General features: G+C 47.1%; 1 protein-coding gene, 1 long non-coding RNA gene and 2 pseudogenes across 2 annotated transcripts; 3 read left to right on the top strand and 1 right to left on the bottom strand.

Annotated features, from left to right (window-relative positions):
* Positions 1-6,385: 6,385 nt before the first annotated feature.
* Positions 6,386-22,899, bottom strand: LOC131381815 (uncharacterized). Its single transcript, XR_009210764.1, has 3 exons — positions 22,838-22,899; positions 14,484-14,535; positions 6,386-6,416 (listed from the first exon to the last, which is right to left on the bottom strand). It is a non-coding gene; the product is annotated as an uncharacterized LOC131381815 (long non-coding RNA).
* Positions 22,900-27,211: 4,312 nt separating this feature from the next.
* Positions 27,212-27,390, top strand: LOC116457828 (small EDRK-rich factor 2-like; annotated as a pseudogene).
* Positions 27,391-29,826: 2,436 nt separating this feature from the next.
* Positions 29,827-40,391, top strand: FMOD (fibromodulin). The gene is made up of 3 exons (XM_032136791.2): positions 29,827-29,916; positions 32,705-33,693; positions 38,528-40,391. The coding sequence occupies exons 2-3, from the start codon at positions 32,712-32,714 to the stop codon at positions 38,677-38,679; spliced, it is 1,134 nt and encodes a 377-aa protein (XP_031992682.1). The 5' UTR covers positions 29,827-29,916; positions 32,705-32,711; the 3' UTR covers positions 38,680-40,391.
* A 21,547-nt stretch (positions 40,392-61,938) lies between these two features.
* On the top strand, positions 61,939-62,032 carry LOC116458134 (U6 spliceosomal RNA; annotated as a pseudogene).
* The last annotated feature ends 9,134 nt before the right edge of the window (positions 62,033-71,166 follow it).

The following is a 71,166-nucleotide window of genomic DNA, read 5'->3' on the forward strand; positions in this document are numbered from 1 at the left end:
GTCCCAGAGGAATAAAGCTAGATGTTGCCAAGTTGTTTTGACTCTATAAGCTGAAGCTATACAGTCAGGAGCTGCCCAGGCAAGGCAGAACCTGCGACTTGTGTGCTGTGCTGTCTTGGTCAGGTACACATGGTGGGTAGAACCAAAAAAAAAAAAAAAGAAAAAACCATACATGGTGTTTTTCAACCTCTGTTCTTTCCCAAGCAGGTGTCTATTCTGCCTTCTGAAGACAAAATCTCCTTAAGGAAATAGAGCTCACTAAATCTCCCATGATACACCCTGGGCTTCTAAAGAGAGTGATTTTAACACTGGCATATTTATTCTCTGACTCTAAGTAAAAGAGGGACTCCAGCACCAGTGCTCTGGAGCCAGCCCATCCTGCCTTGCAAGAACTGACAGTGAAATTTTCCAGAACTCTGAAAGCCAGTTGTTAGAGGCATATGTCATTTGAAAATAAATTATATAAACTTAAAATTATATTACATTAAAAATAAAGGTAATAAGTACTCAAAACTCATCACTTGCTAATTATTTTACTGTATTGATTAGTATCTTCACTCTTGAGGTTACATACCCCCTACTACGTCTACGTGATAGAAATACTATGAAATGGGGTACTCCTGGGCATCTCCTCTTAACCCCACACTCAGTGACTTCACTTTGGTAGTTCCAAACAGGCCATGGAAATCAGCAAACACTGCAAGGCAATGCCCCACCCCTACCTCCCAGAGAGCTGATTGTTAAACCTTTACCAGCACATCACTGGACTCCAGGGGCCCAGCAGGGTCAGTTGGAAGAACCACAGCTTCAGCCCACCCCAGGAGCCTGCCATTTTCCCTGTCTGGTGCATGCCCCCTCCCCTGTGCAGGGAGAGGGCAATACTGCATTTACTCACTTGAAGGGCATCTTGGCCAGATGGTTTCCCTCAGACAGTGGTGCTAAGGAGCTGGCTAGGAAAATATTTTCCCAACTCTGCCTGGCTTCCTTTGAACAGGAAAAAAACTGGTTCTCAGAAATGCAGCCAGTAGGTAAGTAAATAAGGCAGCTGTGCTCTGAGTTCCAGCTGAAATAAAGAAAACTTATGAGTCTGGTTTGCATAAAGAGAAAGCTTATGGATTCAGATTTTCCTCACTTCCTGCCCTCTGGTGTCTCTCCTACAACAGGACCCCATCTGTGCCTGCATTGCCCTCCCCGCCTCCCTGGGGATGTGATCAGCACCTGGTTGTTCATTGGCTCTAGTACAGGATAAACTTGCAGCTTTCTGGACACTTGTTTCCAATGGTGGAGCTATTTATTTCTCTTTTTTCATAATAGACACTGCCTAGCCTCCAGGGGCCCTTTCAAGGGCCCATGTTCAAGGATCTCCTGTTCTGAGCTGGAATAACCCCCCAGCCCCTGAGTCCATTTGAAGTTAGGTCATTTCACTTGAGGGCCAAGGACAGAAGAAGGAGATGGGGAACCTAGCAGGTTTAGGAATTCAGCTAGATTTCTGATATGCCCTGAAAATAGGTGATTGCCTTTACTACCCTAAAATCTGATGGTGAATTAACCACACACAGATGCACTTTGCACATGCACTTCATGTTAGTATATGCCAGGGGCACTGCAGAAATCACTCTATTTACTAGTTTCTATTTATTCACATTATGTGTTAGAGTGTGGTGTGCATGTGTATGTATGTGTTAGGGTGTGGACTGTTGTGAACCCAGATGCGGGTATACATGTATGTGTGTAGATGGGCATATGTGAGTGTCATTTTCTAGATGCCTGGGTGTTTAAACGTGTATGGAATTATGTGTGAGTAGCTATGTATGTTTCTCTGTGTCTTTGTGTAGGCAGATGTGATTGTGTGCGTGCAGGACTGAGCCTCGTGACTTCTGAAAACCTGGTTGAAATGCTAGGAGAATGTCATCATCTTCTAAAAATAGAGGAGCTGAAATATTTTGAAGAAAGGATTGAACACACACACACACATGCACACACCCCCAAACACATTTCTGTTTTGAGATTCCCTATGTTCTCTTGAGCCCTGTGTGTAATGGAAAAACACCAAATATTTGCAGTTTTCTGTCATGATAAGGATTGTTGACTTCATCCAGGGACAGAATTTTATCACTCAGTTGTCAGGGGAAGGGTGTGGGAGAGGGCTCTGAAGGGGACAGGTTTAGATGAATCAAGCCTAACCTTGCTTCTCTGCAGCTGATGCCATCTGTCTTTAAAATATCTTGGCCTGCTTCCCACCGTTCAAAGGGAAGGAGCTTGTCTCTGGCTGTGGATCCATTTGGCACACAGGCGAGGGAACAGAGGGGCCGTGGTCCTCTTCCTTTTGAGGGTAAGAAGACACAAAGACGTGAGATCCTGTTGTAGCATAATGGGGTTAGAACCAACAGAAAACGTCTACTTCTTTATGGGTGTGAGATATGATAAAGGCTTTCTGAAGTGTTTGTGAAGTCTGTTCCAGGTGATTCTAAGAGAAGACTCCTAGTTATCTGAGATGAATTAGAATCAAAATCATGGAGGTTCATACAATCATCAGAACGACCTCTGGAAGTTTTTGTTTGTTTGTTTGTTTGTTTTTTGAGACAGAGTCTCACTCTGTCACCCAGGCTGGAGTGCAGTGGCGCAATCTCGGCTCACTGCAATCTCTACCTCCTGGGTTCAAGCGATTCTCCCACCGCAGCCTCCCAAGTAGCTGGGACTACAGGCGTGCACCATCATGCCCAGCTAATTTTTGTATTTTTAGTAGAGATGGGGTTTTGTCATGTTGGCCAGGGTGGTCTTGAACTCCTGACCTCAAGTGATCCACCTGCCTCGGCCTCCCAAAGTGCTGGGATTACAGGTGTGAGCCACTGTGCCTGGCCAACCTCTGGAATTTGTAAGAATCTTACGTTTATTGGGCATTTATTATAATAGCATGGATCACCAGCTTTGTGGGTATCAACTTATTTATCTTCCACCACAATCATGTAAGGATAATTATTATCCTATTCCACAGGTGAGAAAAAGAGCACACAGAGGTGGAAAGACTTGTCCAAGGCCACGAAGCTAGTAAATGATGAAATAATTTTTGAATTTTAAAACACAATAAAGAGTTTAAGTAGAAGATTAAATATAGCTGAAGAGAAAATTGGTAAACCAGAAGAGAAATCTGAAGAAATTATTAGGACTAACAGTTAGAATATGTAAAGGCATGAAGCAATAATGGAGGGTAGAATGAGAAATTGAATAAACACCTAATCAGAATTCCAGAAGGAGAGAAGACAGTGAATATTTGAGGAGAATTTCTCAGAGGAGAAACATGAGTCCATAGATAGAGGATACAACATATACCAAGCAGAATAAACAAAACTAAATTCATTACTAGACACATTTCAGAAAAATTGAAAAATAATAGAGTCAAAGAGATCTTATAACCAGTGAGACAGAAAAGAGAAATCACCTGCAAAATAATGGCATAGATTTATCGTATAATCCCCAATAGTAATAATGGAAACTCGAAGGAAGTGGAACCATATTAAGAGAAAGAAAAAACAAACCTCTCAACCTGAAATTGTGTACCTAGAAAAATCTGTTCTTCCTAAAAGAGGGTGAAATAAAGATATATTCATAACTCCAGGATTCCAGAACTCATGATTTTTCCTCTACGTTATACTGTTGCTACCAGTTCTCAGATAGTTTTAGATTTGAAGTTTTATAGTCCGTCATACCTCATTTTATTGTACTTTCCTTTACTGCACTTTGCAGATGTGACTTTTTAAAAAACTTGAAGGTTGGTGACAACCCTGTGTCAAACAAATCTGTTGGTGCCATTTTTCCAACAGCATGTGCCCACTTCCTGTCTCTGTGTCACATCTTGGTAATTCTCACATTATTTCAAACATTTTTATTATTATTATGCCCGTTATGGTGACCTGTGATCAGTGATCTCTGATGCTACTACTGTAATTGTTTTGTGGTGTCATGAACTGCACCCATGTAAGATAGCAAACTCAATTGATAAATGTGTGTGTTCTGACTGCTCCCACCAGCTTTCCCCCATCTCTCTTCTCCTTGGGCCTCCCTATTCCCTAAGACACACAGCATTGAAATTAAGCCAATTAATAACCTTACGATAGCCTCTAAGTGTTCAAGTGAAAGAGTCACGTCTCTCACTTTACATGAAAAGCTAGAAACCGTTAAGCTTAGTGAGGAAGGTATGTCCAAAGCTGAGATAGGCTGAAAGCTAGGTCTCTTGTGCCAGACAGCCAAGTTTTGAATGCAAAGGAAAAGTTCTTGAAGAAAATTAAAAGTGCTATTCCAGTGAACACATGAATGATAAGAAAGAAAACAGCCTTACTCCTGATAGAAAGTTTTTGTGGTCTGGATAGAGCAAACCAACCACAATACTCCCTTGAGCCAAATCGTAATTCGGAGCAAGGCCCTAACTCTCTTCAACCCCATAGAAGAAGGCTGAGAGAGGTCAGGAAGCTGCAAAAGAAAAGTTTGAAGCTAGCGGAGGTTGATTCATTCGGTTTAAGGAAAGAAGTCATCTCCATAATATAAAAGTACAAGGTGCAGCAGCAAATGCTGATGTAGACACTGCAGCAAGTTATCTAGAAGATCTAGCTAAGATAACTTACGAAGGTGACTACACTAAACAATAGCTTTTCAATGTAAATAAAACGGGCTTGTTCTTTAAAGAAGAAGATGCCATCTAAGACTTTCATAGTTAGAGAGGAGAAGTCAATGCCTGGCTTCAAAGTTTCAGAGGATAGGCTGACTCTCATGTTAGGGGCTAATGCAGCTGGTGGCTTTAAGTTGCAGCCAATGCTCATTTACCATTTTGAAAACTCTAAGGAATTATGCGGCTAGGAGAAGTGACTCATGCGTGTAATCCCAGCTCTTTGAGAAGCTGAGATGGGAGAATCACTTGAGCCCAGGAGTTCAAGACCAGCCTGGGCAACAGAGTGAGACCCCATCTCTACAAATTAAAAAAAAACATTAGCCAGGTGTGATGATGTGTACCTGTAGTTGCAGCCATTTTGGAGGCTAAAGCAGGAAGATTTCTTGGGACCAAGAGTTCAAGGCTGTAAGGAGCTATGATTTTGCCACTGCACTCCAGCCTGGGCAGCAGAGTGAGACCCTATATACTCTGCCTATGCTCCATAAATAGGGCAACAAAGCCTGGACGACAGTGCATCTGTTTCCAATATGGTTTATGAACTATTTTAAGTCCACTATTGAGACATACTGTTCAGAAAAAAAGATTCCTTTCAAAATATTACTGCTTGTTGACAATAAACCTGGCCACCCAAGAGCTCTGATGGAGATGCACAAGGAGATGGATGTTTTCAATGCCTGCTAACACATCTATTCTGCAGCCCATGGATTAAGGAATAATTTCAACTTTCAAGTCTTATGATGTAAGAAATACATTTTGTAAGGCTATAGCTGCCATAGATAATGATTTCTCTGATGAATCTGGCAAAGTAAGTTGAAAATCTTTTGGAAGGGATTCACCTTTCTAGATGCCATTAAGAACAATCAAGGTCAAAATATCAACATTAATAGGAATTTGGAAGAAGTTTATTCCCACCCTCATGGATTACTTTGAGCGTGGATTACTTCAAGACTTCAGTTGGGGAAGTCATTGCAGATGTCGTGGAAATAGCAAGAGAACTAAAGAGAACTAGAAATAGAGCCTGAAGATGGGACTGAACTGCTGAAATCTCATGATGAAGAGCTGCAGCTTCTGGATGAGCAAAGGTGGCTTCTTAAGATAAAATCTACTTCTGGTGAAGATGCTGTGAACATTGTTGAAGTGACAACAAAAGATTCAGAATATTACATAAACATAGTTGATAAAGCAGTGGCAGAGTTTGAAGATTGATTTCAATTTCGAAACAAGTTCCACTCTGGGTAAAATGCTATCAAACTGCATCACATGGTAGAGATAAATCTTTCATGAAAGGAAGAGTCAATCAATGTGGCAAACTTCATTGTCATCTTATTTTAAGAAATCCCCACAGCCACTTCAGTCTTCAGCAACCACCACACTGATCAGTCAGCAGCCATCAACATGAGTCAAGACCCTCCACTTGCAAAAAGGTTATGACTTGCTGAAGGCTCAGATGTTCATTAGCATTTTTATCAATAAAGCATTTTTAAATTAAGGTAAGTGCAATGTTTTTTAGACATAATGCTATTGCACACTTAATAGACCATAGTATAGTATAGACATAATTTTTATATGCACTAGGGAACCAAAAAATTCATGTGACTCACTTGATTGAGATATTCACTGTTTCAGTGGTCTGGAATGGAACCTGCAATATCTCCGAAGTATGCTTATATTACAATAATTACCTTCCAGGAAATTCTTCTTGCTTCCTCTGTTTCTTCCTGCCTCCACTATTCCTTTTAAGGTCAGAGAATTTCTAGGAAAAAAAATGCCATTTTCATTGGCTTATATTTAAGGGAGCTCCAGGGTCTAATCCTTTGGAAGTTCTCCTTCATAAAAGGCTCTGAGGAGTCAAAACAGCACTGCAGACTGTCACTGTACTCCAGTGACAGTCTACAGAAAAGAGGGGTGGTGGGAGCAAGCACGGAGCATACTATGAAGGCCCTGGAACCCTTTCTAGAAATCTTTTGTGCTCCCTTAGAGACCACAGCTTGGTAAACACTGCACCTTTAAATATCATTTTATTAGAGTGAACAGAGCCTGCAGGCACAGCATTAATCAACGAAGTGTTCCCTTCAGGCCTGGGGGCTGGCGTCGTTTTACCTTCCCTTTGTCCCAAGGTCAGAAATTACTTTGCAGTTCACTTGACTCAATTTCCCTTTGGATTAGCACTAAGATATCTTTTAACTAAAGGTTTTCTCCCCCTTGAAATGCACCAGACTCTCAGCTAAGACTGCTGGCCTCAGATCACAAATTCCTCCTCCTTTCCCTCCCCTGAGAACTAACCCTGAAGGGTGATTGATTTACTTAACCTTTGTGGTACAAATATGAAAGGCAGCTGCCTCTCTGCAGCTAACATTTGAACCAGTTTATGTTATTTCTCTCTGTGAGCTGGCATTTCTTGAAGGTCTTCTCTGACCTTACTCCAAAAAAGTGGTAAGGCCCTCCTTACCACTGGCAGAAAATGGGAGGAAATACACAAGGAAAATGGGGGCCAAAGTGGAGAGGTTGTGAAGAGGAAGAAGGAGAGTGGTCAGCAGTGTTGGCATTCAGGAGACCAGAGGCGCCAGTAGAAGAGCTGCAGAGTCCCTCCTAGAGTCCGTGCCTCAGCCTCCCCAGGGGTCCCCTTTCCTTCTTCCCTTTCTCCTCCCCACTCTGGGATGGCCTATGCCTCCACTCTGCCCCCAGTCCTCTTCTTTTTCCTGGACCCCAGGACAAGAGAGGACTTTCCTCCTGGGGTCTAAGACTGCCATATTGTTCCCCCTCCAACCTTAATCAAGGTCTCTCAGCCATGGGCCTCTGCAAGTCCTACGCTTCCACCTTGTATTAGTTAACACTAACTGCTATAATAAACCTAAAACTCTCTATGGATCAAATATGATAGTAATCTAGTTTTTGGCCAGGCATGGTGGTTCACGCCTGTACTCCCAGCACTTTGGGAGGCTGAGGTGGGAGGATCTCTCGAGCCCAGGAATTTGAGACCAGCCTAGGTAACATAGTGAGTCGAAAGAAGGAAGGGAGGAAGGAAGGAAGGAAGGAAGGGAGGAAGGAAGGGAGGAAGGAAGGAAGGAAGGAAGGAAGGGAAAGAAAGAGAGAAAGGAAGGAAGGAGAGAAAAGAAAGAAGGAAGGAAGGAAGGAAGGAAGGAAGGAAGGAAGGAAGGAAGGAAGGAAGGAAGGAAGGAATTTTTTGCTCACATAAAGTCCAAAATGGGTCTTCCTGACTGGCAGGCAGCTCTCCTCTGAACAGTGATCTGTATCTGGGTTCCTTCTTTCTATGGTTCCACCCTTTTCATCCACTGGCTCCCAAAGCGGGAGGGGGGAATCGCAAAGGACTGTGTGGGGGAGACTTATGCACCAGGCCTGGAAGAGGCCCGTGGCTTCTCCTCACATTCCATTGGCTGGAGCCCAGTCAAATGGCCACAAGGGAGGCTGGGAAATGTAGGGTAGCTGTGTTCCCAGGAAGAAGAGGAGCCAGTCTCTGCTCACCCCTGCCCCTTTCTTACTTTCCTATTTTGCCTGTGGTGAAGATATCTTCACCAGATATCTGTTAGGGCTGGTTTTTTACTATGTGGTGAAGCTCAGCTGCTTCACTTATTTTTCTAGACAGGGATGCCCACTAAGTGTTACCTTCACATCAGTCCCCAAACATGGTGGTGGCTCCCTCAGGCACTCCATTGAGAAGCATTTGCAGCCTCCCTGGGTCTTGAGTGCCAGGATCAACTGATGCAGAGTGGGTGTGGTGGCAAGGGTACCATTTTTTGGCCATCTTGCTCAAACAGCATTTTGGGGGTTTATTTCCTCAGCGGCTGTGTGATCCCAATGGTTGGGGCCATCAGCCCAGAGGCCCATCACTTTTTTTTTTGAGATGGAGTCTTCATTTTGTCACCCAGGCTGGAGTGCAATGGCGTAATCTTGGCTCACCACAACCTCCACCTCCCAGATTCAAGTGATTCTTCTGCCTCAGCCTCTCGAGTAGCTGGGATTACAGGCACCAGCCACCACGCCTGGCTAATTTTTGTATTTTTATTAGAGATGGGGTTTCACCATGTTGGCCAGGCTGATCTCGAACTCCTGACTTCAGGTGATCCACCTGCCTTGGCCTCCCAAAGCCCAGCGGCTCATCATTTTTTTTTTTTCCTCGAGACAGAGTCTTGCTCTGTTGCCCAGGCTGGAGTGCAGTGGTGCAATCTCAGCTCATTAAAACCTCCCCCTCCTAGGTTCAAGGGATTCTCCTGCCTCAGCCTCCCCAGTAGCTGGGATCTCAGCTCACTGCAACCTCCGCCTCCTGGGTTCAAGCGATTCTCCTGCCTCAGCTTCCCAAGTAGCTGGGATTACAGGCATGCACCACAACATCTGGCTAATTTTTTGTATTTTTAGTAGAGATGAGGGTTCACCATGTTGGCCAGGCTGGTCTCGAACTCCTGACCTTGTGATCCACACACTTTGGTCTCCCAAAGTGCTGGGATTACAGGCGTCAGCCACCACACCTGTCCCCGTCACTTTTATATCACTTCCTTTCAGTGCTCCCAGGATGATACACCCTCCTTTTCATTTCACAACTTTAACCCCTCTGGGCCAGTCTCTGTGTTCTAGTTAACCTCAGCAACTTGCAGAGCAGGACTGACTTGTATAAGGCTAATTGGAGAGAAGGAGCAGATTATGAAAGGCCTACAAAAACAGCCCTGTGGCCCAGGAGACGTGAAGCAGTGCAGTGGACGGCATGGTGCAGAAAGCGACCTGTTGGGGTGAACAAGGAAGACTGTGGACCTGTGGCAGAGGCTGAGGGCAAAGACGGCAGCCAAAGCCTTGGGCCAGAAGGTGGTGCAGGTGTTCCCAAAGTGACAAAGAAATTTGGCCCGGAGGTCCCTTCTCTACACCCTGCCCTCCCTCAGTTCCACTGTAGCTAGAGCGCTGGAAGCTGAGTTGCGGTGTCAAGCACATGTGTGCGTTTGTGCCTGCCCACCTACTCACACCCCTAGGGGGATCTTCATCATTGGCACTGACCCCTTCTCCATTATACCAGATTGTCCACATCCCTTCCTGATGGCTAACAAGATGCAAATACATGCACATCCCTGTCCCAGGTGTGCTTCTCTAAGGTAACAAAGTCCTTCAATTAATCCAGCCCTGAGGGACAGGAGAGACAGGGCAAGATCTTCAAGTCCCTAAATCTGAAAGGGAAACAAATGGCCCGACATTGCAGTCCTTGGAGTTAATGAGAAAGACCTGGAGAGACTGTTAAAATTACAGACTCCTGGGCCCCTATGCAGAACCACTGAATGCGAATGAATCTCCAGAGGCAGAGTCTCCTTGGCTGCCTCAGTGGCACCACAGGGAATCCAGATGCACACCAAAGTTTGAGAACTACTGGCTTCAGGAGCCAGTTCTATAGAGTCTGAAATAAGAGATGCTCCAGAGAGAATCCAAGGTATCATAATTCTGTAACATTATCAATTGAAATGGGAGTAGTAAAGATTGCTAGCACTTACTAACCATTTCTGATGTGCAGGTGCTATTCCCTATGTGCTGTACACGGCTTATTTCCTTCTCACGGTAACCTTATGAAGTAGGTTCTGCTGTTGTCTTCATTACACAGATTAGGAAACAGAGGCACAGCGAGGGTGTTCTAAGATCACATAGCTAGTAAGTAGCAAAGCCTAATTTGATCTCAGAAAGTCTTACTCCAAAGTCTCTGCTCTTAACCATTATGCCATGCTGTCATCCTTTCTCCTCTCTTAATAAGTGTGAGAGTTGAAAAGGGAGAGGTGGTCTAAAGAAGAACTGAGAGGAGGATAGGATAGCTGAGCTCCATCTTTCCCACCTACCACCAATCCCCTCCACACTAAGAGGAGGATAATGAAGGGATTCAGAGACGAGATTATGAGAAAGAAAGGCCTCTATCATTTGCATTTCAGTCTGGTCACTTAAGTAATAACATCCCGTGGGTGCCTCCATGCTTCCCAGGAATGGCAAAGTCTGTTCCCTTTGTCTGCCATAATTATTTCTCTTCATTAACACCTGACAAGGTCCTACTGACCCTTCAAGTCTCCCTGGGAAGCCTTAGATCTCTCCACCCTAACAGAGTCTATCATGACTTTTTATCTTCTTTTGCAATTATAGGTGTTCGCATCTTCCTCGAGTCATTGTTCCTTGAAATCAGGGCTCCGCAGCCCTGTTTGTCATTGTAGTCCCCATGCTTGGCACATAGAGGCACTCAATAAATCTTGTGGGAAAAAATGAATGAGGGAACGAAACATTTATTGAGCACATACTATGTGCCAGACACTACAAGACCTTATGGATCTTTGAAGATGTGTGGACATAGTTCCTGCTCACAAAGAATGTACAATCTTTTTAGGAGGAACAGATGTACCCCCAAGAACAGTAAGACCTGGAGGCATCACTGGCCTCTGATGTCACTATAGATCAGTCACTGCCCTGCTTTCTCTTTTCCTCCTGGTACAAAGGGTTTATAAGTTCTCTGAGGACACTCCCTATTCTCTTGTCTATTTCTACATAGAGACATCATTAAATGGACCCTGTGTACTTATGGTTTGGAAGGTGGAGGAGCCAGGGAGAAGGACCTGGAAAGGCCACTTCTCACTGGTACTGGGAAAGAATGGTGGTTGCACAGTGAGCAGAAGAGGAAAAATGACAAAGGCCCTGGGACCCTGGGGAAGAAATAAAAGGCTTCTCTGAGAGCCAGCCTGGGAAGATGAAATGCTCCTAGGGGGTTGATTTGTATGTCTTGGGCACCAGTCAAAGGCTGCTTTCCATAGTCCTGTTATTTAAGGGGAGTGGGAGGGTGGAAGAAGCTGCCTCCTTCTCGCTTCCTCTCCCTAGCCAGTCCTGCTCAGAGCCCAAAAACCCTAAGACCAGATCGTCAACCCCAGCCTGCTGCATAAGATTTGTTTAGGCCTTGCATACTAATTGGCTCCACTCTGGCGCTCCAGGAACTTAATTGTGAGCCCATCACGACCTCTTCTGTCCTCAGATAGGAATGTACACAGGCTTGTAGCAGAAACTGGGATTGCATAAGGGACAGGACATTGGAGGGTGGGATGGGAAATCCTGGGTGTTAAGCTTTGCCTGAGTTGATGCAAGGTCATCTTCTGAAGGATGAGATGAAGCAACAAAGTCAGGAGGCCCAGCCAGGGCCACAGAGGTCAAGGAGGCAGAGGCATCCTATGAATTTCCCTAGTGGAAAATCAGGTGTCAGGACACAGGGTGGAAAAGTTAATGGATCTCCCAGGTCCTTGCTATTTTCTTTTTCTTCTGATTGCAGACACTTCCCAAATGACTTGTCCAGGCCTGGCCAGTCCCTCAGCAGAGGCTGGATAGAAGAGGTTAGGGTGGAGAGGTCAGCATTGCCAACAGGACTCTGGAGCCCCAAGGAACCTAATCTGTGTTCTTTCCAGAATGAGTCAGAATAGGCTGCCACAGCAGGCAGCCTTGCCTGGTCACCATTCCAGGTGACCAGGGGCCACAGCACAGTCCTTGCATCTCCATTCTGGTCCTGTGCAGGTGGGATTGAAGGTGCTCGAGCCCAGTGCTCTGGGACCGCATCACATCCCTTAGCTGTTCATGCCCCTCTGACTTCAGGCCCCAGGCCTGATAACTGGCTTTTTTCTGTTTTGCTCTTGAGCCCCAGTTCCTTATCCCATGAGGACCTAGACTTCTCCACCAGCCTTATAGTGAAGGCTCCATCCATTGAACCCATTTCTGGAAGCTGTTTCATCTCCTGGCCCTCCTGCTCTTGCCCAGGGACAGAAAATCCCAATTAGACTTCCATGGTAGCCATCCTTAACCGATCACATCACTCTTTCCTATTTTTTTTCTGCTAAAGCAAGACTTAAAATCCCCCTTGACACAGAGCTCCAGACAGCCACTACCAATCCATTACACCCAGCATGGGAACTGAATCCTATTTGCCATCTCTGCTTTTTCCATTTGGACCCCTCCCAGGCCCTACAGCTGGGACCTCTAGCAAGGACTGCCCTCATTTTCCCTGCCCCCACCCCCGCGCCTTGCTCCACTTCACCAGGCTATGCCCCAAATATGGCAAGAAGCTCAAAGATGCTAATTATGACTTAAATTCATTTTTCCTTCCAATCTCAAAGACTTGCATTACTCCATCCATTTTAGGAAGAGGGAAATTTTGAGGAGCGAAGAATGTACAGGACTCTTATTTGACTTTTGGTCCAAAGTTGGGGAAATAATCCCCTGATAGGCTGAGCAAACTCCCAGAGTGTAACCAGAACCCCCAGCTACATCTGATTTCTCACCTACTAAAAAAGCAAAGCACATAATCTCCATCCACCTTAGGGGCAATCCCAGTTTTCACTCAGCAATAAACTCTCATTTCACACTTCTTTCCTGCTGCTTGCTGCTAAGTACAGAGATGTCTATATGTACATAACTACCCTTGCCCTAAATGGGCCCAAAGCCCACCCCCTGACTACGCCCTGAGTATATGTTTGGGACACACTGACTTAATGCAGATCAAAGGCACTGGTTTCTTAAACCTTGTGTTTCAGAATCACCTGCAAGCTTGGTAACATATAGATTCCTAGGCCCCATCCAATTCAAACCAAGAATCTCCTGGATAGGGGCCTGAGACTCTGTGTTTATAACTCCCTGGATCAATAGTCCCTAAAGTGTGAACCCCAGCAGCAGCCACACCTGAGAACTTATTAGAAATGTACTAACAACTCCTCAGGTGATTCTGATGCAATTCCAGTCTGAGAACCCATTGCCCTCGGTGGTTCTGGGTAGTTTCAAGTTTGGGAGCCATTGATCCAAGGGACCCTGTAGAAGTCTGACTCCAGCTGTGGTCCCGTGGCCCCATCCAGTGCAGCCCAAATGGAAGGGAGCAAACCCTGGGGCATCTTTAATCTTCTCTAGGTGACTGGCCTGTTGAAAGGAAAAGGCTGGAATAGGCAACTTCTCCAAGGCTGTTGATATACCTGGCAGCAGTTTCTGTTGGCCGCCAGAGAGCCAGCCAAGCAAAGGCCCTTCTGAAAGGCTCTATTCAAAGCTGTTAAATGAGCAAACACCACCGCTTTTTTCCTTTCCCCTGCACCTGGAGCTGTGACCAGAACTGTTGGCAGCTGCAGCTGTGGCCCCACGAAATGGCTGGGGCAAAAGAAGACCAATCCTTACCTGCTGGAGAGCTAGGCCCCTGAGAAGGGGCTGGCCAGAGGGTTCAGAAGAGGGAATGTACCCCAGATACAGGGCCAATTCCTCAGAGTGGGAAAACCCATTCCTCTTCTGCATCCCTAGCACAGTACTTACATTCAGACAGTGCCTGGGAGGTGGGCTGTGCTTCATGCCCAGCAGACAGAGTCTCTAGGGGTCTCTCAGACTGTAGAGGACAGATGGACAGGCTGACGACCCACAGACTATTCAAGATGGGAACCTATTCATGCCCAATCTGGGTCAAGGCACTGTAGGGTTGCAGCTGTGGACCACTTCCGTTGCAGATAGAGCAGAGATTTGAATCTGCCCTGTCCTTCAAGGTCCACATCACATGTCCAGAGCAGGGATCTGTGCTGCACTGACCACTGCCCAGAGGGAATGACATAGTCGTGCACCCTGTCTCAGGGTTCTAGCAGTCTAAATCATTTCCCCAAGGCCAGTACAAGTCTTGGTTTCTGGTTTCAACTACAGTTTATTTATTCAATCTCCGATCTTCTGATTCACTTGCGGACCAGGAATCAACCCTCTGGTATTTTATGAAATCATAAGGCTTTTACTATATCAAACTTGAAATCCAGATGGACTCAAACCCATCACCACTCATGTTCCAGGAAACCATTCTTACCAGCCGTATACTTGGGTAGCCTTTGTGCCCCTTCCCAGATCGATCTCCATATCTGTAAAATAGAAAGATACCACCAACTTCACAATACCCTTCCATCACATTGCAGTCACTTAACAAAGCTTAATTACCTACTTCCTTTCTCCTTTAAGTTGAGAAGCCAGTACACAAGGCCACAAAATGGTACAAGTGGAGTCTGAGGCTGGATTTTCTGTTGCCCTACATAGAACATCATGGTAGTAAGTTGAATTGTGTGCCCCAGAAAGATAGGCTGAAGTCCTAGCCCCCTGTGAATGTGACCATAATTGGAAACAGGGTCTTTGCAGATGCAATCAAGTTAAGATGAAGTCATACTGGATTAGAGTGTGGTTTCTATAAAGAAAAAAGAGGCAGGTTTGGGTACAAAGATACACAAAGAAGGCTATGCGAAGACAGAGGCAGAGGCTGGAGTGACGCAGCCACAGAATCAGGAGTGCCAAGGATTGTTGGGAGCCACCGGATGCTAGGAAGAAGCAAGAAAGGATTCCTCTCTGGAGGTTTAGAGAAAGTGGCCCTGCCCATATCTTGATTTCAGACTTCTAGCCTCTAGAACAGTGAGAAAATAGATTTTTGCTTTAAACTACCTGGTTGTGGTAATTTGTTCCAGCAGCTCTAGGAAACGAACACTAACGTTCTCCCCCAGACCTGAAGCACCACTGCTGACCTTTCTGTGGCTGGCCCCATTCCCATCGGCAGCCTTTACCCTCCTGCTGATCTCCAACTTTATCTGGCTCTCCATAAAATAACATCATATTTCACATGCGAACCATTCTTTTGTTTGTTTTTTAGAGACAGAGTCTTGCTCTGTCACCCAGGCTGGAGTGTAGTGGCATCATCATACCTCCCTGCAGCCTTGAACTCCTGAGCTCAAGCGAGCCTCTCACTTCAGCCTCCCAAAGCACTAGCATTACAGGCATAAGCCACCGCACATGGTCAGAGTTTTAAGGCTTTTTGATCTCATTTTATACATGTGAAAATTGAGGATCAGGGAGATTAAGGTGATTATCCTGTGATACCATGACAAATAAGTGGAAGAGCCAAGACTGAACGCAAATATTCCGACTCTTAAGCCAAAGTTCTTTTTCTTTAAATTTTTTATTGTGAAGTGTAATAACACACATATAGCAATGTACAAACACAAATGTATAGCTCAAGCAAAGCAGCACAACCCACATAAACACCATCTAGGTCAAGGAATAGAATACTGCCTGCCTCCCAGATGCCCCCTGGCAATCACTCTCCATTTCCTCCTCCCTAGGGTAACCACTGCCCCATGCCAGGCCAGTGATTGGACCACACATCCCATTTCAACCTCTGTGTCACTAAGAGTCATTGGAGGCAGCAGTAAAAAGATGGAAGCCTGTATATGTACTGGGGGAACCCTCTGCGCTCCTCCCTCTAAGGCTCAGGATTTTCCTGAAGCTAAGCCTCTCTAGGGCTCTTCCCCATCGCTTTCTTTAGAGACATCAAAACAAAACACAACACACAACTCTTCACTGGTCTTGACACTTTCTGAATTGTAAAAGCTGGGAGTGCATTTTTTTTTTTTTTTAAGCAGTAAAACCATAGACTTTGAACAAGAAGGGAGGGAGAAGAGGAGATCAGAAGGTAGACCCCAGGGCTGGGATCATGGATGGTTAAGGAAACAAAGCAATAATTTTCAAGTCCCTGAAAATAGCCTGTCCACCACATCCCCCTCCCTTCCTCCTACCAGAGACATCTCTGCTATACCAGCAGGAGTAAGCAAGACCCACAGGAGTTTAGCCTAATCTTGCCTAGAGGCAGGCACAAGCCACATGGCTTCTTGTCGCGCCTTCCTGTCTGAGTTTGTGATCCCTCTCTTCGCCAGGAGTCTGCGTGCCCTGCTGTCAGTATCAGAGGATAGATAGGGCAGGAACAGGGGAAAGTAAGAAAACAGGGGCTAGTCAGAAGGTTCCAGCCAGGAAATTGAGCCATCATTCCCTTGCCTGACTTCTGGAAAGTCACTTAACGCCTCTGGGCTGCAGATCCTGCCCTCTGAAGCAAGGGCAACGGGTCAAGTCCCTGTGGCAACACTGATGCAGACATGAGATGCTCCGCAGGTTCCCAGATGAAGAGAGATAAACAGAAGGATCCTTTTGTAGTGGCAAGCCTCCAGCTCACACCGCCCCCGGGCTGCCGCAGCAGAGACTCAATGCAGCTACTTCTGCAGATGCACCCGCAAGGCAGGAAAATGAGGGGCTCTGGAGGGAGGACAGGAGCTGGGGGAAGTGACAGCTCAACAGCTGTCGGTCACAATCAATGCCACTCTCTATCTGCTGGCAGGCCTGCAGCAGCCAAGGCACTGGAAAAAGGCAAGATCATTACAGGACTGGATGGAAGGGCTATCTCTGCTCAGTTGTCCTGTCTGTTTTCCTTAAGCCAGAGTGGGTTAGCCAGATCGCTAAGCCCATGGGGAAATTCATACTACTAGGGCTGTTTTCTGGAAAAAAAAAAAAAAAAAAACTATGGCCTGAGTTCCAAGAAGACTGGCCTTATGGGCTAGGAATTGGAAGCTTTCCATTTAGTTCTGATACCTGCTACTTAGAGTGTGCTTGAGCAAGTCACTTCCATTCTTAGTCTCAGTTTCTGCACCTGACAATAGTAACAATTTTTAATTTATTGAGCACATATTATGTGCTAGGTGATGAGCTGGATGCTTAATATGCATTCTCTCTAATATCTGTCCTTTCTACCTCATGGATATGCTGTGAGGATCAAATAAAAAATATATTTCCTCAAAAACTTAATAGAATTACCAACGAACCAGCAATGCTACTCTGAGGTACACACCCTCCAAATAATTGAAACAAAACAAGCCACTCAAACAAACACTTGTTCATGAATGCTCACAGCAACTTGATTCAAGTAGCCAAAAGGTGGAAATAACCCAAATGTCCATGACTGTATAAATAAGCCATAGTATATACAGACAATGGAATATTACTCAGTCATAAAAAGGAATGGAGTACTGATACATGCTACAACCTGCATGCCCCTTAAAGACATTATGCTAAGTGAAAGAAGCCAGACACAGAATCCCATGTTTGATGACTTATTTTATATAAAATATTGAGAATAGGCAAATCCATAGAGACAGAATAGATTAATGATTGCCGGAGAATCATAGGGTGTACTTCTGGAGTTACAAAAAAGACTTGAAAATAGAGAGTGGTGGTGGCTGCACAACACTGGGAATACACTAAATGTCACTGAATTGTACACTCTAAAATTGCTAATTGTATGTTATGTGGATTTCACCTCAATAAAAGATAGAAACATCTGTCTCTGTGGAAGTCTGTGCACTGTTTAAAGTCATGGCTCAGGAGCACAGTTTCCATGTGGAGCACCCTCTGCAGGTTGTTTGGCTTTTTTGGTTTTTGATTATTTACAAATAAATAACCGCCAGCTAACTCATTCCTCTAAAATGAGAAGGAATGGGGACAGCTTGCCTTAACTTTCCCACACAAACATATTGCAGCCATGCTCCACTACATATGGTTGAATTCAGCCTCCTGGGTCAGTGTTGTTGCCAAACTGCACAGGCATATGTTACCCATGCATACACTGATGTGCCCACAGGCTGTGGTGCTCAGGAGCACGCAGTTCCCACATGGAGCCCCCTCTGCAGTAAGCAAATGTGCCTGAGAGCTCCTAATTGGCCCATCTCAGGCAATGGAGGATTATCAGTGGCTATGATGAGTTTCTATTAACACTGAGCCACTTCATACACAGCAGTGCTTCATCAGGGCTCCGATAAAGGCGAGACAGGCTCCAGAGACAATAGCAAGCAGCAGGTCAGTGGAGAGTGGGAGGCTGCAGAGGCAGTGGCCATAATGAATTATGCAGGTGGGATTTGCTTTTAGCTAATTAATAGTGTGCCACACTCCCTGGCTCCTTCTCCCTAGCTGATCTCCAAGCTGATCTCCACTCCTGTCTGCCTTCAGTAGGGTCCCTGGAGAAGCAGGGATAAGGAGGGGAGCCAGGGCCTGGTAGGGATGGATATGCACCATGGGAAGGAGGGGTGGCTGAATCATTGCTGCTCTCAGCACTCTGGGACTGGTATCCTCCTCCACTGATTGCACTGGGTTTTATACTTTACATAAAGATCCCAGCAGGGCTGAGCAGACAGGGCAGTGTGGTGCTGTTCCTGACTCATCAGGCAAAGGCTACTTTCTTAGACTGCCAAGGAGGAGGAGTCATCAGCTCTCCTACGTTCATCCCCCTGTCCCTCCTCAGGACACAGAGGCCTAGCAGGCATCTGGTCACCAACCTCTGGATCAGCTGCCTTGTTGATTCTGAGGTCACAGACCATAATGAACCTGGATAAATTGAACCAGGTGACCCCTTTGAATTGCAAAGCTGAAAGAGGAAGTGAGTGCATGCCACTGGGCTCCTTTGCCCTGGGTTGGCGCTGCAGTTACCACACAAACTGCCAGAGGCCCTGCCAGCAGCACTCAAGGTTCCCTCGACCTGGTGGCCAAGCCCACTCCACTCCCGGATGCCATGGGCCTGAGATGATGGCTCCTTCGTGTCTCCTTGCATTTCCCCCAGGCCTGGGAGGTACTGAGGCTTCATGAGAAGCTCCTGGCAGCTGACAGCTGTGCCAAACTCAATGGCTGCCATGTGGTTGCCTCAATCATGGCACGGACAGGGGTCTGGGTGAGGTCTTGTGGGAAAGGAGAGGGAGCCAGTACAAGCCGTTCAAACTGCTTGACCCATCGCCCTCTCCTACACATGTGAAAAGACACACACATGTGCACACACACACACACTCGTCTCTGCATACAGAATACAGAAGAGAGGAGAGAGTTTGTCAGAGGTTGTCCTCTGTAGTTGGAGTGGCATCCAGCTTAAAGCCAGGAGGGAGAAGAAGACGGGAGGGGGAAAAAAAAGAAAGAGGAGGAGGGAGAGGAGGGAGGGAAGGGAAGTAAACATGAAAGAAACAAGAAAGAATAGGAACACAATCTGACTTGCCTTTACCTACAGCCAGCAGGTGCGCCTTCCCATCCCTTCCTCTATGTTACATTAGAAGAGAGTCTCGCACAGCAGAGAGGACACTAGTTAAAGCATCAACTTTGTCCCTGCACCCCAGTCACTTCTTCTACTTAATTAAAGTGCTGGCTGATGATATCCCCACACATCTCTGAGCCTCCACTGGGCTCCCAGTCTAGGGTTGCAGACACAGGTCTCTAAGGATGACAGTATGATTAGGCAAGCACATCTCCCAGCTACTAACCTTTCAATTCTTTATTTCCTTCCAAATAAAAGCACTCGTTCATGTCAAATCCCACTAATTGGTGATGCTAGCTCCTCTCCTTCTACAAATCCACAGTAGCCAGCTACAGACCACGGCCTTTCCGACTTAGAGGACCGCCTCCTGCTCCCCACTCCCTCCCACTCCTCACTGCCTCCTCCTCGGCTCCCTTCCTAGTCATGCCTGCGGCTCTCTTCCCTCCTGTTGAGGCAAGATGGTGTGTCTGGCAGCTGTTAACTCAATGCAGTTTATCAAACTGCTATCTACAATGTCCTAGGCATGGGTGCAGAGCTGGGGGAGCTGTTCGTTCAGTAATGTCAGTACAAACCAGGGACAAAGTCAAAGAATTAGGCAAGAATACAGAAAGAAAAAAAAAGGAAAAAAAGGAAAAGCCCTCCTCTTATGTACCCTCCAGGTTTGGTTTTCATGGAGACCTGGTTCTGGTGGACAGAGAGGACAGGGTAAGACAGGCCTGTTGCAGTAGGTAGGGTGGGTCCTGCTATGACCCACCACGATCCAGCAGGAAACTGGATGCCACATGGAGACACCAGGAGCAGATCTTTTGGAGTTGAGGCTTTCTGGGAGAGCTCTTTTTCAACTCACGTTCCCAGGTAGGGAGAGCTGACTCTTTCAGACATGTATGGGTTATAATGCAGGTCTCAGGGCAAATGCTGAGTGCCTCAGGGGCCACCCCTTTCCGCCATTGGTGAGGAGGGATCCTTGGCAGCAAGAGAAGCATGGATGGTGAGGGGTTGGCAGTGGCTGTGAGAAGCCCGGGAGAATCTTTCTGTATATTTCCCTGAGAAGGATCACTGACAACAGCTCCTGGTGGCCCTCAGGCAGGTGTTGTAGTCCAAAGAACCCTGACTTTGGTCCCAATTTACTCCATCCATTCATTTATTCATCCATTCATTCATTCATTGGTACTATATGCCAGGTACTGGGCTTGTGTTTAAATCTCAGTTTATCAAAGATTCAAATGATTAATTGAGGCTGGGCACAGTGGCTCACACCTATAATCCCAGCACTTTGGGAGGCCAAGGCGGGCGAATCCCTAGGTCAAGAGATCAAGACCATCCTGGCCAACATGGCGAAACCCCATCTCTACTAAAAATATGAAAAATTAGCTGGGTGTGGTGGTTCACACCTGTAGTCCCAGCTACTCCAGAGGCTGAGGCAGGAGGATCACTTCAACCCAGGAGGTGGAGATTGCAGTGAGCCAAGATTGTGCCACTGCATTCCATCCTGGCGACAGAGCAAGACTCCATCTCAAAAAGCAAAACAAAACAAAACAAAATGAAAACAAATGATGAATTGATTCAAAAGATTGAAATGATGTAGGTAGAGGACCTAGTCTAGAGCCTTAAAAAATATTCATTCCCTCTTCTAGTTCTCCATAAAGAAGGCATCTCCTTCTAATCCTACACCCCACAACCAGTGATCTCCTTAAACCAGAACACTTTTGCTCCTAGAAGATGCTATTTCATTGAAGTTGATGAAATGGGGAGCTGGAGAAAGAGGGGCCAATGGAGAGAGGGGTAGATCTGAAAAATATGTAGCAGGCCAGATAGAAATGCCTTAAGGTGGTGAAGTTTGAGAACTTCTCATGAGGCTGGCTGCTGGCAGCCAGATGGGGGAGAAGCAAATTCTCCCACAGGGAGTGTTTCTTAAAGTGATTGGAAATTTAAGAAGTAGGAGATGGGGGAGGGAGTGAATCTTTCTGCATCTTGATCGAAGATCAAAACAATTTCTATTCTTGCAAATTCCCTTAGAAATACAGCCTCATAGGGATTGGGAAAGGAATTTATTTCTTCAAAAAGCTTACCAAGCAGCCTGGCTGGGAGCCATTTGGCAGTTTTTTCAGCAGGAAAGTTATGGAAGAAGCAACAGTGCCCCCCAAGAAGCTGCAGCAAAAGACATAGGGAGATGGGTATGTCAGTTCCTGCCCCAGAGAACCCTACAGCCAAGGTGCTTTCCCAAGATGTAAACAGGGAGCTCTCTGAGCTCTCCCTCCAGTGGCTGAGAACCTGACCAGCCAAGAAGAATGGCCTAAAACTGTGCCACTCAAGTTGGGACAGCTAGGAGTTCATAAAACCCCAGAGAAGCATGAAGGGTCTAGAGCACCATTTTTATTCAAGGAGCTTTAGGGAGGCAGGGAAATTCTATTGAAATAAACATGAATGTTTGGTAAGATAAAATGCAAACTGCATGATTTGTTAACGTCAAATGTGAGATTTTGTCTTGAGCAGGCTGCTTTAGGTTATGCCCCTTGATCACCTGGAGGTACACAATCATCCTTCTATCCCTTTCTGGTTATTTCTTAAAGAAAAGTTTGAACAACCCCTCTTTTTGGAGCTAGATGTTTAAAGATTATTTTAGAGGTCATTGTGTCCATCCCTCACCTCCAGATAGCACTCAAACCTGGCTACACACTAAAATCATCAATCAATCAATAAAAAGGATGCCAGGCACCATCTGCAGAGATTCTGACCTGGAGGGAAGCCTGGGTGTGGATGTTTTCCGAAGCTCCCTGGTGGTTCTGATGTGTGGCCAGGGCTAAGAACCATTCCTCCTTTATTTAGCTGAAAGTGGTGGCATGCACCCATAGTCCTAGCTACTTGGGAGGCTGACGTGGGAGGATCACCTGAGCCTTGGAGGTTGAGGCTACAGTGAGACATGATCGTGCTACTGCACTCCAACCTGGGAGATACAGTGAGACCCTTTCTCAAAAAAAAAAAAAAAAAAAAAAACGGGGAGCAAGAGAACCATCCCTCTTAAATGGAGGGCTGTACTGTCAGAAGCTTAGAGGCTTTGGGTCTGTTAAATCCATACTTCTGTTTTGTCTCATAAATGTCAGGCATGTCCTCTTTTTTTTCCAAGCTGCCACCACCTACATTCCTACTAAAATAATCTTCCCTTCGATTTTTCGATAGATTAGGACATAGGGTCCTCCTTTCTATCCACCAACTAGTCCCTGGACAAACACCCAAGGCGAGCATTTTCTAAGCATCTAGCCTAAGCCAGATGTATGCTGGATACTTACAATTGTTTCACAACCACTCACTGAGATAGGTGTTAGTCATCCCCACTCTACACATAAGGAATCTGAGGAACAAAAAAATTAAGGAAATGTTCTAGATTTCCAGAATCCAAAACCTTTCTGTCTGACCCCAAATCCACTCCCTTTCCAAGACAACAATGATACGTTGGCTTTCCTAAATAGATCCCTCTTTTTAAGAGGTTTTCTTTATTTTAAAAAATTGTCTAACTATTGCTTTACCATAGGACTATACACAGGCAAACAGACAATGGAAGAAACTAGAGTTAAAGAAATCTCACACATTACTAGGGGTCATTATTCTGGGTCTTCACTGAACTCCAGTGGAACTAGAATCCAAGTTCTTAGACCTTTGGATGGGCACATGGGATATGTCACGCTTCCCTCCTTGAAGAAATGTCCCCACCCATCCCAGGTAGGAGCTACCCTGTCTCTTTAGCTCAAGGGAATTCATAATGATGCTACTGCTTAAGTGGTATTCTTGGTCAACTCTTCCCCCAACTCCAAACTTGATTTTTAAACTGCTAAGACTCAGGACATCTCTTCTGGGATGCTCTGTACTTGGCTCTTGGATGCTGACCTTTTCCATGACCCACTGTGATATGGTCTGGCTCTGTGTCCCCACCCAAATCTTATTTTGAATTGTAGTTCCCATAATCCCCATGTGTTGTGGGAGGTATTTCATGGGAGGTGATTAAATCATAGGGGCTGTCCCCCCATGCTGTTCTTGTGACAGTGAGGCAGTGAATGAGTTCTCACGAGATCTGATAGTTTTATAAGGGCTTTTCCCCTTTTACTCAGGACTTCTCTCTCCTGCTGCCACATGAAGAAGGACATGTTTCCTCCCTCTTTTGCCATGATTATAAGTTTCCTGAGGCCTTCCCAGCCATGTGGAACTGTGAGGCAATTAAACTGTGAGTCTTTTCTTTATAAATTACCCAGTCTCAGGTATTTCTTCATAGCAGCATGAGAACGGACTAATATACCCTGTGTAAGTAAGATATTTTCCTATCTATCCCCTGAAGATATTTTTCCATAGCTGTAGACAGTTCTGCACCAACCCTGCCCTGCTCTCTTGCTCTTGTTGGGGGTTTGATGATTCCAGTCATCAAAAGTTCTGCTCCACCCTTGGCTAGCTTCTCTTTGGTTTAAGTTACCAAAGTAGATTTACTAGCCTCTAGTGAAATTTAACTTCTTCACCTTTCATTTATTCGACTAAGGGTTAGAATGGGCCTACTACAGGCCAGCACTTGGCCAAGCACTGTGCTAACTTTTGAAGGCACAATGACATTGCCTCTTTCCTCAGGGAGCTTCCAATCTATTAAAATAACCAAGAGTGGCTGCTGCTGAAGGGCCATCACATGGCAGCCTCTCTGCTAGGAGCCTTTATTCTTTATCTCATTTCATCCTCCCGATGGCTAACGAGGTTACGGTTATTGTCCCCATTTTATGAATGAGAACACTGAGTCTCATTGATACTTAAGCAATTAGCCCAAAGTCACAGAGCTAGTCAGTGGTAGGGCTGGAATTTGAGCATATAACTACCTTCCAAGCCCATGCTTTTTCCTCTACACTGGAGATTCTATCTAGCATAGTGGTTAGAAACTTAAACTCTGGGAACAGCCAGACTTAAGTTTAGAATCCCAACTTGGCTATTTAATTACTATCCAATCTTGAACAAATTAATTAGCTTTTCTGAACTTCAATTTCCTCAACTGTAAAAATAAGGTATGATAATACCTATCTCAGGGTTGTGGTGAGAATCTCAGAAATGATAGCTGGTATTTTAGCTAACTTAGAGCTAAACTATTTTAGAGCTAATATCTAGGACTGGCATTTTAGAGCTAATATCTGGGTCTGTTCTCCCCTGCAGTCATGTGATTTCCTTAATAGCAACCTGGGAGCCAGTCTGTCTTATGTTGGTTTCTTCCAACAGCCCTCAGCACAGTCTGAGGGACACCATTAGTTCTTGGCTCTTTTGCAGAACAAAGGTGAACATCACATACAGAGTCACTGAATGGCCAAATCCTCTAGCCTTCAGGTTTTGGGTTATCCCCTCTGCCTCCTTCCTTATTCAGGTATCTCTCCCTGAACGACCCCCCTTTCCTGACTCAAATACACTCATACCTTCTAGAAAGTCGTCTTCTGGGATCCATCATGTCATCATCATGTTAACAATATCAAGCACGCAGTAAACACACAGTAAAAATAAAAGATGCTATCTATTAAAAGAGAAATGTTGTTCTCTGTCTTCCTTTTAAACAGCTTATTGCTAAAAGGAAATTCTAAAGCCCTCAGGCATCTTCTAGAACTTGGAAGTTGAGGTCTTTCTCCTATTGCAGTTCAAAGAAAACAAGTCTTTCTCCAGCTCCAACATCTTCATGGCTCTCATCCTTCTGGAAAGAGGACACTCTCCATGATGAGGACGTCTAATGGCCCTTTGGTGCCAAGGGAATAGGAGAAAATATCTCTCTTGGAAGCTTTGGGACACCATTGTTGGGTGCCAATGTAGCCAAGACTTTCCATCGAAACATCAGACTAGGAAAAACTCCCTCGCTGGCGTCAAGAGTTTTCAGGATGGGCCAGCAGCGGGGTCTGGATTATATAATATCGCCATGGTCATCTTTCTGCTGACCTCTGTATATTCAGTTCGAGAAATCTTGTTGGGTGGATTTTCAGTCACACCCTCTTGCCCTCCACCTTCCCTGAGTTATCTGGGATCAGAGGCTTGGTCATAAAAACAAGGGTTGTTGAGTCTTGTGGGGGATGAAGAGGAAGGAAGGGGTTGGTGGCCACAAGAACGTCACTGTGTCTTTGCTGGTGGGAACTTGAGTCAGAAGGGACTTCATTTCTCCCAGACAGGGTGGGTCCAGCATCAGAGGCAATGAGCTTTGCCTAGTGATTGTGGCTTAACCTGTACTTTTTTGGGTAGGGAGGAAATAGCAGTGGCCTGAACCCCTGGAAAGTCTAAAGGTTTTCCTGGCCTAGTTGGTGGTGGTTTTTCCACCCAGCATTGAGTACTGAAGACAGACTCTGTGGGGAGCCAAAAATACAATTCCTTTCATAACCCTTTACTGATTGCCTACTAAGTGCCAACGCATTGTGTGCCCAGCTGGGACAGGGGCTACAGAAATGCATGACATTGCCTCTCTCTTTGGTTTATTTGCAGTCTAGTGACTGCACAGTGCTGGCTAGACACCCCCTAGAAGATACTGGTGTCCTCCTTCACATGTGGACTCCCTCAGCAAGCAATCTGGTGGACATCAATATCTCATTCTTGGCTTCCCATGTTGAAGGCAAGCTCTGAGGGCCTAGATCCAGGAACTAGGCAAACAAAGCAGCAGTGGCCAAAATGGAGGTAGAAACCGCCACTAAAGGTTAGAGAAAAGAACTTTTGAACAGTGGATGGTTCCCTGATACTCTGCCTCCTGACCTGGTCCCAATCATCCCTTCCATCCTTCCTTCATCCCAGGCCTGTCTTGGAACAGGATGGATAGCTAAAGACCTGGTGCACATCTCACCGCTTTAGAAATGGCCAAAAAACCCCATGGAGGTACTGTCTTTTTGGTGGTGCCTGGTTGGGAAGAATCCAGTCACTATTTGGTTCCCAGACTCTAGTAACTTTCATTGTTAGTAAACGCAGAATTAGTCAGCATGCTGGAATTTAAAAAAATAAACATCTGTACCCGATAGTGAATCTGTCCAGGCTATCTAGGCTCATTTAAAAGTGTTTCCCAGGCTTGGTTGCCAAGATCAGTGTCCCCCATTGAAAAGTGACTGCTTTCTGGACTCAAAAATGACTAGAAAGTTATCAGTGCATTATTCATAAGCATTTTCACAGTAAGGCCATTCTGCTTCACTCATGAGGTCAGAGTTTGCTGCATCCAGATCTGCTTTATTATAAGCAGGCCTTCTTTGTGTCTCCAACACTTAGGATCATGCCCCACACATAGTAGATGCTCAAATTTATTAAATGGAAATGAAATATGGGTGGGCTGAGGAAGAGAACCCCTATACCCCAGCCCCCTCTCACCTTTAAACTCCCCTGCCCCCAGATTCAGGCAGATTGGGCAACCGTAATTGATTGAGCTTCATCTTAGTTGAGACCAGCCCGACAGCAGGGTAGTAATTGCCCCTCCACTTTGCCAATCCTCTGTGCTAGAGTTAGAGGAAAGTGTGTGGGCTTTCAAGTCATGTAGACCAAGGTTCAGATCCTTGTTTTGCCACTTACCAGCTAGTCACTTTATATCACTAAAACCCTGATTCCTTGGCTGAATGCAGGGTCAAAAATTAAAAAAAAAAAAATCCTGACAGAATGAGGTGACACAACAGAGGCAGGTTGGAGCCACTGCCATCACCATGACCCACGGTAACCAGCGTGAGCTTGCCGGCTAGAAGAATACGAAAAAGCAGAGTGACTCAGTTAAGGGAAAACGTCTAGATGACGGGCTTTCTGCTCCTGCCGCAAGCAGACGGGCTCAGAGACCAAGCAGCAGAAGCAGAAGAAGGCAAACGAGAAGAAGGAGGAACCCAAGTAGCTTTGTGACTTCATGTCCAACCCTCCTGCCCTTCGCCTATGTGACTGGAGCCAGTCCCACCACACTCACATTTCCTCCTGCAGTGCCCACAGGTCCCAGCACCCATGGCCTCCTTTTGCTCTGAGTCTGCAGCGGGTCCCTTTTGTGCTTCCTTCGCCTCAGGTAGCCTCTCTCCCACTGGCCACTCCCAGAAGTGGCGGGTGGGGGTTACCCCTTCCCAGTGTTTTTTTTATTCCTTTGGGACTCGCCCCAAAGTATTAAAAGTAGTTTTGAAAAAAAAAAAAAAACCACTAATTTCAATGCAAAATATCTACTGTTATCATTGATAACGTAAGTAAACCACCTAGTCTATAGTAGGTGGTCAGAAAAGGCTCATTCATTAGGTTTCATCTTTTTGAAATCTCTTCTTAAATTCTGAGAAGAATGGGTCCCTGACAAGGCCCTTTCTGACAGCCCACACACTAAGTCAAAAGCTCAAACCTATTGGAGAAACCAAAAGGACCATCTGCCTCGACACTTCCAAATTCTTCAAATTCAAGTCATCTCAGGGTTTCTCAGTTGGTATTTTTTTAAGATAAAGGTGTTTCTTTGATGTTGGCATAAGCCAGTTAACATACTTGAGGAAAGAACATTTAGGACACATGAGTTTATCTAAGCTATCGAGATTCTGTGTGATCCACATTATAACGGTTCTCAAATGTTTTCTTCTAGCCCCTAAACTCCAGATTCAGATTCATATGTCCAAAGGTCTACATGCATCTCCAGGGGAATGCCTAGCGCACATCTCTAACAGCATATCCAAAACATAACTTTGGTTTTCTACCCAACTCGGTCCCATGTCACCTTTCCCATGTCAAGAAATGTTACCACCAGCCACCCAGTTGCTCAAACTAAAATTCTAGGAATCATCCTTGACTTTTCCTAACTCTGCAAGACTTGGCAGTTCTCTGTCTAAAATATAAGATCTGCTCTTCCATTGCACCAGTCCAATCTGCCATTACCTCTCCTTGAGGCTGGCCTGGCGCCTCCCTGCTTCCACCCTGGCCTCCCCTTCTCCACACAGCAGCCCCTCCTACTTGCTTTTAAAATGTAAATTAGATCCCATGTAAATCAGATCCCATGGCTTCTCCTGCTTGAAACATGTTTTTTAAACATTTAGAATAGGCCGGGCCAGATGACTCATGCCTGTAATCCCAGTACTTTGGGGAACCGAGGTGGGTGGATCACCTGTGTTTAGGAGTTCGAGACCAGCCTGACTGATACGATGAAACCCTGTCTCTACTAAAAATACAAAAAATTAGCTAAGTGTGGTGGCGTGCGCCTGTAGTCCCAGCTACCCAGGAGGCTGAGGCAGGAGAACAGCTTGAACCCAGGAGGCGGAGGTTGCAGGGAGCAGAGATTGTGCCACTGCACTCCAGCCTGGGCGACACAGCGAGACTCCTTTTCGACCTCCTGACCTCATGATCCTCCTGCCTTGGCCTCCCAAAGTGCTGGGATTACAGGCATGAGCCACCACGCCCGGCCGAGACTCCTTCTCAAACAAACAAACAACAACAACAACAACAAAGCATTTAGAATAAAAACCAAATCATTTCCATTGCCCAAAAGTCATTTCATGGTACAGCTCCTGACCAGCTTTCTGACCTTGTCTTTCCCTGGCTTAAGAATGCTATGGCTGTGAAATGGGTAGGACATAGTGAGCCTCAGCTATGTGCCAGGTCAGGAGCCTCCCGTACATCACCTGATACAGTCCTTGCTACAACCCAGCAAGGTAAGTGTTATTAACTCTGAATTTGTTGTGAGCATTAAGTGGAAGTAGACGATGCTAGTGCATAAGCAGTGATCAGCAAATGTTGGAGTCCCTGCCTTTCGTTTTGTTCCAGTGGTGGAGGTGGGCAGGACCTGTAGCCCAGAAAAGTCTACACTGCTTAGGGAGAGAACTGGAACCAGAGCCAGCTGTCCCTTGTCATGCATGCTCCCTTATCCACTAGCCTGATGACCTGTCTTTAGGGGAAGCTGAGAAGGGTGAGTTCTGGCTCTCTGGAGGGACATGTGGGCTGCTGAAGGAGTTAAGATGTCTCTTACCAAACCCCCGCCCTCCCCATCCCTGCATCTGCCTTTGTGGCTTTAATGAGAAATCCAGACACTTCATAAGAGACTGTACAAATAACTTCTAGGGCGCCACTAACTCATTCAGCAGAAAGAGACCCAGGGCTGCCAATGTTTCAGGGAAGATAAGTGAGTGGAAAAAAGGTGGTTTTTATAGCGTCAGGCGGATAGAAGGATTTGCGTGGTTGAGTGTGAGCTCCGCCCCTGCAGCAGAGCTGAAAAAAACCAGGATCCGGGCTCCTCAGCCCCTCTTCACAATATTTGATTAGGAATTTGGGGCGGGACCCTGGTCTGGCACAGACACGCACACTCTCAGTAGACTCTCTCACTCCTCTCTCTCTTCCTCTCTCACACGTTCTCCAACCCAAGGAGGCCAGACAGAGGGACGTGGTCACTCTCTGAAAGGTTCAACTCGAGGTAAGTATAGTCGTTTTACTTCGGGTTTGTCCCTAGCAGTTCCTTAAAAGAAATAAATGAAAAGTGGTAGGGGATAGGGGAGATGGGGAGGCAGGGAGGGTTCATTCCTCCTTCTCCACACCTGGGCCATGACCCCAGGGATGCTGGAGAGTGGCAGAGAGGGTGTCTAAGGGAAGGGTTCCAGCCCTGTACCTTTCTCTTACAGTTCTTTTATGGGTGCTGAGGGGACCTCCAATTCTCAGGCATGAAAAAGTGAAGGACACTCTGTCTAGGGAAGCTTCTTCCCTGCTACTCATAAATCCCACCACGCTGGGAGTGTGGGCATTTTGAAGGGTATTCCAAGACCTGGATGTCCCTGCAATCTCTCTTATAGAGAGGTTTGGTACATAAATGCTATTATGGGAGAGGGGGAAAGTTTTGTGTAGAGTGTGTGTGTGTGTGTGTGTGTGTGTGTGTGTGTGTGTGTGTGTGTGTTGTGTGTTTGGAGTGGAAGGGAGAGAATAAAAAGAAGTGTTGCGAACTGGCCATGTCCAGGGAGCTGTGGATTGAGGTGGGGATACAATCCAGGTGAGGGGATGACCTCTGGCTTGACCTTCTCCACTGATAGGAGGGAGAGATCTTTCTCTAGAGTGGAAAAATGAAAGAATAGCAGTAGCTCCTGAGTAAACTTACCCCAACTGATAGAGTGGCAGTCCTGGAAACTTTCTACCTTACAGAAACTCTGAGTGCAGGAGGGCCTCTAGCATTATGGGAAACAATGTAAGAGTATGCAACCCTGAAGCAACATTGCTAAGAGATGGGGTGGGGTAAGGAGAGGCATAAGCTCCCCATCAAACCCTTTCAGTAGCCATGGCTCTCAGAAGTGGCAGCAGTGGGCAGGGTGCACAGCCCCTAGGAAGCTGAGTCTGAAGGGGAAGGTGGCTCTTGTCTGCCAAGGTGCCCAGTCTGAAAGAAGGAGAAATGGAGACAGAGGCTCACTGTGCCAGCCCTCCAGACAGCCACCTTGGTCCTGCAACAACCCAGGGCTGTGCACGGAAAAATGCTATGTTGGCAGCGGGCCGCTCCATTCGTCTTCTCTCCTGGCCAGAGTCAGGGACCAGCCAGCTTGCCCAGGCAGTGGGCAGTTGGGTCAGCTTCTCCAAAACACTGTGGCTCTTTGTCTGAGGCCTGAGGCTGCCTGTGGATGAGCCAGGGTGCCTGCTCCTCTGCAGCCTAGGAACTGATGGGATGAAGTGGGCCCAAGGAAATTGTTTTGAGGGGACAGAGAGGTCTGGGATGGATGGTGGTCAGGAAGTAACTCTGTTGAGTGTCACAGTTGGGGCCTTTCCCATCAGTTCCCTGGATCTGATGATGTGGGCTTTTGTACTCCTTTCTTTCTTCTGTTTACAGTTGCCAACACCAGTAGGCCCAACAGCAATATGAGGGCTGTAGGTGACTTTTCCAGGCCAAGAAAGGTTCTAAGGTTTCTCTGTCCAAGGGTGACACTCAGGAAGATGCCCACTACTCACAGGAGTATGTCATGCATTGGCTGTAGGTAACCAGGGTAGGGTACCCAGACCACCCCTAGTCTCTTACCTTCCATACCTTTAGTTTCCCTCTCAGATGACATCAGAACCACATTTCCTCTTCAGTCTGCCCTGTTCCTATTTCATTAGCATAACAGGCTCAAAAGCAACAGGTTACCAGCAATGTGGGGACCTAGGCACAGAGCCTGGTCATCTAAGTGTCATCGCTGGGAGCAGGTAGCTTGGGAAAGGAGAGGGGAATGTCAGGGTCCTACCTCAAGCCGCTTTCCCTTGAGCATACACAAGAGTTTCCAATCTCCAGTTCTTCTTTTGGTGTCCCTCATTCATTTCTCTTGGCTCCACATGGCTCTTGCATGATGCCCATGGTGGAGCATGAGGAGTGCTAACACCTTACTAGGCACCATGGAAGAGAGAAGCAGACTAACTCAGACTCCACACACTGAGTACCTGCTTTAGAAGACAAGTGCCACACCCAATGCCAGGGTCCCCAGTCTGGAAAGGATTTGTAACTGCTGTATGAAAACCCCGTCCCAGCCAAGTTGCATGTGTAACCACAAACTGCTAACCAGTGAGTTTCCTCACTCAGCAGACTGTTAAAGATGATGGCACTTTGGAGGGCAACTGAGCCTTGTGGTGGCTGCAGAGGGACCACACTCCTCCCCAAAACACTCAAGACCAAAAACTCCCAGCCTACCCAAGAGACCAAAAGATTTTCCAGATGTAGTTCAGCTCTTCCCCTTTGATGTGTCAAGTGGCTTCTGGAGATCTCCCATAGACATGGAAAGGGCTTTCTCCTTGGACTCTTAGAAAAATACTATTTCCCTGGAACATCCGAACTGGATTTGGGTTCTGATCTGAAGAGCATCCCTCTACCATCCTCACCACCACACCACAAACACAGGGATTGCTGTGGGCTTTTCAGCTTTCCCACAGGACTTTCAGGGTGCTAGAGGCTCCTAAGAATCTGCCCCTCCAAAAAAAAAAATGCAGCCCTTCCCATTCAAAGACATTCTGTCTGTGACTCTCTGACCAGGGGAAAATGCACTTAGCTCAGCCCAAATAGCCATGGTCTGGCTGGACCAAGTGTAGAACCAGACTGGGAGGAGGCACCGAAGAAATGAGAGCAAGGCTCCTGCTCTCAGATGTTTGACATGGAAGTCAGCTCTGCATAGCTCAAAGCCTAAGGCTTGCCTACTCTGCCTCACTGCCTCTGTGGAGTCTCACTCATGCTGGCTTGCTCTGTTCTCTCCCGCTTCTTGCAGAGACAAAATGCAGTGGACCTCCCTCCTGCTGCTGGCAGGGCTCTTCTCCCTCTCCCAGGCCCAGTATGATGATGATGACCCTCATTGGTGGTTCCACTACCTCCGCAGCCAGCAGTCCACCTACTACGATCCCTATGACCCTTACCCATATGAGACCTACGAGCCTTATCCCTACGGGGTGGACGAAGGGCCAGCCTACACCTATGGCTCTCCATCCTCTCCAAATCCCCGCGACTGCCCCCAGGAGTGTGACTGCCCACCCAACTTCCCCACGGCCATGTACTGTGACAATCGCAACCTCAAGTACCTGCCCTTCGTTCCCTCCCGCATGAAGTATGTGTACTTCCAGAACAACCAGATCACCTCCATCCAGGAAGGCGTCTTTGACAATGCCACAGGGCTGCTCTGGATTGCTCTCCACGGCAACCAGATCACCAGTGATAAGGTGGGCAAGAAGGTCTTCTCCAAGCTGAGGCACCTGGAGAGGCTGTACCTGGACCACAACAACCTGACCCGGATGCCCGGTCCCCTGCCTCGATCCCTGAGAGAGCTCCACCTCGACCACAACCAGATCTCACGGGTCCCCAACAATGCTCTGGAGGGGCTGGAGAACCTCACAGCCTTGTACCTCCAACACAATGAGATCCAGGAAGTGGGCAGTTCCATGAAGGGCCTCCGGTCGCTGATCTTGCTGGACCTGAGTTATAACCACCTTCGGAGGGTGCCTGATGGGCTGCCCTCAGCTCTTGAGCAGCTGTACATGGAGCACAACAATGTCTACACCGTCCCCGATAGCTACTTCCGGGGGGCGCCCAAGCTGCTGTATGTGCGGCTGTCCCACAACAGTCTAACCAACAATGGCCTGGCCTCCAACACCTTCAATTCCAGCAGCCTCCTTGAGCTAGACCTCTCCTACAATCAGCTGCAGAAGATCCCCCCAGTCAACACCAACCTGGAGAACCTCTACCTCCAAGGCAATAGGATCAATGGTGAGACCTTGGCAAAGGGAGGCGGGGACTGGCTGTCTATTTCACTTGAAAGACACTATTCTGAGTGCTAGTGGCAAAACAAAAGAAATAGAAATAGGGGAAGCAGACAGCACAAATGAAGCAACCTGACAACCAAGCCATACCCCTGTACAAAAGAGAATACACTTATACTAAATAGCAGAGCTAAGACAATTCAGTGGGGAGTGGGTTGGTACAGAAGATGATTTTCCAGGAGAGGTAAGTTTCATTCCAGGTCTTGAGAGATAAGTGGGCATGGGTTGGAGGTATGCAGGATGGAGCCATTCTGGGACAGAGGCTTGCCACAAAGGAGCCAGTCATTTTCACAGGTCACCTGTCAATGTAGGGGACAGCTGGGAAATGTCATGTGTCTGAGATGAAGAGGTCATGTGTCAGGGAGCAGTAAGAGATGAGTTTGGAGAAGTTTAGGAGGGAATAGTTCAAAGGGAGAGAGATTTAAGTTTAACTTCTAGTCTGCCTTGGGAGAATGGTGGGTTGAAGTCCTGTACTTACTCACCGTCCCAGAAGAGGATGAGCGCTCTTTTTCCACTTGAACTACTCTTGCATCTACAGCCTGGTCTTGTGTTTTGGTGTTTATTCTCAGAGCTGAATGCGGCACTTGTTCTGGTCAGTTCTTCCTGGAGTACAAGGACCCCCTGGTGGCAGGGCAGATATCCTTCCTAGGGTAACATGAGCCTGACTACCACCAAACCTAGGACACTGGGCTTCCTGTTTCATAAGCACTTCCCTGCAATGCCCAAAGGAAAAAAAAAAAAAAAAAGGCTGCCTCCCTGACTCTAAGAAATATTCATTTCAGATGGAATTATCCAGCTGATTTTCAGCTCCCTTTCGTCTTAGGATCTTGTATTCAGAACATGCTTACATTACCCCAGGGCCTCTGATGTCTTAATCCCAGCTGGAAGGTACTGGGCCAGCACTTAACCTCCCTTCCTGTCAGCAAAGTCCTCTTCCATCTGGAGAAGGGAGGACTCATTAACGACCACTGGCAAAGGGCTTTGAAGTGGAGCTTGCTGAGATAGAACAGCACCATCAAAGCACTGAGAAGGACTGAGTTGTCATCCTCTCCCTCTCATTTCTTTCTCCCCCTGTGCTCAGGGAACAGATCAGTCATTGAGCAAGATGTTAACAAGCTGGACAGCCCTCTGAGTGAGAGAGGCACTAGCCCCAGAGGGCAATTTGGGAGTTGACAGTCGGGTGGGCAAGGCAAAGAGGCATCTGTCTGGCATCTTCAGTTTGAAGTGCCTGACACCATCATGTACAGCCTAAACTCCTTTTTATTAAAATCTCTCTTTCTTTGGGGACTTCTTATTCCCAAGGTGGGGGTTGAGGGGTCCTCTAAGACATCTTTTTTTTTTTTTTGAGACAGAATCTCGCTCGGTCGCCCAGGCTGGAGTGCAGTGGCATGATCTCGGCTCACTGCAAGCTCCGCCTCCTGGGTTCACACCATTCTTCTGCCTCAGCCTCCTGAGTAGCTGGGACTACAGGTGCCCGCCACCACGCCCAGCTAACTTTTTATATTTTTAGTAGAGACGGGGTTTCACCGTGTTAGTCAGGATGTTCTCGATCTCCTGACCTCGTGATCCACCTGCCTCGACCTTCCAAAGTGCTGGGATTACAGGCGTGAGCCACCGCGCCCAGCCAAGACATCTTGAAGATGTTGCAAGCTGCAGATGTTTGACATTTCTGGGGCTGTCTATCATCACACCAGCAGTTACCACTACTTACCTGCCACACACTCTGAATCCAGGAGCAGTCACATCAGAAATGTCACACCGTATGCTGTGCTTCATCCAAGTTGACCCTGAAACTGTGACAGCAAAGAACAGCTGTCATGGGAAAGAATCTATTAGCACCTACCCATACAATCAGAGAAAGTTAGGATAGAAAAGGCTTCATCACAACCTCTTATCGTTGTTCTGCCTTCATGCAGAACCACATCTGCCACTCAAATGGGAGGTGGACAACCTCTTCCAGACGCCTGTCAGAAAATAAAATTAGTGCAGTTTCCTAAGGTCCCGCAAACAAATTCTCTGTTCAGTCAAACAACCCCCAAATTTTCGGTGTCTACTCCCAAATCAATTCTTATGCAATTTAAGTCCAAGCCCCATGACTAGGTATCACTTGGTCTCTCTCAGCCTTCTTTTTAGACAAAATAATGCTTTATTTTCCTTAAAGTGGTGAATTAATATATGTAAAGTGCTTTGTCTAGGGCCTGTCATAGAATTTAAAAACCAATGATAGCTATTATTATTAGCCTTTCTTCTCATTGCCACTTTAAAGTTGACAGGCAGTTTTTGTTGTTGTTTTGGGGAAAAAGAGACACAGAGAAGGTAAAGCCATCTCTCAAGGTCCCTCAGATGATGCAGATTAGAACCCTGACCTAAAGGACCTAGAGCCAGGCATCTCTGACTGAGAATGGTGAGGAATATCTCTCTGATGCAGACCACTAGCAGGAAAACAGCTCCCCAAGCTCAGCCCCCTCTCCTACAGCAAACGTGAGGGACATCTCCCTGCAAACCAGTCAGGGACTTGGGGATGGGGGGTGGTGAAGGTGGGATTGAAACAACCTTCTGAGAGAGGAGCTAAAAGAAGAACAGGAGCTCAGGGGTGCACAGGGGAATCAGACGTGGTCTTCTCACCACTTCCCTCTTCCATCAGTATCTCCCTCAGTTTTTCCAGCCTGGCAAGAACACAGCTCAGAATGTTATTCGGAAGCTTTGGGATCCAGTGGAGCAGGGCGGGTGCACCAGTAGGAATTTGGAAAGACTTATGTCAGTATTTAATTTGGGCTAGACAAATGTCCTCCAGTGCCTCCACGCAGAAGCCTGTCCTATTCATGGGCTTGGGGAAGACGGGGGGCGGGGGGGTGCTCACAGTACCCAGTGTGTGGCTAGAGTCCGTATACACTGTATGTCTAGCTCCCCACAAGTATGCCCCACATTTACCTATCCACAGCTGGGATGCGGAATTTTAGCAGACAGTCTGAGGGCTCCAGGCTGGGAAAGAATCTATCACAGAGCCTGCAGCTCCATCCTAAATAGGGCTGGAAATGATACTTAAGCTGAGCCACTTTGCTGCTTCTCCTCACCCCACTGCTCTGCTTGTACACAGATAACATAGACCCAGCCCCGGTCTAGGCTCTGCCCCCAACCTGCCCACTCAGAGGCCACTTAATCTAGTCCTTGGGACCAGAAAGCAAACATCCAAAAGCATTCCAGAAATTCTACCCCACCAGGAGTGTTTTCCAAAGACGGGTGTTTCCCAGTTTCCGCTACTTTTCTCAGTGTCTAATTTTCTTTGGGCCTAGATTTTCTGTGTTATGTCTGCAATACAAGTTAATTTGCTGCAACCTCACCTCATCTCATCATGGTCAGTGCTTAACAGAGACTGAAAACCATTGAAAATGCTAATTTAAAAACACTTTTTTCATCAGCCTCTTTAAGCTCTCCATACTGTCTTTCTTGGAACTGTCTTCTTCATACCTGTAACCTCCCCCAAGGGGAGCCCTCATGGTCACCCCTAAGAATAGAGTTAGAAAAGCACCCCCTGCCCCCGCCCCTCCTGCCTGGCCCCAGACTGACACCCCTCCTGACCACTGCTGCAAGCCGATGGATGCCTCTGGTACAACAGCAAGCCCCAGCTCTGGGTCTACCCAAGTATTACAGCTGCTAGGGATGTGTCCATGGACAATCCTACCCTCAAGACCCAGTGGGTAACTTCATTCAAATCCCCTTTGCAGAGAATGACAACAGGAGCAAGTTTCCTGAAAGCCTCATTCACCATGGTAAAGACAGCCCTACGAGGCGTCCTCAGCTTTCAGTGGTGACTTTTGCTGTCTCTCCTGGAGTTTTAGCTGAGTTCTTGGCTTTTCCTTTCAAGTTACTGACCCAGTAGACTGGAGACAGAGTGGTTGATTTGTCAAAGCGGACAACCAGAGGGAGAATAGGGTTTTAGCAACAGAAAGATTTATGCTAAAACCATCCAAGCGGAGCTATTGTCTCTATTAGAATTCTGCAGTTTAGGGGAAAATCTTAGGCGACTTCTTTTGAGGTTTAAAAAAGGGAGTAGATTGTAATCGTATTAAATGCAGGAGGCAGGGAAATTATTTATTTGACTTTTGAGGTCCCTAGCAGCCCCAGTGCTCTATGAGTCCCCAGCTTCTTTTAAACTCAGAGCCTTGCTCACTGCTCTGGCAGTATTTAGAGTGGAGACGTGCAACCCCCTCAAAGCCCTGGCACACAAAGACACTTGTCTCTCGGCCCAGGCTTTCTCTCTTTAATTTCCTGCCACTTTTTCTATCTGCAAAGTAGCAGGAGATATTTAAGATTTAAGTCCCTCCATTTCCCCAGTCTTCTTTCTCACAGCAGTTCAGCAAAGCCCTCCCTCTCCAAAAGCAATCAAGTACTTCAAGGTGTCTACCGTAGGTCTTTGGCTACCCTCTGCTTCCCACTGCTGCTCACAGCTGCCCTCCTGCCCCCCCCGCCCTGCTTAAAAAAAAAAAAAAAATGTCCCAGAGGGAAGGACACTTAAGAACGTTCCTGGGCCTGCAGAGTAAAGTTCAGGTTGGTGGTTAGGAGGTGAGCTGCAGACGCAGGCACAGTCCTCACTCTGTCCCTAGTTCTGCCCCTAGTGGCGCCAGTAAGTATGACTGTTTTCCAATCCTGGAAAACATCGGCCCTCCATCCCCAACTTCCACCCCTTTATCTAAGCTGCTTCACAGAGGCTAATCTCACTGTGGCTTCGGGTTCGTAATCTGGGCTTCTCTCCCCGACCCGTGCTCCTCTTGTCCCCACAGAGTTCTCCATCAGCAGCTTCTGCACCGTAGTGGACGTCGTGAACTTCTCCAAGCTGCAGGTGCTGCGCCTGGACGGGAACGAGATCAAGCGCAGCGCCATGCCTGCCGACGCGCCCCTCTGCCTGCGCCTTGCCAGCCTCATCGAGATCTGAGCAGCCCTGGCACCGGGTACTGGGCGGAGAGCCCCCGTGGCATTTGGCTTGATGGTTTGGTTTGGCTTTTGCTGGAAGGTCCAGGATGGACCATGTGACAGAAGTCCACGGGCTCCCTCTGTAGTCTTCTTTCCTGTAGGTGGGGTTGGAGGGGGGATCAGGGACAGGCAGCCTTCTGCTGAGGACATAGGCAGAAGTTCACTGTTTTCCAGGGACAGAAGTGGTGGTAGATGGAAGGATCCCTGGATGTTCCGACTCCATAAATCTCACGACTCTTAAGTTCTTCCCAGTGATCTGAGGTCATGGAACTTCAAAAGTGGCATGGGCAATAGTATATAACCGTACTTTTCTAACAATCCCTGGCTGTCTGTGAGCAGCGCTTGACAGCTCTCCCTCTGTGCTGGGCTGGTCGTGCAGTTACTCTGGGCTCCCATTTGTTGCTTCTCAAAATATACCTCTTGCCCAGCTGCCTCTTCTGAAATCCACTTCACCCACTCCACTTTCCTCCACAGATGCCTCTTCTGTGCCTTAAACAGAGTCAGGAGACCCCAAGGCATGTGAGCATCTGCCCAGCAACCTGTGGAGACAACCCACACAGTGTCTGAGGGTGAAAGGACACCAGGAGTCACTTCTATACCTCCCTAACCTCACCCCTGGAAAGCCACCAGATTGGAGGTCACCAGCATGATGATAATATTCATGACCTGATGTGGGAGGAGACAGCCAACCTCAGGCTTAGATCAATGTATAGGGCTATATTTTGGCAGCTGGGTAGCTCTTTGAAGGTGGATAAGACTTCAGAAGAGGAAAGGCCAGACTTTGCACTTCAGCATCTGCAATGGGGTAAACACACCTCAAATTGGCTGAGTTGAAAAAGCAGCCCCAGTAGTTCCATTCTTGCCCAGCACTTTCTGCATTCCAAACAGCACCCTACCTGGGTTTTTATCCACAAAGGTAGAGGCCACATGGTTTTTAAAGTATGAGAAACATAGTTTGTCCTCTCCTTTTATCCAAGCAGGAAGATTCTATATCCTGATGGTAGAGACAGACTCCAGGCAGCCCTGGACTTGCTAGCCCAAAGAAGGAGGATGTGGTTAATCTGTATTACCTGGTTTGTCCTAAGGCCATAGTTAAAAAGAACCAGCTCTGGCTGGGGTCCGTGAAGCTCAGGCCAGGCAGCCAAATCTTGCCTGTGCTGGGCATACAACCCTCTGCTTTCACATCTCTGAGCTATATCCTCATTAGTGAAGATGGCTTTTGCTTTATAGTTTGGCTGGAGAGCACTTAATTCTTCCCATTTCAAAAGGTAATGTTGCCTGGGGCTTAACCCACCTGCCCTTTTGGGCACAGTTGGGACAAAGCCATCTGGGCAGTCAGGGGCAAGGACTGCTGGAGGAGAGTTAGCCCAAGTCTGGGCTCTGCCCAGATGCCATCACATCCCTGATACTGTGTATGCTTTGAAGCACCTTCCCTGAGAAGGGAAGAGGGGATCTTTGGACTATGTTCTTGGCTCCAGACCTGGAATCCACAAAAGCCAAACCAGCTCATTTCAACAAAGGAGCTCTGATGTGAGGGGCAAGGCTGCCCCCTGCCCCAGGGCTCTTCAGAAAGCATCTGCATGTGAACACCATCATGCCTTTATTAAGGATCCTTATTACAGGAAAAGCATGAGTGGTGGCTAACCTGACCAATAAAGTTATTTTATGATTGCATCTGCAAGAGTGGAGTCATTTAAAGCAGACTGCAGGAGGGTTACTTTAGGAGGACCTGGTGAGGTCGCAGGTCACACAGGCCTTGGACTGATGAGCCCTCTTTCTCATCTATTCTGTTCAGGCAGATGAAGCTAAGAGGAAAAAAAATGGAAAAAAAAAAAAAAACTCACTTGTATAAAAGCTCTAGTTAGCAAACTGTGTTCTGGAAGTTCTTCTTTAAGTCTAACTTCAATCCTCTCTACACATTCCCTTCCATATGGTCCCCAAGAGATATAGAGTAACTGGGGTTTTTTTCAACCCTTTCCACCATCCTCTCTTTCCAAGCCGGTAATTCGGGATCTGGCTAGTCTTGGGTATTGTTGTCTTAACTGCTTCTGCCCTCTAGTGGCAACTGTGCAGATCTGAGGGCAGCCAAGCGTGCCAAAGCCCATTGGCCCTGGAAGAGGAAAACAAACCTTTACCCCCCATTTGTTTTCTCATTCATGCTCTGTTCACATCTTGAAGCCTTTAAGTGCCAGATGTTGTGATAGGTGCTTAGCAAATGTCGCATAAGTTAGGAGGGCAGACTAGGCTTGTGCCTTCGGAACAATCCACTATTTTCTGATAGGGAAATAACAACTGATAGTTATTGGGCACTAAATTCTGTACCAAGCATATTGCAAATGTTACAACTCCATCTTAAGCCAAAGTAAACTAACTTGACTATAATTCTCTGACGTGAGAGTTAGGCAGGAATGCTAGTGTGTGAAACTACCAGAAAGAAATCATAGCTCTAACCACAGTCCTCTCTTCAAGGACAGCAGATGAGGCCCCTCTGCCTTGGATCTCCAGTACAGGAAGATGCCATGTGGAGGAGACAGAGATGTGGCACATAGGACAGGAATTATCTAACTATAAGGAGGAATCCTCTGCCTCTCCGTTTTTGCTTCTTTGCAGCTCCCATAGGCATCCCAACCAAGACAGAGCAGGGGGAGGAATGGGAGCCAGCCCTGCTGCAAGGCTTCCCTTGTTTCAAAACCCAGTGCTTTGCAAGAAACAGAGTAGCAAGAATAGACTGTCCCTCAGGCTCAGTTGACTTTTTCTTTAAGCTGCCATTTGATCGGTCTTATTATGTGCTAAGGGCTTTACTTTTTTAGTATTCTTCACCATTCTCTACCACGGAGATTATTACTTTCACTATTTTACAGAGAAGGAAACTGGAAACAAAGATGCAGAGGTCACCCAGGAAGGATGCATCAAGGCCAGGATCTGACCCCGGCCGTCTGTCTCCCCAGCCTGTCAGTTTTGCAATATTATTTACACTGTGCTGTCCTGAGGATCCTTGTATTGTTGGATTATTAGGTGTATGCGGGAGGCTTGTGGGTCACTGGCTGTCATAAATGGAGAAAGATCATCTTACTTTTTTTGGAGATGGACCCAAATCCATTCTGCTAGCATTCACAGTTCCTTCATGAATTTCCAATTCAAAATTCACTTTTCATCAGTAAATGTTTAGTGAGTGCCACTGAGCAGGAACTGGGGATACTGCAGAGCACAAAAGCAAACAGCACCTGCCCTTGGGGGCTTGTAGTCTAGTGCAGTGACAGCCCTTGAACAACAGCAACAAAAATCACACTGCGGATCATGTAGTTACAGACTGAGAAAGAGCTGTGACGATGAGCACAGGTCTACACGAGGATTATCAAGGAGCCTGGCCTAGATACTCTGAGATACAGAGGGAGAGCATAGTAATCCAGACGAAGAGATGGAAGGGCAGGTCCTGGCAAAGATAGCAGCATGCATACACACCCTAATGCACAAGGAAGCTTCTGAGGCTCTAGATAGCGAAAATGGCTGCAGCACAGAGAGAAAGGGAAAGAGTTTCAATTGATCACGCTGAAGCAGTAGGCAGGGGTCAAAGGCAGTAAGTAGCCTTTGTTCTCTTATTTCAGACCCAAGTACAAAGAAACTTAATTACTACCGTCCCAAACCCCATGTCCCAGGGCCTGCCCTACATGCAGGCTCACAGTTCTGCCTTCTAGCCACTAGTGGGCAGCATCTCACCTCGCACCACCAGCCTTTTCTGAAACCTTTAAATCGCAGCCCACTTTTTCCCAACTTCCTTTTGTTTTTGTTTTGAGAAGGAATCTCGCTCTGTCACCCAGGCTGGAGTGTAGTGCCACAATCTCGGCTCACTGCAACCTCCGCCTCCCGGGTTCAGGTGATTCTCCTGCCTCAGCCTCCTGAGTAGCTGGGATTACAGGCGCACGCCACCAAGCCCTGCTAATTGTTATATTTTTAGTACAGACAGTGTTTCACCACGTTAGTCAGGCTGGTCTCGAACTCCTGACCTCGTAATCCGCCCTCCTCGACCTCCTAAAGTGCTGGAATTACAGGCGTGATCCACCACTCCCGGCCTTTTTTTTTTTTGAAACAGGGTCTCACTCTCACCCAGGCTGGAGTGCAGTGGAGTGATCTCAGGTCACTGCAACCTCCACCTCCTGGGTTCAAACAACCCTCCTGCCTCAGCCTCCCAAGTAGCTGGGACTGCAGGCATGTACCACCATACCTAACTTTTGACCTTTTTGTAGAGATGGGGTTTCATCATGTTGCCCAAGCTGGTCTCCAACTCCTGGACGTAAGCGATCTGCCCGCCTAGGCCACATGCCTATGCTTACAAAGCCTTTGTAAAGGATTACAAAGGAAACCAATTCCATTGAAGTACAGTTACCAAAATATAAAACATATACATTTTTGATATAATAATATATGTTTCTTTATTAATTCGATAAATAACAAGATTTAGCAACGGGTCTAATTAATTATAGTCATTTCAAAGTATTGATGCATGTAAATGGCATATCAAACTATTTTAACAACTGTAATGTGATATAAAACTATCTTGGCCAGACGCGGTGGCTGGCCGGGCACGGTGGCTCATGCCTGTAATCCCAGCACTTTGGGAGGGCGAAGTGGGTGGATCATGAGGTCAGGAAATCGAGAACATCCTGGCTAACACGGTGAAACCCCGTCTCTACTAAAAAATGCAAAAAATTACCTGGGCGTGGTGGTGGGTGCCTGTAGGCCCAGCTACTCTGGAGGCTGAGGCAGGAGAACAGTGTGAACCCGGGAGGCAGAGCTTGCAGTGAGTGGACTGCACTCCAGCCTGGGCAACAGAGCAAGACTCCATCTCAAAAAAAAAAAAATCTATGGGCCGGGTGCTCTGGCTCACACCTGTAATTCCAACACTTTGTGAGGCTCAGGCGGATGGATCACTTGGGGTCAGGAGTTCAAGACCAGCCTGGCCAACATGGTAAAACCCTGTCTCCACTAAAAATACAAAGATTAGCTGGGCATGGTGGTGCATGCTTGTAGTCCCAGCTACTCAGGAGGCTGAGGCAGGAGAATTGCTTGAACCTAGGAGGCGGAGGCTGCAGTGAGCCAAGATAGAGCCACTGTACTCCAGCCTGGGCAACAGCGAGACTGCATCTCAAAAAATAAAAAATAAATAAAAATATCTGTGATTTCAGCTGGTGACAAAGCCTCAGGTACTGCTAATAATGCTATGGTTTGTTACCTTCATAATTGAAAGGAATGCTGCATTTCTGTTAGATGTATGAAAAACGAAGATAGGATTTCTCATTTCTCTCTAAGTCAAGCCAAGGAAAGACAGGCAGAAACATGGATTGTAGAAGGAAGGCAAGAAAAATAGGCAAATCATCGTCTTTTCTCTCTATGAACATAGCTCAATCACTCAACAAATTTTTACTGAATGCAAACCTTGAGCTAGATAATGTGTCGGTAGTTGCTGCATATAGTATGTGAAAGTTGAATGTAAAGTTCTCAAGGTCCTTGCCATGGCATTTGATAGAAATAATAATAACTAACATTCGTTTTGCCTTAACAACTTAAAAGACACCTAGTTCATCCAAGAACCCATGAGGTAGTTTGCTATAAGTGCCAATTAAGGCATAGGGACAAAATGTTCATTTTTTTTCCTAAGGGTGGGGAATGATGAGGGGCGGGGTAGCCAGGAATGCTGCAGAAGAGCCCCAGGCTCCCTCTCACTGGGGGCCTGCAATGTACTTCTTTGTTAGCTTTGTTTGCTAGCTCAGCCATTTATTCTACTAAGCACTCAGATGCAGGGTCCACAGTTGACGTATATCATCAGGAGACTCAGTATCCTGTGTAGACCTCAAACTCTCCCAGAAATTCTTCTGCCTCAGACAGATGGGAGCTAGTAGACATGATTCCTGTCGCCAGCTGAGCCTCTGGGTACCTAGGCTATCAAGTTGTGCCCAGACGGAGCAAACACATTGCTCAATCTTGTGGCAGCCCAAGTTTCCACAGTAGGAAACTTTTCGGGAAACTAGGCCATGCTCATATGTGCTGCATGAAATGGCACAATAAACTGGACCTAATCCTTTCCTGGACCGTGTGGTCCAGGGAGCAGAAGAAGGGGGAAATGAGTCCAGAAAGACTGGAATGGACAAAAGGACCAAGCAGACCGTGCCCAGCCATGCTGGGCCCCAAAAGAAACTGCAAACACTAAAGATAAATGAGATGTTTCCATCTATGTGTCCAGATTGTGAGCTACACGTAGGGGAGAAAGAACAAAATTACATTTGACCCAGTTTAAGAAATAAAAACAGGAAATGGGTCAGAGTTCCAAGAGGCAATAAGAAGACCTACCTACATAAGCAAGAGCGTTGGAAATCAGAGGGGTCAGCCTTGAACTTCCTTACAACCCACCAGAAATAGAGAATCGGCAGCTTTGTCCTTGTATTCTACCCCAATAATCCCCACATTTTCTCCACAAGTGTTCATCAGAGCCATGAGTCTTGGCAAAATAGGACTCCGGAGGCAGGCAGGGACAATAACAGAAGCATGCCATCGGTGCCAGGCTTAGCTGGCAGTCCCAGAGGTAGATCTGAGTCAGATACCAAGACCAACAATGGCAGTTTGCACAAGAAGGTGTGGGGAAAGCTATTCCAAGGAAGGAGCCAGAAAACTCAAGTCCCAAAGTAGAAACAGATATATACAATCAAGGTATACACACGGTCAAGGTGTCAGGGGCATAAGCTGTTCCAAGCCCTGTAGCAAGGGTAAGCCAGGAGCAGAGGGGATGCCCTTACGGCAGCAGGGGAGTGGACCCAGAACAGCCCTGAGGGCTTTGGCCCAGAGCAAATATCAGGTGGTGTTTCCCGGCCCGTCCTCCCCAAGGGGACTCTCAGCCTATAGGCACCTTAAAATTATGAAAAGCATCTCTCATTGGCCTCATTTACCATGTTTTCTGAGCCAAAAATTATGACACATTTTAATAAATACCTATGTTTTCATAGGACCGTAAAACAGACTTTTTTCCTTTTTTTTTTTGAGACGGAGTCTCGCTGTCGCTCCGCCCTCCCGGGGTCATGCCATTCTCCTTCCTCAGCCTCCTGAGTAGCTGGGACTACAGGCACCCACCACTGCGCCCAGCTAATTTTTCGTTTTCGTATTTTTAGTAGGGATGGGGTTTCACCGTGTTAGCCAGGATGGTCTCGATCTCCTGACCTCATGACCCGCTCACCTCAGCCTCCCAAAGTGCTGGGATTACAGGCGTGAGCCACCGCTCCCGGCCAAAACAGAATATTTTTAAACATTCATGTCCTAGAAGTCCAAGACATAATCATCAAGGACCATTTGGGGCCAGACCACCAGCTAGAGGCTGGGTTGTGTCAGTCCCAGTTCTTAGTTTGCAAACAACAGAAACTAAAGTTAGCTGATATAAACCGAACGAGAGTTCATTCGTTTGTTCGTTTAAAGGGGGATGGCATATCGGGTAGTTCTGGGAGGGCTCCAGACCAACCTTGAGGGCATGCAACCAGAAACAACACCCAAGGACCCAAGTTCATGTCCGTAAAGACCCCCCACCCTGCCCCGGCACAGACTCAGGAGCTCCATTTATGAGAACCGCTGCTGTTCCTGCCTATGGAATCTGCAGACCACTGCCATCACTGCCCTCCCCTCACCAGAGTGGGTTCCACAGGGACTTTGCTTTATCATGTCATTAACTTTCAATTCCAAGTCAAACTGGCAGAACCAAGTCAGGTGCTAGTGCCCTACCAGCAAGTGAGACTGGGAGGTGAGTATCTGGCAATCTCATATTTAATAATAGGAGTCAGGCTCTGTCTCACATAGTGGGGAATTTCTCAAAATAAATAAAGGGCTCAGATGCTGAACAGCCAAAAAATAGAAGATTTTCCTTTCAAGAAATCTGTGGAAGGGGTTTGTGAGGTGTATTCATCTTTTTTTTTCCCCCTTGATACAGGGTCTTGCTCTGTTACCCAGTCCGGAGTGCAGTGGTGCAATCGTGGCTCACTGCAGCTTTGACTTCCAGACTCAAGCAATCCTTCCACCTCAGCCTCCCAAGTAGCTAGGACCACGAGTGCCCGCCACCATACCCAGCTAATTTAGTTTTTAATTTTTGTAGAGACAGGGTCTTGCTATGTTGCCCGGGCTGGTCTTAAGCTCTTGAGCTCAAGCCATCTTCCTGCCTCAGCCCTTCAAAGTGCTGGGATTACAGATGTGAACCACCATGCCTGGCCTTGCATTCATCCATATACCAGCCGCCAAGACAGCTCTGTGGAAATGGATAAGAGAAACACCAACAGGGGTATAGAATGTCCTTATATAAATTAGGACTGCCACATACAAACACCTCCTTCTTAATCCAGAAACATTACATCCTGGTGAAAGCTAACACTGCTTTGAATCTGGTTTCAGATCCACAGAACCCATTTCCATTTGTTCCCTAGGGCTGCCGTAACTAAGTACCCACTGAGTAGCTTAAACCAATTTTTAAGATGTATTTACTTTCTCATAGTTCCAGAGGCCAGAAGTCCCAAGTCAAGGGTTGGAAGAGTCATGCTTCTTCCAAAGGCTCTAGGAATCCTTCCTTGCCTCATTCAGCTTCCGGTGGCTCCTGGTGTGCCTTGGCTTGTGCTAGTATAACTCCAGTCTTCACCTGCCTGCGTCTTCACATGGCCATCTTCTCCCTGTCTCTGTGTCTTCTGCTTCTTATAAAGACACCAGTCACAGCCAGATGCGGTGGCTCACACCTGTAATCCCAGCACTTTGAGAGGCCCAGCCGGGCGGATCACCTGAGGTCAGGAGTTCGAGACCAGCCTGGCCAACATAGTGAAACCCTGTCTCTACTAAAAATACAAAATTAGCCAGCTGTCGTGGCAGGTGCCTGTAATCCCAGCTACTCGGGAGGCTGAGGCAGGAGAATTGCTTGAACCCAGGAGGTGGAGGCTGCAGTAAGCTGAGATTGTGCCATTGTATTCCAGCCTGGGCAACAAAAGTGAAACTCTGTCTCAAACAAACAAAAAAAAAAGATACCAGTCATCAGATTTCAGGCCCACCCTAATTCATTAGGACCTCATCTTTTAAATTATTTTTATTTTTAATTATTATGGGCACGTAATATTTGTACATATTTATCTTACGATCTCATCTTGACCCTTAATTAATTATAACTGCAAAGACCTTGTTTCCAAATAAGTCATATTGTAAGGTTCCGGGTGGACATGGATCCCGGGGGGGACACTATGCAACACACTGGACCATCTAATAGGGACTTCCGTAAGGCAGACAGAAGAGCTTCATCTAGGATGTCAGAGAGATGTTTCCAGGGCCTTGGGAGTGGAATACCAGCCAAGCACTAAGGCCCAGGCACCTGAGACCCAGGCCCTGGTGTATGATACCCTGACAACAGCAAAAACAGCCCAAGGAAGGCATCGTCTATTCACCAAACTAAACAACAGAGAAAAAGAAAAGGGGACATCCTTCTGGGTTGGTGTATACAGATGACAACTCACATTTATCCTTTCCTTTTCTTTTCTTTTCTTTTTCTTTCTTTTCTTTTCTAATAGAGATGGGGTCTTGCCATGCTGAACAGGCTGGTCTTGAACTCCTGGCCTCAAGCCATCCTCCCATCTTGACCTCCCAAGGTGCTGGGATTACAGGTGTGAGCCACTGTGCCCAGCTCACATGTATTCTTGAGTCTGTATCTTTCCTTACTTTGTTAATTATGAAACTTTTAAAAACCTACAATGGGCCGGGTGCAGTGGCTCATGCTATAATCCCAGCACTGTGGGAGGCCGAGGGGGGCGGATCATGAGGTCAGGAGTTTGAGACCAGCCTGTCCAATATGACGAAACCCCGTCTCTGCTAAAAAATACAAAAATTAGCCAGGTGTGGTGGAGCGTGCCTGTAGTCCCAGCTACTCAGGTGGCTAAGGCAGGAGAATCGCTTGAACCCCGGAGGCAGAGGTTGCAGTGAGCCAAGAACTCACCACTGCACTCCAGCCTGGGTGACAGAGTGAGACTCTGTCTCAAAAAAAAAAATTAATTAAAAACCTACAATGAAGCACAGAAAGCAATATAACAAAAACCAATGTATTTACCATCTATTTGTTTACCAGAGTTAACAAATGCTAACATTCTGTCATATTTGCTTTAGGTAAATTTTTAAGAAAAAAAAGAACATTGGAACTATATTTTAAGTCTCCTTTTACCTCTTCCCATTCATCTCCCTTCCCCTGCAGAGGTAAACGCTCTTCTGAGATTGGTGTATTTTTATACTTTTATTACATATTTATGTAGCCACAGAGAGTTGTTTGTTTCTTTAGATTCTACACGTGGCATCATACATTATGTATCACTCTGGTTTCTTCCCCGAACATTGTGTGTCTTAAGATTTACCCATATTGATTCTCATAGTTCCAGTTCATTCATTCTAGCTCCTGTAAATTGACTTCTCTCTTCTCCTTTTGAAGGACATTTAGATAGTTTTCCAATATTTTATTGTTAAAAACATAATGCAGTGAACATCCTTTCACTTCTCTTTGGGCTTGCATTTGAGAGCGATTCTAGGATATATACCACGGCTTCTCAACAGTAGTAGTTTTTGGCATGTGGTGCTGAATAATTCTTTGCTGGCAGAGTGGGGAGCTGCTTGTGCATTGTAGGATGTTTAGCAGCATCCCTGGACTCTATCCACTGGATGCCAGTAGCACCCACCCTCTGCCTACACCCCAGTGGGAACAATCAGAAATGTCTTCAGAGTTGCCAAATGTTCTCTGGAAGGCAAAATCACCACAGTTAAGAACCACTGGCATATATGCCAAGAGGGAACTGCTGAGTCATGAAGTATGACCAATTTACCTTTACTCGATACTGTCAAACTGCTCTCCAAAGTGGTTGTACAAATGTTCACTCACACCATCGGTATACCAGGGCCCCGTGTCCCTACATCCTCCCAATGCCAAGTATTGCTTCAGACTTCAGAAATTGTGTCACACTGATAAGTGGGACTTGGTATTGCTTTTAATTTTAATTGGCATGTCGCATCTTTTGTTTTCAAAGATGGTAGCAATTACACTGATCTATTCCTTCCAGAAGCTATACTGAACCTTTGTTGGCAATCCTCAAAAAAAGGAAAGGAGCTGGCCGGGCACGGTGGCTCATGCCTGTAATCCCAGCACTTTGGGAGGCCAAGGCAGGTGGATTACAAGGTCAGGAGATCAAGACCATCCTGGCCAACATGGTGAAACCCTGTCTCCATTAAAATACAAAAAATTAGCAGGGCGTGGTGGCACGTGCCTGTAGTCCCAGCTACTCGAGAGGCTGAGGCAGGGGAATCACTTGAACCTGGGAGGCAGAGGTTGCAGTAAGCCAAGATCATACTGCTGCACTCCAGCCTGGCGACAGAGAGAGACTCCATCTCAAAAAAAAAAAAAAAGGAAAGGAGCAGAGTCTGCTGGCCCAGCACTGGGAATCCAGAGCTGGGAGCTGGGAGCTGAGAGCTGCCCGCTGAGCATGCAGCAACAGAACTGGTCCTCTTGCCAACCCAGTCTAACACCCTCCACCAAGGAGGTGTGCTATGCTGTAGGAAATGATGAGCTCCTTGAACTTTTTTTTTTTTTTGAGACAAAATCTCACTCTGTTGCCCAGGCTGGAGTGCAGTGGCACAATCACAGCTCAGTGCAGCTCAGCTAATTTTAAAATCTTTTTGTACAGACAAGTTTTCCCTATATTGCCCAAGCTTGTCTCAAACTCCTAGGTCTCAAGCAATCTTCTCACTTCAGCCTCCTAAAGTTCTGGGATTACAGGCGTGTGCCACTGCACCTGGCTACCTTGCATCTTTTCTTGGCTACCTGGCCTAAGGAGCAAATGCAGAGATTAGAGGGCTACACTAGCACTCTTCTTCCTCTTGTAGAAGGGGGAAGGGAGATGGCCCTTTTATCCCAGGGTGGGAGAGGCAGGGACAACAGCACCCCCAATGTCCCATCCAGGGTCCACTCCAGAGTAACAGCTGCAGCTACAATGGCTGTATTGGCATTGTATTATGAACAGTGGCAGTGGCAGGTGCAAGCGGGAAAGCATCAGGAATAGGTACGGTACTGTGTGACTGCAGGTGAAGGGCAGCATCGAGGGTGAGGAGGAGTGAAGGCCACAGTGAATGCACTATCATCCCAAGCCCAGGACTCAAGGCGTCAGGCCATGGCTCATGAACACTGAAGGCAGCAGCAAGGATGGTTTGTAACACTGCCAAGGACAGAAAGGGAGAGGTAAGGGGCCAGCACTTGTGCTGGTTGGGGTGAGGCACATCCGTTGATCGGCTCCACTGTCACATCACCAGATGATCCTTTCATTGCAGGACAGAACTGGATAGGTTGAGGAGCCATTGTTATAAACCACAGTAGCCACACATCAATGTTTCATGTGTTAGTTGAGCAACCTAATTAGATTGTAAATTCTTTAAAGGTAGGGATCATATCATATGATTCCTGCTAATACTCCCCAACAGTTAACACAGAGCTGCATTCATAAGTTTGTAATGACACTTGTGGAATCATATTCTTTGGGGCCCAATGAAAAGAGTGGCATGAAATGGATTTAATAGCCCATTACACACCCACCCCTACCACACACACACCTTTTTTTTTTTTTTTTTTTTTGAGATGGAGTCTCGCTCTGTCACCCAGGCTGGAGCACAAAGGTGCAATATCTGCTCACTGCAAGATCCGCCTCCTGGGTTCACGCCATTCTCCTGCCTCAGCCTCCCGAGTAGCTGGGACTACAGGTGCATGCCGCCACGCCCGGCCAACTTTTTGTATTTTTAGTAGAAACGGGGTTTCACCGTGTTAGCCAGGATGGTCTCGATCTCCTGACCTCGTGATCCGCCCGCCTCGGCCCCCAAAGTGCTGGGATTACAGGCGTGAGCCACCGTGCCCCGCGCCACATTTTTTTTTTTTTTTACCCAGAAAATATAAAGTGCTTTCACTTCTACGACATTTCTTTCTCTGACACATCTATGCAGTAAGGAGACAGGTATGATACACCCTACTTTACAGACAGGGTAACTGGGACCTAGCACGTTTAATTGACTTGTCTCCCTAAAGGCACAGACTCAAGACTGAACCCCAGTCTTACTGGCTCCCCATTGAACTGTATCCCATCTTTGTGTGTTCCTTACCCTCCTCCCTGACCCCGCCGTCAGGCATCACTGAAATGCCCCAGACGCATCACTGCTTTTGTTCTTAGCAATGTGAAACATCAACCAAGCCCAGCAGGTGATAGAACTGGACAGCCGCCAGGGGTCTGTGAGCACTGAACAGCCAGTCTCCATGTTCACTGAAGATAATGTATATATCAGCATGTGGTATGTTTGGGGCAGGCGAGAGAATGCAGAAGGGGTGAATCTCCAGGTGACAAGAAAAGACTTCAGGAAAGGGATTTGGGGAAAACATACAAGCCCATCTAAGTGTTAATGTGCATATATGGAGGGAACATTTATGGAATGCTCTACCTAACAAAACGAGAAAGTTAAATCCTGTTTAAAAGGGAGTTGTAAGTCCTTGCGTGCTGCTGTTCTAAAAATTTTTGAGAGGTGGAAATTTGAAGAAAAGACCTTGAAGAAAAGAGAAAGCTAGTCTTGCCAAGAGATTTCTCCCTTAGTAAAAATCTAGGAGCTAAAAGCAGGACCCATCCCAGGGCCTTGAAACCATACCAAGTTTTATTCTGAGTCTTAAATTACTTTACTCATAGGACTTTAAATGTCCTTAGGATCTAGTGCTATCCCCAGCACCTAAACCAAGAATTGTGAGCTGAGGTAAAATTTGAGAAAGAAATGCTCATTCCTTTGTTGTCAATACCTAAAATAATATCATCATTTATTAGGCAATTATGTGCCAGGCATTTTGTCACAATAATGCTAGGAGATAGTGCCATTATTATCATTAGTATTTTTCGTAGGAGAAAATCGAGGCTCAGAGAGGTTAAGTAACTGCTCAAAGTAACACAGCCAGAAAGTGGCAGAGGCTAGAGTCGAATCGTGGTCACCTGTCTCTTGAGTCTAAATCTCGATGCTACTGTGCCGAATTCTTTGAGTTTGTAGGTGTGTGTGTGCTTCGGTGTCCTGGGACGGGGGAACAACGTCACTCGAGATACGTTAAACGAAGTTTACAATGTACGTGCTGGGGAACTGAATGCTGTCTTTGAGGCTGAGGCTGGCGCCCGTGGCCACAGTACAATGGAGGGGGTGGTTAATCTGGTTTTAGAGGATGGGCGACTGGCGATGGCAGACAGAGCTCAAGTAACTGCGCAGGCGCAAGCACGCAGAGGCACGAGAAGAAAAGGAAGAGGGTCTGAGCCCGAACTTGGGGAAATCAATGCCCAAAGCCTGAGGGACTCTGGAGGGAGGACGGGAAAGGTTCACCCCGGAACCTCCAGTTAGTTGCTCAAGAAGCGCCGGGCGGGGCCCTGCAGTCTCTCAAGCTGCGAGGAGGACCTGAGAAGCGGCGACGCCTTCGAGGTTTTAGGGACCTGAGCTCCGGCGGCAGGTGGCGAGAAGGCCCAAGCTCAGCGGCTGCCCCGCCTCGCCCCTTCCCCGCCTCCCCCTTCTCTGAAAGGCCCCATTCTCCACATCCGCCGGGGGAGCAACCGCGTTGGGAAGCCACCTACCTTTTTTCTTTTTTTCTTAATAGTTCTCGGCCAAACGCCGCGGCGTCAGGGAGGGCTTGGATTGGCCCGCTCCGCCCCCGAGCCAGCCAATCAGCGGCTTGTTGCCAAGGTGGGGCTTCCCCAGAGCGGGCGGAGGCTGCGGCGCGGCTGCTGTTTCCCAGCAAAGAAAGCCGACTTGTGAGGGCGTCTGGTGGCGCTTTCAGGTCCCAGTCAGCTGCTCGTGGGGATTGAGGGACGTGGGTGGGTGGCTGGGGGGTGAGCGGCCGAGGGCCCATGTCCGGGAGGGAGGGAGCCAGTCACCTGCCTGCCTACGCATGCCCAGCCGGCGCTGTCTCTCTCCTCCCCGAAGCTTCCTTGCTGGACAGGTCTGACTCCAGGCAGCCCGTGTGGGATCGCCTTGGCCGCAACGGTCCCAGGTGGAAAGGCATCGCCGTTGTCCCCTTACCGTCACCACCAAGCATATTGAGGAAGAGGGACTTGCAAACGTGAGAAGGTGCAAAAATCACCCACCTAACTTCTGAGGCAGACCAGACCATGAACTGAAGACAGTGCTGTCTTGCAGTGTGTGCCCCAAAAGGGACCAGCTGAGGTTGCAGGCCCGGAGGGGCTAATGAGAGAATGAAAAGGGCCCCGGGAAGCAGGAGACGTAAATTGCACACCTTCTCCCCATGTAACAGTAATGCCCAAACCGCCACAAAGCAAGGGTCTGGACCACAGGGTCTCACTTTTCCAACCATAGCCCAGTTACACAAGGGAGAAAGGGCGGAGGCAAATCCACCCCTCACACATTTTCCTTTGGCCTCATGCTCAATTCCCCAGTCCTGTTTCTCTCAGTTTCTATTGTGTAACCTAGATAAATGCCTCCTGTTCTAGTAATGGCCATAATAATATTTAATCACATTTATTGTGTACTTTCTAAGAGCTGGGTACCCTTCTGAGCACCCCACAAAAATCAATCCTCCCAACAATACCGACTAGGAACTACTTTTATACTATTTAAGGATGAAAAAACAGGCAGTGAGAAGTTTGGTAACTTGCCTGTTGTCACAGAGCTAGCTGTACCTAAGCAGTCTGTTTCCACCCGGGAAACCCATCTGACTTTGCTCTAGAAGATGTGGACTTTCCTGCTATATTGCCAAAGGAAAAGGCTAGAATTGTTGCCTTTTGAAACACCGCATGCCCCCCAAGAGCAGGAGTTTCAGTTAAGGTCCTTAGGACTCCCAAGACTTCTCCAGACTCCCAAGAGATTCCCCGTGTGGCTTCACCATATAAAATGAAAACAGATAAAATGCTGAATTTTATAGGTGAATTTCACCACTAGGCAAAAAAAAAAAAAAAAAAAAAAAGAGCCAGAGAAAATCCTCCCATCTGTACAGTCCTGATCCAGCCTGGAGCATGCCTCAGAGCCGGAGAAAAGTGAAGTATTCATCCCCCAAACTTCACAGCTTTGTTGTATATTTTCAAAATGGATCTCGCTTAGGGCAGACACCAACTTTGAAGTTGGGGAATGGTGGGAAAGGGTACAGGAAGAAGAGGCTGAGAACCTGCCCCCAGCTGGTGTTGGGAAAGTCTATTTTCAGGGCGCTGCTTGGGTAGGGAGGGCAGTCCGCTGTTTCACTTCCCATTCCCCCATGTTCTTACTCCGTGAGCCCTGCCTCTGGTGCAGTCTCCCCTACCTCCCCCACCGCCATCCTCCACCATCCCCACTGCACCCTGCACCCGTTTCCCAGCTCCTGGGGCACACCATCTGCCTGTCCTCCCCCTTCCCAAGGGACTTAGCTCATCGAATTGAGACCTTTAAATAATTAAATGCCCCGAAGCCTCCCCACACTGATCCCCAGCCCCTGGCTGGGGTGTTTATTCAAAGACCAGGAGCTGGACTGGAGGGCTGCCAACCCTACCGCCTCTATTCAGTTCCTTTCTTTTCCTGCTCAGCTGCTGGGCGGTGGCTAATGGGTCTTTTCTCCGGCTTTGGCCCCTCCGCCTGCCAGGCCCAGTGCACAGAAAAAAACAAGCAAAAAGAACAGAGCTGTAAGGAGGAAGCAGGACTTTGGATGTCAGCTCTTCCAGGCTAGGGGTGGGGAGAGAGAAGGACACCAGATAACACCTCACACTGGGAAAGGGGCAGGGAGGAGGGTGGAGAGAGAGAATGCAGAGGCTTGGCCTGCTCCTTATCCCAGTGCAGGAGCCAGAGCATCTCCCTCCGACTCTGGGGAGCTGTGTGACCAAAGGAGGAGGGGGAGAGGTTGTCAAGTGGGGAAGGGGTGTCAATCACGTGAGTGGTTTGGGGCTTGGGCAGCATCCTCATGCAAATTAACCTGGTGAGTCACTGACAGTTTGGTCCAGACACAAAGAAGCTGCTTCTCTCACCCGCAGCCTCCCTCCACTACAGCAGCCCCCCTCCCCAGCGAACCAAACAAAAGGCCCAAGCCCAGCGGTGCGTGAAGGAGTGAATGGGCGAGACCTTCCCTGGTGACGTCCCACCAGACAGATGGCAACAGTTGCCCCACACCAGTTGCAAGTCTCCTTTTCATCCTTCTCCCAAGTCATAAAGGAGAAAGACCCCAGTCCCTCTAGAGCCCATCGGCACCTCAGAGCCAATCCGAAGGCAGGATGGGGGCTAGAGGGTGGGCTGCCAGGGAGCGGGAGGTGAGAGGGGAACTGATGCTGCATGTTTGGCTGGAAAACAAAAGTTTGTTGAAAGCACGGGCACTACGGCCAGCCTGCCCATCTGTCCTCCTTTGGGGAAGCTCTGCCCCCACGCTCCTCCTGGGCTTCTGGCCAGCTCTGCGCAGAGCCGGGGCCCCTGGGAAGGAAGACTTCAGTTTGGGGCAGCAGCACTAAGCCGCAGTACTTTGGGACTTTGTACTTTGAGGCTTTCATCAGGCAAACATCCCTTGACCCGCATTGTTTTGCCTCTTCAGAAATGGGTTTAAATGGAAAATCCAAGGCCTCTGGGACAGGTGGGGAATAGTGGGATCTGGGTGCTCTGCAGTTAAATGATAAAGTTTGAGTTGTTCCAGAATGGGATTCTATTAAAATCATCCACACATTCCCGCAAACATTAAGAAGCTAGGAGTGGGCCAGGAGTCAGAAAACTCAGCTTCCAGTCTCAGCTCACGGTCTGCATGTTGTGTAATTCTGGGCAAGTCATCTGGGTTGTTCGAGTTCTAGTTTCCTCTCTGTAAGTTGGGGAGTTAAAAACCCCCACCGCCCTACTCCTAGTGTGGTAGAGAGCAAGCTGATGCTCAGTCCAACACCAGCAGAAGCTGCACAAGGCTCTCCTCTCAAGTTCCCCACACCCACATCTCCCAGGAAGTGGAGTGGGCACGGCACTTTAAACATAGTTCAAAGTACTTCACATCTATTATTTCATGAGGCAACTGAGAGTAGAAAGGTCTAAGGCTGTGCAGAGATCTTTTTTTAGAGAATAGGGGTGGAGGCTGAGCTAAGGCTAGTGCCCTCCCCGCAACCTCCTGAATCTCAGATTTTTGTCTCCCTTCTCCCTCTGCCTTCCATCAATCTAGCCTGACTTGGGAAGATTTAAGGGGAACTCTGGGTTAAGGTGCTAAGAGTTTATTTATTGAGGTCAATACATTCAGAATAAAAGGGAATCATCCCTATGTCTTAATCAAAGGTTTAGTAAAGTTATGATTCTGAGGCCATAGGCATGCGTTCTTCTAGGCTAAATGCCACTGCTGTTCTTTCTGCAGAGGGCTAAGCTGGTGATGCTGGTGTCAGGGGAGATGGGAAGCACGGGGGAGCAAAGTGGCTACCCAGAGAACACAGGGAACAGTACTTGACGCTCTCCTAACTGGCCTCATGCCCTGCTCTTCTGCCCACCCACCTGACCTCCTGTTGTTTGTGTTGGCCAAAGTGCCAGTGCTCAGAAGTGGTTGGAATGTCTTCTCCTGGGGATAAATAAGGTAGTAAAGACATGTTAGCTACAAAGGCATTTCTCAAAACATCTGTCTTTCCCAATCCTTGCTCAAGCTAACCTCACCCATCTCTGATCATTTCCATTTGTGTACCTAACATCCGAGCACTGATGTAGATCATTCTGTGTAATTCCATTAGTTTGCATTCAATCCCATGTAGTCAGTGTTTTAGGTACTTTGATATACAATTTTCTTGTCACCTCCTTTGGACTGGCAACACACTGCGGACCAATCCCTGTTTTTTCTCCTCTGCTCTCCTCTCTCCCTGTGCTTCTCAAAAGGACCTGTCTCTGCCAATAAGAGGGCACTTACTGCAGGACACTCATTACTTGCCTGCCAGACTGATGGCTAAAAACTCAAAACCATAAAAAATGGGTTTCAAGCTGCCAGTTGCAGCTGGCCCCATGCTAGACCCAGATAACAACCTCTGGACTCCAAGGCCAGCATGGATCCACATCAATCCCTCACATTCAAATAGCACCATAATCTCAACAAGTGCTTTTACATCCTGGCCCACCCTCTTGGATATCTTTGAATCTCATCCTAGGAAACAATCAGTGCTCCATTTTCTTTCCCCCAGGGAGGTGTCACAGGAGAAGCCTATTGGTCATGCAGTAATTATGACAGAGATTATTTTCCTTTTGTGAAAACAAGAGAAGCCACTGAGACCTAAGCCTCCACCCTGAGCAGGCTCCAGTAAGGAAGTGGGTCACAATGAACACAAGGCGTTCCTGTGTTTTGTACCAGGGCTGGGAAGTCAGCAGCTGAAATTCCTGATTAGGATGAAGCAACCCATCTGGCTGGCCAGTCTGTATTGAACTGGGATTTCTCCAATTGGAGCGAGACAAAGGGTAAAAGAGAGGCTTCCCGAAAGCATCTAGACTATCTAGTCTCCTCAGTCCCTCTTGCTTCAGCTTCATGCCCAGGTACTGTGTTAGATGCAGATGCTGTGTGAATGTTGGGCAACATCAGAGGTGATCTCTAGGACCTTATATTTAAATTGAAATATGACATATGCACAAAAAAGAAACCCATGGAAGACACACAGTGGGAGGGAGCAGTGGCTTCTTGCTATAAGAACTCAGCAGGTTTTTAAAACATCACTTAACATTAGGATGAATGGCAATGATTTCACAGAGGAGAGGTGATCTGAGCTTGGGCATAAGAGATGTGTAAGATTGGGATGCCAGACTGCTTATCTTATGTAGGCTATCTGCAAAGGGCACTGTGGCTTTGTGTAAAAGTTCCTGGAATCCAGAAGACAAGAGCACTAAGCGTGACAAGAAGAAACATAAGAAACCCTGGGTTGTTTGCTGTAATTTTTCTTGTTTATTCAGTCAGTCTTGGATTCAAGCCTGACTGCCAGTTACTAGCACTGTGCCCATAGGTAATTTTGCTTAACCTTCTGAGCCTGTTTCTTCATCTGTAGTCTAAGGGTAATAATGTCAATGCTATAGAACTGCTCTGAGGAGGCCAGGCATGGTGGTTCAAGCCTGTAATTCCAGCACTTTGGGAGGTCGAGGCAGGTGGATAGCATGAACTCAGGAGTTTAAGACCAGCCTGGGCAACATGGTAAAATCCTGTCTCTATAAAGAATACAAAGATTAGCTGGGTGTGGTGGTGCACGCCTGTAGTCTCAGCTACTCCGGGGGCTGAGGAAAGAGGATTGCTTGAACCCGGGAATTTGAGGGTGCAGTGAGCCAAGATTGTGCCACGGTACTCCAGCCTGGGTGACAGAGTGAGACCTTGTCAAGGAAAGAGAAAGGAGAGGAGAGGAGAGGAGAGGAGAGGAGAGGAGAGGAGAGTGGAGGAGGGGAGAGGAGAGGAGAGGAGGGGAGAGGAGGGGAGAAGTGGGAGAAGAGGGGAGAAGTGGGAGAAGAGGGGAGAAGTGGGAGAAAAGGGGAGAAGAAGAGAGGGGAAGGGAGGGGAGAGGAGGGGAGGGGAGGGCACGAGGGAGGGAAGAGGAGAGGGAGGGAAGAGGAGAGGGAGGGAAGAGGAGAGGGAGGGAAGGAAAGAAGGGAAGGATCACACATACATAGACGAGTGTATCATTTCAACTGGATTGGAAAAACTGGAACAGAAAAACTGGAACCAAAAATACTACCCTGCCTTCTAGGAAAGAGTGGCCAGGGGGAAATCCATGACAGTGTCTCTGCACCAAGCTGGCTGGATTTGGGGACCTTGGTGAAGATGGGGAATGTGTAGCTGTTTCAGGTCTCAGGTAAGGAAATGGAGGCTTTGCCAAGATCTTGCTCTCCACTCTTGGCCTTTGCCTGGGGAGGCAGTGCCATCCATTTCATGGCAGGTAGACAGTGGAGGTAGACCCAGTACTACCTGGGCTTCTCATGTAGGGATTAGAGTCCAGGGTGGCCTGAGGTCATTGGGGTGACCCACACTTTAAGCCCTGACCCCACCCTTTTCCCCATGGAAAGAATGGAGGTTGGGAGCTTATGAAATGACCTCCTCCAGCCTGACCCAACAGAAGTGTCTGCCCTGCTCAGGAGGCCTTCTTCCTCCCTGGTCCCCTAACTGTTTACATGCTCTCAGAAAGGCAGGTGTCAGGAGGCAGCTGCTGCTTGTGGTTAGCTCCCCCTAGATACAGGAGCGCCAGCCTTCCCCACACCCACTGCCATTGGCTAACAGGAAGCCAAAACAGACTCCCTCTCTCCGCCCTCAGCCACCCCAGCCAGTAAATAGAGAGTACAGGAAACACCTGGAGGAGCAGGCAGCTGGCAAGGGAACATTCTGCCCACGAAGAAAGGGTTTGCAACGGAGTAGCTAGGCTGGGGAGGAGCTGGGGGAGGGGGGCTCAGGGGCTTAATTGCATGGCACCCACCAGCTGCTGGGAACTAACAGCTGAGTTGCTGAAATGCACCATCCCCCTCTCAGTCCCCCACTAACACATACACAGTAAAGGGATCATCCCTGTCTAGCACCAGCTTGCCTTGAGTGAGGACAAGAGCAATTATATAGGAAAGACTCCTCAGAAGGCTTTGCCTCCTCAGCCTCAGCCAGAGCTTCTGAACCTCTGTGGACCATGTAAAAGTAAACCCGTGGTCCAGGCATGAAGACTGAATCATCAGTCTTCATCAGCCCATGTGATGTGAAAGCTCATTCCAAAGATAAGTCTTCAGTTATTTCCAAACTTACCTAGATCTCCATCTGTGTCTGCCTATTTACTGCTTATGATTTCAAGTTGTTGAGGTTCAGGGTAGAACCGACTTCACCAACATCAAATGAAGCCCTGCCATCAGCATCCAGCATCCACCCAAGTACGTGTTCACTGGTGTGTAGACCTTGTGCTGGGAACCATGTATGCAGGCTGGCTTAGCTTACAGAGCTCCTTCACTCCCTCTAAGGAGACTCCCAAATAGAGCACTTTTCCTTTTAGGTTTAGAGTGGGAGGATGGAGGGGTGGTGAGGAGGGGACACTTGCCCCACAGCTACCTGTTGGGACTGTCATCCAACGGTCAGTGTACTTAGGCCTGCTCCGTGCAGAGTGGTAGACAAGCACATGGAGGTGAAAAAGGAAATAGAAAACAATGGTTCCTGCCATGGAGGTGTGAGTGACGACAGTTGGAGAGGGGAGAAGGGCTTGCAGAGCCACCAGACGTCAACTCAAAGCAATGTGTCGCCGAGCCCGGTGGTTCACGCCTGTAATCCCAGCACTTTGGGAGGCTGAGGCCAGCAGATTACTTGAGGTCAGGAGTTTGAGACCAACCTGGCCATGGTGTTGAAGCTCTGTCTCTACTAAAAATACAAAAGTTAGCCCGGTGTGGTGGCACACGCCTGTAGTCCCAGCTACTTGGGAGGCTGAGGCAGGAGGATGGCTTGAACTGGGGAGGTAGAGTTTGCAGTGAACCAAGATCACACCACTGCACTCCAGCCTAGGTGAAGGAGCGAGACTCCATCACACACACACACACACACACACACACACACACACAGAGCAATGTGCTGACTGTGTTTGCTGTAAAAGTGTGAACAGTAATAAACTATGTGTATACATCCTTAAGGGGTTCTGAAGTAAGAAATATGTTATAAAGATGTGAGCAGTTCTAAACCATATGCATGAATGCTGGAAACCCCTGAGGTAAGAACGTATATAGAGGACAAGTGGAATTATTCAGGGAAGGCATCCTGAAGAGGCAGTGGTAAAGGAAAACAGCATTGATGCTGGAGACAGGAGTACGTAGGTTTTAAACCCATTTCCACCACTGCCCTCTTCTAGTTACTGGTGCCTTGCTTTCTTCATCTGTGAATCTGAGGTCGCAAGATCTCAGAGACTGCATTAAAAAAACAGTAGAGATACTGTGTGTAAGACACCAGGCAGAGTCCCTGGCAATAGTGAGTGTTTAGCACACAGTAGGCGCTCACATCCTAGAACAAAGTGATTTGTGCCACGTCAATTGGCAGAGTACAGAAACTTGCAGATGTCATCAGAGCTGCAAGGAAGGGTGAGCAGGAGAGAATTTGGTGAGGGGTTCTGGCCTGATTGGGCTACAGCACAAGGAGTTTTGGGTTGCAAAGACTGAGAGAGCCTGGGATTCCCATCTTAGGAATACAGAATGGCAAAGAAAGTCAGCAGGAAGGGAATGGCATCATGAAAATAGAGTTTGCATGCTCGCTTCGGCAGCACATATACTAAAATCGGAAAGATACATGGCTCCTGCGCAAGGATGACACACAAATTTGTGAAGCATTCTGTATTTTTATAAATAAAAAAATTGGGTAAAAAAGAAAATAGAGTTTGCATTGTCCTAGGATGATGGTCAGTCCGGTGGTAGGGCAGGGAGGGCAGGAGGCTGTTGTATGAATGTTACGAGGACAAGACCTGGATTATGTGCCAGCAGGAAATAGAACAGAAGAAATAGGTTTTTTTTTTTTTTTCCTGTTCCATGTGGAAACAAAAATAGAATGATAAGAGATAATTTAGCACAAGTGACTCATTTTACAGATGCTAAAACTGAGGCTCATGAAGGAGAAAAGGTGGTGCAATGATGTTGCCTGCAGCCATTGTGGATTTTTCACGAGATGATTTATAAACTAAACACTTTCCAGAAAGAAAGAAAGAAAAAGAAGGAAGGAAGGAAGGAAGGAAGGAAGGAAGGAAGGAAGGAAGGAAGGAAGGAAGGAAGGAAGGAAGGGGAAAAGTGAGGCTCAGAGTGGAGAAGGGACTTGTTCAAGATATCAAAGACTTCTATTACAGTTACTGTCAGCCCTGAAGCTAGGCCGCCTATTTCCTAACAACTCCTACCCCAGTGCCATTTCCATCAGCCCCCAGCCAGCCTCCAAAGTAGACACCAGGAAGGATTTCTCTGGATAGAAATCAGCATTTAGTAGCTGTGGAATCTATTCTCCCTTTCCTGCTGCTAAGGCCAGGGTCCTTTCCTGGCATCAGCCCAGCTTTCTTCTCTCCAGGTGGTTACCTTTTGGGTAAATCCACTTAGGGAGTTAATTGATAACGAACGCTCTCTCACATTATGATTTAAAGTGTGAACACCCCCATCTAAGTGACATTTACATTTCAATGAGAGGTGCTTAAAGACCTAAAAGCCTGCAAGATTCAAAGGACCAAATTTTCTTAAGGTGCAATCACAGGTTCCTAGTGAGTCCCAGCTCAAAATTGTTGAATGGGCTTAATTTTTTTTCTTCCACCCCGATCTAAATTCCTTTCATCCTCTAGCCTCCACTCTTGGCAACTTTGACATTCATTTGTTCAACCAGTATTCACTAATACCTACTAAGTACGAGACACTGTTCAGGCAAGGTCTCTGGTCTACATTCTAGCTATAAATTCAGGGTTATAAAACCGGACATCATGGGAACTCAGGGGAAGGCCACGTAGCCCAGTCTGTGAAGGGGAGATGTCACTGAAAAACTGTGAACTTGAAAGTGTGAACACTGAACAGTGAACACTGGAAAAGTGTGAACTTGAAAATGTAAGTGAACCTGGCTAAAGTAGGTGGATAGGACATTCCTTGAGCAAAGGCCTGGAGGCTGCCATCCCAAGCACAAGTTTAACAGGTACCACCGGTTGAAGGTAGGGAGAGCTGCTTTTTATCTAATTTTAGGTGTGAAGAGGCCCCTTGTGTGCCCTCTTTTCTATCAGGAACATGCCAGAATGCTCCTTCTTAGAGATTGTGGCCATAGGGACAGCCTTCCACTGAGGTCCTCAATGTAGAGACTCACTCCTAGCTTGGAGGGTAGGGTTGAAAACCACTACATCCCATTCCCAGGTGGCCCCAAGTACATCATAGGCCACAAGTTGAGAGGACATGCAGATATGTACTTTAAAAAAACAGCATTTAACACTTTCAAAAATTAGTTGCCATCATTAGAGTTTAGGGAGATGTCAAATAAACATCTATATTTCAGGCTGCTCTTGAAAATTACCATATCTGAAATCACTGGCCTCATGATTGCAGTGGACTGCAGCTAAGGAACAGGGGCTCTTTTCAGACAAGGTTTGAGCTCACTCCTCAAGTTTACCATGGCTTTTGTCCAGCCAGCCTCACTTGTCTACTGCCTGGTCCCACCCTCGCTCCCGTGCCCACTGAATTTTAAATGGCCCTTCCCTGATGGTGAGGTTAAGTGAAGCAGCTCTTGCTCCAAACTCACCCAGCTATTACCTCTTCTTATCTGATATGCTCTAGGCAGCCTGTGCAGTTTACTGGACAAGAGTTGAATCAAGGTTCATTCTTGTTTACAGGAATGAGGGTGGAGAATGGCAGAGCCACTGGGAACAAAATGGCTTGGAGCTCCTGGGGCCCAGAGAACCAGGCTCACATCAGGGGAAGGGACTGGCTGCATATCCAGGGCATACTCGTTTGTATAAGATCCTTATCCAGGGCCCTGGTAGCCTCTTAGACCGAGCTCAAACGTTTTTCTTGCCAGCTCTGCAAAGAAGTGGTGTGGGGAGAAAGCCAGAGAGCTCGGGCTTGCCCTTCTCAGCTTCCCCATTTATTTCTCTTCTGGGAAGGGAGAACCTGTGTAGTCCACAGATGGGCCAAGTGGAGGTAAGAAAAGCTGCTATTAGGAAACTTTCCCCACTCACTTTGCGTGTAAACGAGCACGTAGCCCAGTTTGGTATTAATCCACAAGCAGACCAGTGGAGCCAATGGGTCAAAGTTGCCCTGTGGCCCGCCAATGAGGTCAGATGCCTAGCAAGGATACCGTACATTTCTGCAAGAATGACAGAGGTCAGACATGAGTTCACTCAGTTATCAATCATTAATTCAGCAGGTACTTTTAGAGTCCCTACTGCAGGCTACATATGACCCTAGGAAGGGCTTTTGGATTGTGCATATTTTCTTTGCCACAGCCTGGGCTGTGCATGTTTTTCATTTTTATTATTTTTATTTTTCATAGAGATGTGGTCTCACTATGTTGCCCAGGCTGGTCTCAAACTCCTGGGCTCAAGTAATCCACCTGCCATGGCCTCCCAAAATGCTGGGATTATAGGCATGAGCCACCACGCCTGGCCTGTGCATGTTTTTTTTAATTTTTCTTTTCTTTTTTTTTTTTTTTTGAGACGGAGTCTTGCTCTGTTACCCAGGCTGGAGTGCAGTGGTACGATCTCAGCTCGCTGCAACCTCCACCTCCGGAGTAGCTGGGATGATAGGCATGCGCCTTGAGATGGAGTCTCACTCTGTTGTCCAGGCTGGAGTGCACTGGTGCGGTCTCAGCTCACTGCAACCTCCGCCTCCCACGTTCAAGCGATTCTCCTGCTTCAGCCTCCTGAGTAGCTGGGATTACAGGTGCCTGCCACCACCCAGCTAATTTTTGTATTTTTAGTAGAGACGGGGTTTCACCATGTTGATCAGGCTGGTCTCGACCTCTTGACCTCATGATCCGTCAGCCTCGGCCTCCCAAAGTGCTAAGATTACAGATGTGAGCCACCACACCCAGCCAGCTGTAGCCATTCTTGAAGGTACTAGTAGGTGCTATGATTTTAATAATGATTTCCTTCCAGTTAGAAGTATGCCACAGTGTTCTTCTTCATTTTAGGATCTTTCACTTTAGGACCCTCTTCAGAGTCCTTAAGGAGATGAGGTTAATTTCTATTTAGAGCAACTATTCTCAGGCCGGGCATGGTGGCTCACGCCTGTAATCCTACCACTTTGGGAGGCTGAGGCGGGTGGATTACCTGAGGTCAGGAGTTCAATTCCAGCCTGGTCAACATGGTGAAACTCCGTCTCTACTTAAAATATAAAAATTAGCTGGGCATAGTTGCAGCACCTGTAATCCCAGCTATTCAGGAGGGTGAGGCAGGAAAATCTCTCTTTTTTTTTTTAAGGTTTTTTTATAATTATACTTTAAGTTCTAGGGTACACATGCACAACGTGCAGGTTTGTTACATAAGTATACATGTGCTATGTTGGTTTGCTACACCCATCAACTCATCTTTTACATTAGGTATTTCTCCTAATGCTATCCCTCCCCCAGCCCCCCACCCCCTGACAGGCCCCGGAGTGTGATGTTCCCCACCCTGTGTCCAAGTGATCTCATTGTTCAATTCCCACCTATGAGTGAGAACATGCAGTGTTTGGTTTTCTGTCCTTGTGATAGTTTGCTGAGAATGTGATAGTTTGCTGAGAATGATAGTTCCCAGCTTCATCCATGTCTCTCCATGAATTCATCCTTTTTTATGGCTGCATAGTATTCCATGGTGTATATGTGCCACATTTCTTAATCCAGTCTATCATTGATGGACATTTGGGTGGGTTCCAAGTCTTTGCTATTGTGAACAGTGCCACAATAAACATACATGTGCATGTGTCTTTATAGTAGCATGATTTATAATCCTTTGGGTATATACCCAGTAGTGGGATTGCTGGGTCAAATGGTAATTCTAGTTCTAGATCCTTGAGGAATCGCCACACTGTCTTCCACAATGGTTGAACTAATTTACACTCCCACCAACAGTGCAAAAGCATTCCTATTTCTCCACATCCTCTCCAGCATCTGTTGTTCCCTGACTTTATGATCGCCATTCTAACTGGCATGAGATGGTATCTCATTGTGGTTTTGATTTGCATTTCTCTGATGACCAGTGATAATCAGCATTTTTTTATGTGTCTGTTGGCTGCATAAATGTCTTCTTTTGAGAAGTGTCTGTTCATATCTTTTGCCCACTTTTTGATGGGGTTTTTTCTTGTAGATTCTGGATATTAGCCCTTTGTCAGATGAGTAGATTGCAAAAATTTTCTCCCATTCTGTAGGTTGCCTGTTCACTCTGATGGTAGTTTCTTTCGCTGTGCAGAAGCTCTTTAGTTTAATTAGATCTCATTTGTCTATTTTGGCTTTTGTTGCCATTGCTTTTGGTGTTTTAGTCATGAAGTCCTTGCCCATGTGAGGCAGGAGAATCTCTTGAACCAAGGTGGCGGAAGTTGCAGTGACCGGAGATCACGCCATTGCACTCCAGCCTGAGCAACAAGAATGAAACTCTGTTTCAAAAAAAAAAAGAAAAAGAAAAAAGAAAGAAAGAACAAGTATTCTCTTTTTATCGAGTACTTAAATGTGCCAGGACAATTATAAGTAGATTATGGATCTCATTTAATCTTTGTAACAACATTTTGAAGTGGGTTATATTCTTCATTCCATTTTACAAAGGGAGAAATTGAGGCTTAGTTAAAGTCACTAGCCACCAGGTTGCACAGTGGATAGGTGGGTGGTAGAGCTGAGATTAAACCTCCCTAGGCAGCCTAACACCAGAGCCTGAGCTCCTAACCTCTCTGTAGTACTGCTTCATGGTGTTTGCAAACTGAAACCTTAACAGGCAGGAGTCTGACCCAAGCAAAAGATTATTGATTACTGTACTTCTCAGCCCAAATTACCTTACCTTTCAGTTCAACTAATTGAAAATAATGATAATAATGGTGCTAATTTGCCGCCCCCCTCCCCCCGCCAGTGATTGGCAGTATAATGGGGATGGATGATTTAGAATCAAAAGCTGAAAAAAGCTGGGCGAGAACCGTAATCCCAGCAGTTTGGGAGGCTAAGGCAGGAGGATTGCTTGAGGCCAGGACTTTGAGACCGGCCCAGGCAACATAGCAAGACCCCATCTCTCAAGAAAAATAACAAAAAATTAGCCAGGAGTGGTGGCTCACACCTGTAGTCCCAGCTACTCGGGAAGCTAAGGCAGGGGGATCACCTGAGCCTAGGAGATGAAGGCTGCAGTGAGCTGTGATCATACCACTATACTCCAGCCTGGGCAACAGAGTGAAACCTTGTCTCAATAAATAAATAGCCAAAGAAAAGAACATAGGTCATTTAATCCAAAACCCCAATTTTTTTTTTTTTTTTTTATACGGAGTCTCACTCTGTTGCCCGGGATGGAGTGAGTGCAGTGGCGCAATCTCGGCTCACTGCAACCTTGGCCTCCCAGGTTCAAGCAATTCTCCTGCCTCAAGTAGCTGGGATTACAGGCGCCCGCCACTATGCCCAGCTAATTTTTTGTATTTTTAGTAGAGATGGGGTTTCACCATGTTGGCCAGGCTGGTCTCGAACTTCTGACCTCGTGATTCTCCCACTTCGGCCTCCCAAAATGCTGAGATTACAGGCATAAGCCACATTCCCAGTTTTTTGTTGTTGTTGTTGTTGTTTGTTTGTTTGTTTGTTTGAGACAGAGTCTTGCTTTGTCGCCCAGGCTGGAGTGCAGTGGCTCTATCTCGGCTACTGCAACCTCTGCCTCCCGGGTTCAAGTGATTCTCTTGCCTCAGCCTCCTGAGTAGCTGGGACTACAGGCACGCGCCACTACACCTGACTAATTTTTGTATTTTTAGTAGAGACAGGGTTTTGCCATGTTGGCCAGGCTGGTCTTGAGCTCTTGGCCTCAAGTGATCCATCCTCCTCGGCCTCCCAAAGTGCTGGGATTACAGGCATGAGTCACTGCACCCAGCCAACCCCCTAATTTTTAAGACAGAAAAGCTGAGGAGCTTGTCCAAACTCACATAGCTAGTTAAGAAGTACCAGGACCACAACCCATACATTCTTCCTCCCAGTCCAGAACTCTTTCTGTTGCACCAATCTTTGTTGGGCCAGGGAGGCTGTGTTGGCCTGGAAGCCAGGACACCTGAGTCCTTACCTTCCTTACCAAAGGCTCCTTACAGGAGTCAGGCCTACAGAAGTGGGTTTCTTCCTCCTGGGACTTGTTTGTTGCAGCACCAAGGACTCCCCAACCCAGAACTCCTTATCAGGATCCAGGATGGGCTCTTAATCTGCAGTGTGCAGAGCCTTGTCTACACTCTCTGGGGAGGTGCATTATCATTCAAAAACAGCTAACTGACCACAGGTCTCCAAAGCTGGCACTGCTTACCAAGTGGAGAAGATGGAAGCGGAACAGACCAACCAATGCCTAGTCCCTGAACACACGACAGCCACCAACTGCAACTCTTCAAGCAATTTCAGGCCAGAGCCCCTGTACCCTCAGGTAGCCAAGGGGTATGCTCCAGTTCTACTAAAATTGGTTCAGATCTAAAAAGAAAACACATTGCTTGATCACAGAACCCTCTCATGTAAATTGAGGGACTACTGGTTTACCAAGAGCCAAGAGTGGCCCCAAGGTGAATCTGTCATGCTGTGGCTTCCCTGACTTGAAGACACAGAAGTGGGTGAAGGGTCCCCACAGTCTCCAGACAACCTTCCCTGAATTTCAGGCTTTCCACTAAACAAGGAAATATCCTTCATGAGCAAGGCCTTTTAGAAATCAGGAAGATAGATGCTAACTTTGTACCAAACACTCAAAAGAGGGTGGGCAGAAATTCCTCAACACTAACTAACCCTGTCCTTACATCCAAAAAGTAGGTCTTTTTAAACAAGTGTCTAGGACATTTATTTCAGAAGCTACAAATAAAAATGGGACTACTCCTTTCAGTAACAACCCCTTGATACAATGAGTCTTAACCAAATTCTACTTATGATACAGATGACCTGGCCTTTCCTAACCCCATCCCTGGCTCCCCTACCTTCCTCACTCAACACAGGCATAGCACACACAGCCTCCGTGGGCTACCTCCAATATAGCACACCTAGGGAAAACTGTATGTTTGTTGATAAAGGTCATGGAGGTATGAAATGAAGTTGGGGGAGTTGTCACTGTATATGAAGCAACATGTGTAAAGTTTAGTTTAAATACAGGTCACCGCCAGGTGCGGTGGCTCACACCTGTAATCCCAGCACTTTGGGAAGCCAAGGCGGGCGGATCACCTCAGGTCAGGAGTTCGAGACCATCCTGGCTAACATGGTGAAACCCTGTCTCTACCAAAAGTACAAAAATTAGCCAGGCATGGTGGCAGGCACCTGTAATCCCAGCTACTCCAGAGGCTGAGGCAGGAGAATCACTTGAACCCGGAAGGTGGAGGTTGCAGTGAGCCGAGATGGTACCACTGCACTCCAGCCTGGGCGACAAGAACGAGTGAGACTCCGTCTCAAAAAAGAAAGGAAAATAAATAAATAAATAAACACATAAATACAGCTCACCTCCAGCCAAGAAAAAACTAGACCAGGTTGGGAATGTACTTGCCCTCAGTAGGAAACTCTGGGCTTGTGTCAAAAATCTCATGGAAAGAACTCAAAAGTCAGGGAGGATAAAAACTATTTCCTTGCATGTAACCAAAGGGAGTTATAAATTGGTAACAAACTTTTGGCTCTCACTCCAGTGTTTGCTGTCAGAAGTAGCTGCTCTCTAGCTAACCTGTAGCATTGGCATTCAGCTCAGTGCATAGATCCTGAGGCCTAGCTGCTCTTGTCTAACAAGACAAGTATGGTGGGTAGCAAATGGCAGCCCCAGAGATGACCAAAGCACCTTTACTGGGAATTGCCAACAATCCTGCCTTAGCCTGGGAAGGAGTTCATTACCCACTGCTTACCAAACCCTGGTCTGTGAGACAGGCTCTGTCTCAATCATTTTTAATAAGTTCAGTGCCTAGCACTTACTGACAATACATGCTTGCTAAATGAATGAATGAATGAATGAAATGAAGGACTATCAAAAACAAGATGCATAAGATGGAGATCTGGCTAGACTAGGGAATGTTCAGACTAGAACCCTGTTACTTCTAGCATCTTCACAGGAAAAGTAGAATCCTCATTAAAGGTGGAAGTAGGCTGGGCACCGTGGCTCACGCCTGTAATTCCAGCACTTTGGGAGGCAGAGGCAGGGGGATCACTTGAGCTCAGGAGTTTGAGACCAGCCTGGGCAACATGGCAAAACCCCATCCCTACAAAAAATACAAAAATCAGCTGGGCATGGTGGCACATGCCTGCAGTCTCAGCTACTCAAGAGGCAGAAGTGGGAGAATTATTTGAACCCAGGAGGCAGAGGTTGCAATGGCTGAGATTGCACCACTGCACTCCAGCCTGAGTGACAGAACTGTCTCAAAACAAACAAACAAAACGAAGGGAAGTAAGGAGCTACTTTCCAGGGAAGAGGGGTTGCTTGGAAATGGCCCAGCCATACAACCAGATTTTCCTTTTATACCACCCACATGCTGTAGATTGTCTGAGTGCAAGTGAGGAGAAATACTATTAAACACAAAGAAAGGATTTGGATCTGAAAGGGAAACACAAATGTACAACGTGAGAATTTTCTCTTCTCTACACCACACAAGTTTATCCGGCTACATTTTTATTAAAGTAACAAAAAGGTGTACATTTGTCCATAAGCTGTACATTCTTCCATATAAAAACACTATCATACAATTAGTAACCTTTGTCTTTTCTGTCAGAATAGCTTACAAACATACTACTATTATTTATTTTTACTTAATAGGAGAGACAGGCCTGCTCAACAGTCCAGCTCGGGAGTTTTGTTTTTAAAGTGAACATCATAGAGAAGAGAGACAA

This window comes from Hylobates moloch, unplaced genomic scaffold, assembly GCF_009828535.3.
Source record: "Hylobates moloch isolate HMO894 unplaced genomic scaffold, HMol_V3 SCAFFOLD_18, whole genome shotgun sequence".
NCBI lineage: Eukaryota > Metazoa > Chordata > Mammalia > Primates > Hylobatidae > Hylobates > Hylobates moloch.

What these genes read in the sequence shown, in the direction of transcription:
- FMOD (XM_032136791.2), top strand. Translation starts at nt 32,712, where the DNA reads ATGCAGTGGACCTCCCTCCTGCTGCTGGCAGGGCTCTTCTCCCTCTCC. An exon ending in CCAAGGCAATAGGATCAATG is followed by an intron (nt 33,694 to 38,527) that starts GTGAGACCTTGG and finishes TTGTCCCCACAG; the next exon opens with AGTTCTCCATCAGCAGCTTC.